This window comes from Mus caroli, unplaced genomic scaffold (assembly GCF_978045245.1).
Source record: "Mus caroli unplaced genomic scaffold, Mus_caroli_1 scaffold_6, whole genome shotgun sequence".
Lineage (NCBI taxonomy): Eukaryota > Metazoa > Chordata > Mammalia > Rodentia > Muridae > Mus > Mus caroli.
Window position 1 is genome coordinate 146,424,464 of NW_028227261.1, and position 72,089 is coordinate 146,496,552.

At 42.6% G+C, this 72,089-nt stretch overlaps 1 long non-coding RNA gene across 2 annotated transcripts; it reads left to right on the forward strand.

Moving 5' to 3' along the window:
* The first annotated feature begins 6,899 nt into the window (after positions 1 to 6,899).
* On the forward strand, positions 6,900 to 33,820 carry LOC110293685 (uncharacterized). Of its 2 annotated transcripts, none has more exons than XR_002377837.1 (4): positions 6,900 to 7,099; positions 29,757 to 29,912; positions 32,947 to 33,087; positions 33,572 to 33,820. It is a non-coding gene; the product is annotated as an uncharacterized LOC110293685 (long non-coding RNA). The 2 variants fall into 2 exon arrangements; XR_015047266.1 differs by lacking the exon at positions 6,900 to 7,099 and adding an exon at positions 28,009 to 28,054.
* The last annotated feature ends 38,269 nt before the right edge of the window (positions 33,821 to 72,089 follow it).

A 72,089-nucleotide genomic window follows, 5' to 3' on the forward strand; every position in this document is an offset into this window, starting at 1 on the left:
GGCCTATGTATTGATCAGGGGAACACAATATGTGCATGTGTGCGCTCTTGTGTGTGTGTGTGTGTGTGTGTGTGTGTGTGTGTGTGTGTAAAGTTAGGTGGTTCCCAGAGAGTCACTGGTCCTCAGTCAACAATGAGAGCCAGAAAACATTGGCTCAGGTCTCAGGGAGGGAGCCACCGCAGCAACAGAGCACATCATCTCAGCAACAAGAGGGAAGGCTGGGTAGGCAAAAGGTTGTGGGGGGAAAATATGACCAAGAAGAATGGGCCTGGAACAAAAGAGGTCTAGTGTCCAAATCCTGAAAATCTCATTTTGGGACCAAAACTCTCACCTTGACACCATCAGGAATAAGGCTCGCTCCCTGCCTATTTTCAGTCTGCATGTCCCCAGGGCACATAACCCCACAATTCTCCCCTCCATCCTTCTTAAGGAAGTCACTGGAGCCAAATTACAGATTTTAACACCTGGGACCCTTCTTCATGCATACAAAGCATCCCGCCACTTATGTACACTCTCCTGAAAATGTCTACCTGCCCCCAAGGTTTATAGAGCCTTCATCTACCCCCAGATAAAGAGAGCTGCTGTTTTACATTCATCACTGAAAACACCTCTTGGAGAAGGCTCTCTCCTGGAAGCACTCACCAGTGAACTCCCCAGTCTGGACAAGCTTCGCTCCTCTCATTCTGGCCTGAATACCCCAAGGGAAGAAGCAGAGCCAGGTGCACAAAAGGTGAGTAGTCTTCCTCCTGCCAGGGCTTGTTTTTATCCTGACTGCTACCAGAGTGGGCTGGGGACAATGGGGCTGGGTCTTCCAGAATCAGATTTTCTCACCTGAGACTTGCTACTCAGCTAATTCTAATTGTGACAAGTTGACATGAAAGCCAGCCACCTCAGCCTCTCTGAGAGAAGGGGCCATGGTTTGGGTTTGTCTGAGGGTTTGATCCCATTTGAAGAGTATGTATGTTCAGTTACTACCTCCCGTGAGACGGCTAAGCCTTCGCAGATTTGAACCTCTTCCCCTTCTGACCATTGTCCGTACTTAGCAGGTGCGATAAAACACAGGAACGTTCAGTTTATAGGTACCTGTGTTCCTGGACTTGCCTAGGCTGGCCTTGATTCAGGATCTGAGTCTCTCTACCATCTCCATTTTACAGGAGGAGGAAAATCAATGTCTTGTTCTCCTGCAGCTCACTGTGGGATAATTAAGCGGCCGTTGTCACCTCGTCTTTGCCGTTTTCCCCTTACAAATAAGGTGCAGTGCTCAGTCCTAAGTTGTGATTTTAATGAAAAGCCTTTTCAGGTAGTGAAACAGCTGGCCAGTGATGTCATTATTCGGTGGAGGTGAGGGACAGACCTGTGGCCCTCCACTTGCTCCTCACTGAGTGAGAAGACTTTTGATTTACAGCAATCACTGAACTGTCAGCACCTGCTGTCATTTGCAACCAATTTTGTTGCTTTGTCTAGTGAGACCTTACATAACCCACTCATTCACCGCACTAATTAGTGACATCCTTGGCCCTGGAGCTCCTTGCCGTGAGACTCCCTTTTTGCTTGGTGTCTTTCTGACTTTGGCACATCTTATTTGCTACCTGTGACTTATGTCAGTCAATGGTTCTCACCCCTGGCCATTTGATGGGTTCCTGTCACCCAGAAGACAACTCCATCCCGTTTTGTTGTTTGCTTTTGAGACAGGGTTTTTCTATGTGGCCTGGGCTAGCCTTGACCTTGTGATTCTCTTTGCTCCGCCTCCCAAACTGCGCATGCTCAGTATAAACCTGCACCACCTGAGGGCTTTCCTGCCCATCCCTTCTGCCAGTCTTATGTGGAACTCCAGGTCTCTCGCCCTTCTGTGCCCGGTTAAGATAGGCGGTGGGACCTGTAGTCTCTTATTCTTTCTTTTTTTTTTTTTTTCCTCCTCACTCCGGCCCCGCTCACTCTGGCCCTGCTCGCTTTTATCGACCTACACCCCACCTATTGCTGTGAAACTGAGGCAGGGAATTATGAGTTCTTGTCTGTTAGGCCAGAAGCGGGATTTCTGTCCTTCCGTAGCAGCTTTTTGGAGGATTCTAGAACTCGTTGAATGGTCCAAAAGTGCTAAAAATAAAAAATAAAATAAAATATAAAAGTGGAAGCAATCATGTTCACTGGTGAAATACTTATGGTTCTGTGCATATGAACATATTTGTGCTACCATTTGGTGAGCAATCTGATATTTGTTTACCATTGAGTTTTGGAGTCCAATAGAAAGGCACTCTCAGTTTTCAGGGGATGATTATAATGTTACAGACTGGAGTTGAAAGATGTTCTACTAACAAATCCCTGGGTGGAAGGGCTAGGTGTGTGTATGTTTTCAAGCTTCTTGACCGGTGCTTCTGTAGTTCTCTCCATACCTCTCTAGGACACACACTCCCCTGCTGGTGAGGACAGCGACATTTCAGGTCAATCTACGATTGAAAAGGTGTCTGGAATCGAGAGGGGAGAGGGTCCTCAGCAGAAAAGCCACTGGGAAGGTGGGAAGTGGAACCTCTCCCCCTCTGCTGTTTTCTTCCATTCTGTTCAGCGGACATCGATCACCTGGCGAATGCCGCTGAGTGAGATGAGAATGACTCGTGAAAAATAAACCGTACGAGTCCAAGTGAGGAAAAGAAAGACTCAGGTGTAGAAAGCAGCCAGTCACACACCCAGACTAGCCTTCTCCATAACAGAACAACCTCTTTCTCCCTTAGTGCAGTTGAACAAACCTATCCATGCCAGGAAACCTCAGCGAAGGAGTGGCTTTCACCTTTCTAAGCAGCAGAGCCTATCTCCTCTTAACCTCTGTGACCCTCAAAACCCAGTAAATTCCTTCTTTTATCTATCTCAAATCCTTTCTATTACTCTCTAAGCCAATTTTCTCTTGTACTGTATTCAATGGGAATTGAAAACAGCTGGTCACCATCTGCTGTAGATTAATTCTTCATGTACTTGAAGCCCATAATTAGGTCATCGCTCAGCCTTCTCTTCTCCGGGCAAAATAGCTCCTTTCCTTTAACCCTTCCCTGAAGGTTTTGTTTTCCAATTATTTAATTGTTCTTTGCAGCGTTGCCTAAGAGTCTGCACTCTCCACACACCTCCCGTCAAGACATGGGCCATTGGGAAGGGTCAGGAGTGTTGAAAGTCACCATTGCTACTTTACAAGAGTCTTTTTCTCAATTTATTTTCAGAGGGCCATTTATTTTTTTAATTTATTACAACTTAATTTGTTTTGTTCTTAATTAAAATACAATATACCATTTCACCTTCCGTCTTCTTTCATGTTCCCCCTGTCTACAATTCATGGCCCCCCTTTTCTTTAACTATTATTGTTAATACACATATGTATACATATGCACATGAATAAGTAAACACACAAATGCTGAGTCCCTCGTCTGTTGCTTGTATGTATACATTTTTAGGGCTGCGCATCTGGTATTGAATAACCAGTTAGTAGGCTTGCCCTTAGGGAAGACTACAGTTATTTGAAGCTCTTCATCTAGGTGTGGCGCCCTGTGAAATTTTCATTTCCATTGGTATGCCTATTGATTTTTATCCCTGTTCAGGTCTTAGGCAGCCATGTTGTTACGATTTCACAAGTACAGCATCCCTGTCATAGAGAGAAGTTTGTCACAGCAAACTTCTTTGTCCTCTGGCTCTTGCCATTTTTTTGCACACGGCTCCCCTTCTCTGATGTTTCAGAGGGTCACACATAGGAGTCAGCAGCCTTCAGCTCAGCAGGCCTCCCTCCACTGACTTGAAATTGGAGCAAAGAGGTCAGACGGCCCCATTTTCCACTTCTCCCATGGGAGGAGCTGGAGCAAAGCATGGACGTTGCTCCTTGGTGTCTGTAAGCTGTCCAGGGCAGACCACTGAGGCACAATTCTTCTCTCAATTATGGATGTAGCATTGAAATAACACTTGAAAAGTAGGAAGATTTTCCTTTTGAAAAATTTCACAAATGTATTAATTATATAATGATGGGTTTCATCATGACATTTCACGTGATGCATAATCACACATGCTTGTAATTCTTTTGATCATGTTTACCAACCATTACCCTCTTTTGTCATCTCCCACTCTCTATGGTCCCCTTCTTCTGCCAAACATGTGTAGAGAGATGCTTAACGTGGCAGGTCTCAGGAAACAAGTCTGGCTAAGAGAAGTGTTGCTCCCATCGAAACTTTTTTGTTTGACAATTTATTTGCACACTTGTGTCTGAGTGTGTGCATGCACATGCCATAGTGCATGCAGAGAGATCTGAGGCTGTCTCAAGGGAGTTGATTCTCTCCTTCCATCCTTTGGGTTTTGGAGATTTAACTCAGGTAATTGAGCCTGGTGGCAAGTGCCTTTACCCACTGATCCATCATATCCTCCCCCGCCAATTTCATCTTAATTAATTACTTTTTTGTGGCAAGGTTTTTCTTTGAAGCCCATGTTGGCTATGGATTTAATATGCTCTTCCTGCCTCTGCCTCCTGAGTGCTGGGATTACAGGTTCATGTGACCATGCTTGGCTCCTTCTTCCTTTTAAAACCTGGAAATATATACGCTGGTATTTTCCTGGGACCCACACTTCTTGATGCTTTGTGGTAGATTTAGTAGGCTAGCACGGGATGAAGTAGTTTCTTCTTACATGTGGGAATAAGCTATTGGCTGAGGACAGAGTGGGAAGATGCCACCTAGAAATGAGTGCTGGCTCAGGATTCCTATGAGGCAGGTGTCTCCTGAAGAATATACCCTAAACTGAAGGATGAACAGCCAGAGTGTGAGATCCAGCTACAGCATTGCATTTGATATTGGACATATAGTGAAGGAGTAACCACCCTGCGTGATGTGATGTCATAGTAGGTACTGTTGTCCTGGCAACATAGCGGGGGACTTACACTCAAGAGAAACAAGAACAGATGGGCAGGGTGTCATTCGATTGATAACATAGGGGGCATTAAAATGTTTCCTGAAAGGAGCAACAAAAAACATATCTATGTGACATACTGAGCAGCACAGTGACAGACGTTGAAATCCTGCAGACTTGGTTCTCTGAATATATTTCAAATCTACACAATATACTTTAGCTATAGCAGTAGCAGAAGGCTCACAGATGTCTGAGAGATCTGAATTCTATAGACCTCATTTGCAAGCAGTTCTCTAGCAAATCACACATTGCACCAACTGCTCATAGTGTGTGGGGAAAACAGTACGGCGTAAGGATTTAGCGAGTCAATGTCTACCAACATGACCAAAGTGACCCTGGACCTCAACATAACTGATTGGATTCAGCAGAAGCATCGTCATTGCTCAGAGGAAGAAAATAAATGTAATTTTGAAGGTTCATACATACCTGTAGTTAAATTTCAAAATTATATATAATTATGTAATACTTATAGGCAGTGTGTATATGATTGGTTGCATGTTTTTGCTTTTGAGATAGGATCTTACTGTGTAGCCCTAGCAAGCCTGAAACTTGCTCTGGAGACCAGGCTGGCCTCATATGCACAGAGATCCACCTGCCTCTGCTTCCCAAGTGCCGGGATTAAAAGCGTGTGCCACAAACCCCAGCTAGGCAATGTTTTAAAACAGTTCAAATTTTAATTTTTTAGTGTAATTTTACAAATGCTCACTCAGTTCATTTTGGCTTTTTCTTTTCTAGTCAGGGAAAAGGTGATGGAACAGACTCAAGGCCTTGAGCATACCAGAGAAACGCTCTGCCTCTAAGCTACACCCCAGCCTCAGACCCCATGTGCACTCTACCCCTGCACCCCTGCCTCAGAACATTGAACTCAGGAAAGGTCAGTTCTTAATACTACAGTGTCTATATGTCATCATTCCTCAGTTTCATGACGACTTATTCAAACTCCTCTCCATCCCTCTTTAGAAGGAATGAGTCTCTCAGGAATGTATCTCAAGGAAAGGCTAGTCTTGAGAGGACTTCATTCACATGTCCACCCACTGCAGAGACCAACCGAGGCAGGAGTAAGTGAAGAATGCCTGGTCACTGTCCAGATGTGCTCACCATCAGTTTGCTCCTGAGTATGGCAGAAAACTTGTGTGATCTCTATAAACAAAGTTAAAAACACTGTGTGTGCAAACCTATGTTTCCTGCTAAATTGTTCTGTTTTGCTCCACAGGGTGGCAGGAAACTTGTGTGATCTTTTTAAGTGAAGGTATAAACATTGTGTGTAAAACTATTTCCTGCTAAACTGTTTTAATGTTGGAATTGTGCATTTAAAGATCTCGTGTGCTTTGATTGCTGATGTACAGACAGGTTTTGATTAGGTAGTCTTCCCGTCCAAATGTCTTCTTTCGCTTCACAGCCTTGAACAATTGAACACCTTCTGATGCAAGAAATGAGGGCTTCTATCTGCCCTGCACAGTCCTGGAGGCATCTGCTGTTTCTTTCTCCTCATGTAGCTGGTTGGGGCTGTGGATCTCTGTCAACCACACTGTCACCTATGTATCTCATCAACAACCATTCTGGATTGATGGTCCAGCTTCCTGAGGAACATCCAGGCTACAGAGCTCTAGGTCTGAAGCTGGCTGTCACTCAGAGGTCACTTAAGAGTTAGATTAAATCCTGTGCTATACAGAACCAAAATGTCTAATCTGGCCACCAAGCCCCACCCTTTTCTTCTAGCTGCTCATTGAACCCAGGTCCTCAGACATATCAGAGGAGGGCTCCACCACTGACTCACCCATACCCATCCATTCTGTAGTTAGCATGGGACAAAAATGAGGCACTACTTTTCAATGAATTTCTATTCCACTATGATGAAATTCTAATTTCCCTATGGAAATAGAATGTTATAAATATGGTCACAATGAGCTGGTGGTCTAATAATCAACCTGCTTGCCTTGTTTCTTCAGTCTTTTCGGGTCCTCTGAGTTTATTACCAAGATCAACCTTGCACAGAGGTGAAAGTCTCAAAATGGAGCCCCCCAGACATGAATACAACTGACTCCATGATGGAAGTGCCATTCAGGTTGCAAAGCTCAGCACACAGACAGCACCACCTGCCAAAGCCCTGATCCATCAAATCCCACAGTTTTGGGAAAGCCTCTAAATGTAGTCACCTTGCTTTTGGGCTTCTGTAAGTTCTGCTTCTGGCTAACTGTTCTTGGTAATTGAAGTGTGTCAACCCAGGATATGGTGTTTGTGCTTAAAAGCTCACCCAGAGACAGGCTCAGTGCTACACCGGGACTCTGAACATCTAGGGTAGTCACTGGCTGGCTTTCTATCAGGTAAGCCCAGGTCCAAACAGTCTTCTCTGCTGAGTACTATACCACAGAGGGAGTAAGAAATAAAACATACAGATATCTTAAAGAAAGCTAGGAAGACATACTCAAAATACTAGATGTAGGGCAGTCATAAGGATGAAATCACTCTGTAGGAAAAGATTTAAAAAGAAATCAAGGAAAAGGAAAACAAAACCCATAGCCTCCAAATTGGTTGTATGTGTTGGGGGTGGGGTGGGTAGGATTAGACAAATATGGGAAGGGGGATAACAAATAAAAAAGAATGATGAAAAATACAGTAAAACATCCTCTAAAAGTGTTGAAAAATGGGGGGGGGGCTCATACGATAAAAGAAAGAAGAAAAAGGAGCTATTGGACCAGCTTCTTCCAGGACTTCAGACTGGAGAAGCCCCTGTTAATAGTATAGAGTTGGGTGAGAGCCTGCTGCTACTGAGTCTGTTTCAGGCAAGTGATGTCTGCCTGAGTGGTCTTTACAGCCCTCTCCCTCCCCCTCTCCCCCCCCCCCCCCCCCCCGTGTGTATCTGAGGCCTCTGCTGGCCTCACTTTGCATTCTGAGGCATGAGCTGAGTCCCATGCTTCCAGGACTCCCCATATTGTAGCTTCTGGGGCATTGTTTCAGCTTGAGGTTGTCTCTCATGTGCTCTGGTAGTGTGGGACAGGAAGCAAGCACAGTAGTGAGATCAGTGCAGATGTATGGGCTGCCCTTGTGCTTTTGAGGCTTCCTGTTTAACAATCCCCCTGCCTAAGAGAGGCCACTGTGATACCATGGTATCCTGTATACCTCTAAAACTTCAATGCCACACAGTAGTGAGTGACAAATAGGTTCCTCCAGAATTTGATCCACCCAGTGGCTTCAGGCTCAGTGCTATCCAATGCCAGGCCAACTCTCAGTTGATTAGATCTATTCCAGCCATAGGCCATTGAGGACTTTCCTTATGTATATCACCCAGTTTGAGCCAACCTCCTGCTGCCTGCACCTCTGCTCATAGTGTGGCCCTTCACGAAATTGCCACGCTGGGCTTTCCAGAGTTTTCCCTTCCTGAAGATGTACACCTCAAGTCCCTAGGGTAGTTTAGTGGTTAGCAATAGATTCTGTTTCTGGAAGGCACCCAGCTGCCACCCTCCAAGTCAATTATGCTATGTGGCAAAATGGGATTTGCCTCCTGTGTGACTCCATCTTATGAGGGAATCCCTCTTTAGCTGCAACTTCCTACTGAATTTCAGACTGCTGAGGGCCATGTGTTTGTTTGGAAGGCAGCACTGCTTAACCATTATCTGGCTTAGCCATTATCTGGTTTTGGGATCACCCCCCCCCCCCCCCGCCCCCTTCCACCCAGGGAAGGCTTGGTAGGTGAAATCCGCGTTTGGCTTGCTTCTCTGTTTCTGTTTGTTCTCTTGGTTTTGCTTTACTTCTTTCATGGATTTCTAAAGCTTTCTCTCAGTTTTCTCTTTCACAAAAATTTTCTTCTTTCTTTTCTTCCTTTCTTTATATTCTGACCCTTTTCTTCATGGACTCTCACTTCTAATACACCATGTTTTTAATTGAAAGAAAATTTCACACAATTATGTTCTGATCAGTTCCCCCTCCCCTCCTTTGTCCCCTCCCCGGCTCCCTACCCCCCATCCAACTCCACACCTTTTTCTCTTAAGAAAAAAAGACAAGAATAAAAATAAACAAACTGACCGAGAGAGAGAGAGAGAGAGAGAGAGAGAGAGAGAGAGAGAGAGAGAGAGCAAAGAATTTGAGTAACATACACACACACACACACACACCATAAGAACACACAAAAAGGAAACCATGACATATAAACTGAAGAATGATAAGGTAAAACTTGTTCAAACAAAATAATATGACACACACACACACACAAAAAAAAATCCCCAGAACTGCCTTTGAGTTCTTTTTGTGTTGGCCATCTTCTTCTGGGCATGGGGCCTGCCCCTAAATGAGGTTGGTATACACAGTGAGACTCCCTTTGAGAAACAAGTTTTCCTTGGCGAGTAGCTGATAATTGTAGATAGCTTCTCAGTTGGGGATGAGAGCTCATGTCTTCCCTGTCTCAACACAAGAGCCTCTCTGGAATGGATCTATGCAGGTCCTGTGCATGCTGACACACTTACTGTGAGTTCACATGTGTGTCACTCCTATTGTGTCTGCTAGCCTCTGTTTTCTTGTGTCATCCATTCTCTCTGGCTCTTACAATCTTTCCACCTCCTCTTCGGTTTGATGAAGACATCCTTTTTAGAGCCGAGTGTTCTAAGGTCTCTCACTTTCTGCATACTGTCTTCTTGTGGTCTCTGTATGTTTTTGTGTCTTCTGCAGGGGGAAGCTTCTCTGGTGATGGCTGAGTGAGGCACTAATCTGTGACTGTGGCAGAGTGTCCTTAGGAATAATTTGATTGCTATGTTCCTTTACCATAACAATAGTGTTTGGGTTTCCCCTAAGTCCGTGGCCTATTTAGACTCATATTCTTAGCCACGTGAACAGTGTCAGGCATGGGTTTCATGTCACAGAGTGGGCCTTAAACCCAGTCAGAGAGTGGTTAGTTACTACCACAATGTTTGTGTTACTACTGGATCAGTGGATCATGCAGGCAGGGCACCATTGTAGTTCGAAGGGTTTGTAGTAGTGTTGATATTTATCTTTCTGCTCTGGTAGTATGCAGAGTACCTTCCAGAACCATGCACTAGTCAGGAGGGGATAAAGCACTAGTTAGGCACCGGTTTAAATGCTCAGTGTTCAATGAGATATGTGTTGTCTTCAGCAATAGGGATGTATTAACCAGGGGTTGTAGGAAAATGTATGGATCAAGAACAGAACTTGGAGGAGGTTTATTAGAATGGCTTACAGGCTGTGGTCCAGCTAGTCCAACAATGGCTGTATAACAACAGAAGGCCCAAATATCCAGTAGTTGTTCAGTTCATAAGGCTGGATGTCTCATCTGGTGTTTAGTACACACCAGAATCCCAAAGGAGCAGGCTTTAATGCCAGTAAAGAAATAGACTTGCCAGAGGAGGGGGAAGGGCAAAGAGAGCAATCTTCCTTTTTCTATGCCCTTTATATAGGGTGCCAGCAGATGGTATGGCCCAGATTAAAGGTGGAAATTCCCACCTCAAAAGATCTGGTCTAGCCGGGTGTGGTCCACCACGCCTTTAATCCCAGCACTCGGGAGGCAGAGGCAGGTGGATTTCTGAGTTCGAGGCCAGCCTGGTCTACAAAGTGAGTTCCAGGACAGCCAGGGCTACACAGAGAAACCCTGTCTCGGAAAACCAAAAAAAAAAAAAAAAAAAAAAAAGAGATCTGGTCTTTCCACTTCAAAGGATTTAACTAAGAAAAAAGTCCCTCACACAGAGACCCAGCCACTTGGCTTTTAGTTAATTCCAGATGTAGTCAAGTTGACAACCAAAAATATGCATCATAAAGGCCTTACCACCAGCTTGTGGAAAGCAACCTATACCCTTGACAACAGCCTGAGTTTGAGGGTTTGCATGGGGCCCCTTTGGCCAAGTAGTCAATTAGATGTAACCTATTCCTGGGACTCCAAGGTTTTGCTTGGTAGCTAGATTTCTAGCTGGGGCTTTGTAACCCCCATTATTTGGTGATTTCATTTATATTTCTATCATATATGTATATATTTTAAGAAGGTTTTACTATAGTAGGTTTCCATATGACCACTCAAATGGCCCTCAGTGTTAGCTGCCCCTCACCTTCCTCCTTCCATCTCCTTCCTCTTCCCTTCCCTCTGTGTTTAATGCCCCTGTTCCAGGCTTCCTCCACTGCCTCTCCATAATTACATGTTATATTTTATTTCCCTTGAGAGATCCTCCCCTTTTCCCTAGCTTTTTACGCCATTCTTACCCTCTGTGGTTTAGATAACATGTTTAGCAAAGGCTTAAAAGCTAACATCTGCGTAGAAGAGACTTTTGACTTATTAGGGTCTGGGTTCCTTCACGCAGGATGATTTTTGTTTCGAGATCTATCCATTTTCCCATGAATTTCATTGTTTTTTTTTTTTTTAACAGCCGTGTGATAGTCTATTGTATAAATGTACCACATTTTCACTATCCATTCATTTGTTGATGGGAGTCTAGTCTGTTTTAGATTACTGGCTATTAGAAGTAGTAGCAGAGAACATGGGTGAGCAAGTATCTTTGGGGTAGGATGTAGAGTCCTTGGGTTCACCCCCAAGAGTGGTATATCTGGATCCTGAGGTAGACCTATTCCCAGCTTCCTGAGGAACGACCACACTGATTTCCATAGTGGCTGTACAAGTTTTCCCTCCCACTAGCGATGGAGGAGTGTTTTCTTACCATCCCTGGCCACCATGAGCTGTCATTTGTCTTATTGATCTTGACCATGCTGACTGGTGTAAGATGAAATATCAAAGTAGTTTTGATTTGCATTGATGTCCAGTTTTTTTACTATATATTTTTAGATATATTGGATGTGTAATTAGTAAAAATCTTTCCCCAATCTGTAGCCTGACACTTTGTTCCAATGATAATGCCCTCTGCCATACAGAAATGTTTCAGTTTCCTGAGGTCCTATTTGGTTATTAATTGTTGTTCTTAGTGCCTGTACTATTGGTGTCTTGTTCAGAAAAGCGTTTCCTATGCCATTCTCTGCTTTCTCTTATATCAGATTCAGGACACCCGGGCTTTTGTTGAAAAGTCCATTTGGAGTTGAGTTTTGTGCAGGGTGATAAATATTGATGTATTTGGAGTCTTCTACATGCAGCCACCCAGTTTGATCAGCACCATTTCTTAAAGGTGCTCCCCCCAACCGGGTGTTTATTTCTGTCTTCTTTGTCAAAAAGAGAGTGTATAGATTGTGGAGTTATATCTGGGGCTTAAATTTATTTTCATTGAATAGCACACCTGTTTTTATGCCAATATCATGTTGTTTTTATTAATGTAGCTCTATGGTACAATTTGAGATTAAAGTTTATGAGATTAAAGTCATACCTCCAGCAGTTATTGTTATCCAGAATTGTTTTAGCTATCCTGTTTTGGTTTTTGTAATTCCATATGAAACAAGAATTGTCCTTTCAATTTCTGTGAAGAACTGTATTAGGATTTTGATAGGTATTACATTGAGTCTGTATATCGTTTTTGGTAGGCTGGCTGTTTTCACTATGTAGATCCTATTGATCCATGAGCATGGAGGATCTTCCCATCTTCTGGTATTTCCTTCAATTTCTTTTCTCAATGTCTTGACATTTTATTATACAAGTTTTTCACTTGCTAATCAGAGTTCTTCCTAGGTACCTGTTTTTTTTTTTTTTTTTTTTTTTAGGTAATTGTAAAGGTATTGTTTACTTGATTTCTTTCACAATCTGTTTGCTGTTTGTGTATAGAGAGGCTACTGATTTTTGTATTCACCTACTTTGCTGGAAGTGTTAATCAGCTGTAGGAGTTTCTTGGTGGAGGCTTTAGGGTCATTTATATATACAATCATATTATCTGCAAATTAAGATGCTGTGGCTTCTTCCTTTACCTTTTGTGTCCCCTTGACTTCCCTCAGGTGTCTTCTTGCTTTAGGTAAGACTTGGGGTACTATATTGAGACCTAAAGAGAAAGTGCAAAGCCTTGTCTTGTTAGTGATTTTAATGAAAATGCCTGAGTTTCTCTCCATTTAGGCTGCTGTTGGCTATGGTTTGCTGTAAACTGCCTTTATTTAATTGAACTATGTCCTATGTCCCTAATCTCTCTGAGACTTTTATCAAAAAGGGATGCTGAATTTTGTCAAAGGTCCTTTCTCCGTCTAATGAGATGATCATTTGATCATTTTTTTTTTTTTTTGTCTTTCACTTTGTTTAGACAGTGAATTACATTTATTGAGCCACCCCTGCATTTCTGGATGAAGCCTACTTGATCATGGTGGATGATCTTTTTCATGTGTTCTTGGATTAGTTTGTAAGCATTTTAATGAGAATTTTTGTAGCCTTGCTCATAATGAATAGTGGTCTGGAATTCTATTTTTTTTTTTTCCACTGAGTCTTTGTGTGGTTTAGGTATCAGGACAATTGTGGCCTTGTAAAAAGAATTAGGCAATATTATGTCAGTTTCCATTTTGTAGAATAATTTTAGAAGTGTTGAAGTTAATTCTTTGAAATTCTGGTAGAATTTTTTTTTCAGAATTTATCTTGCCCTGGGCTATTTTGGTTGGGGAGGGTGGCTTTTAATTGCTGCTTTTAATTTAACTGTTCTTAATTTAGCTTTGATAGGTGATATATATCAAGGACTTCATCCTTTTCTTTTGTGTTTTCCAGTTTAGTAGAGTGAATGCAGGTTTTAAAACTATATCCTTACTATTATTTTAATTTCCTCAGTGTGTTGAGATGATCCTGTTTTATCCCTAATTTTATTATTCTGTATCTTCTCTCTCTATCTTTTAATTAATTTGGCAAAGGGTTTATAAATCTTACTGATTTTCTCAAAGAACCAACTCTTTGTTTCATTGATTCTTTGTCATTTTTTTGGTTTGTTTGTTTTGTTGTTTGTTTCTATTTTATTGATTTCAACTCTGAGTTTGGTTAGCTCTTGCTGTCTACTATTTTGGAGTATTATTTCTTCTTTTTTATTAGAGCTAACAGTTTTGTCAATGAGTTACTAATATGAGATCTCTCTATTTTTTATATAGACATTTAGTGCTATGAACTTGCCTCTTAGAACCACCTTGCATTGTGCCTTATAAGTTTGGGTATGCTGTGTTTTGATTTTCATTCAGATCTAAAAAAGGTTTTAATTTCATTCTTAACTTCTGTCCTGACATGACTGTTTCCCTGAGTTTGCATTCTTTTTGTTGTTGATATCCAGCTTTAATCCATGATAGACAGATAGGATGCAGGTGTTATTTCAATCTCTTTGTACCCATTGATGCTTTGTGTCCAAGTATGTGGTTAATTTTGGAGGAAATTGAACTGCTGAGAAAATGGAATATTCCTTTGTGTTTGGATGAAATGTCTTGTAAATATCCCTTAAGTCCACTTGGTTCATAAGTCAGCTACCAGCATTTTTGTTAAGCTTTGTCTGGATGACCTGTCTATTGGTGAGAGTGGGGTACTGGACTCTCCCACTATTAGTGTGTGAGGGTCAATTTGTGATTTAATATTTCTTTTATGAACTTGATTGTCTTTTTGTTTGGTGAATAGACATTAAACATTACGAATCACAATGTCTCTCTTGGAGGATTGTTTTCTTTTTTGTATTATATATTTTCTTCATTTACATTTCAAATGCTATCCTGAAAGTCCCCTATATCCTCCCCCTTTCCTGCCCTGCTCCCCAACCCACTCACTCCCACTTCCTGGCACTGGCATTCCCCTATACTGGGGCATATAATCTTCACAAGACCAAGGGCCTCTCATCCCATTGATGGCAGACTAGGTCATCCTCTGCTACATATGCAACTAGAGATACAAGTTCTGGGGGGGGGGTATGGGTTAGTTCATATTGTTGTTCCTCCTATGGGGTTGCAGAGTTGTCTCCCTTTGGGTTTTCTTTATTGTTTCTACTTCCATTTTTAGATCTTGGATGGTTTTGTTCAATTCCATCACCTGTTTAGTTGTGTTTTCCTGTAATTCTTTAAGGGATTTTTGTGCTTCCTCTTTAAGTACTTGTACCTGTTTATCAGTGTTCTCCTTTATTTCTTCAAGTGAGTTTTTAATGCCCTTCTTAAAATCCTCTACCAGCATCACGAGTTATGATTTGAAATCTGAATCTTGCTTTTTGGGTGTGTTGGGGTATCCAGGACTCACTCTGGTGGGAGTACTGGGTTCTGATGATGCTGAGTGGTCTTGGTTTCTGTTAATAAGATTCTTACATTTGCATTTTTCCATCTGGTTGTCTCTGGCTGGAGCTTGTTCCTCTTGTGATTCTGTTAGCCTCTGTCAGCACTCCTGGGAGTCCAACTCTCTTCTGAGTCCCAGTGGTCAGAGCTCTCTCTGCAGGCAAGCTCTCCTGTTGCAGGGAAGGTGCACAGAGGTCTGGAGCTCAGCTCTGCCTCCTGGCTGAAGATGAAGGCCCAAAGGGACCCTGTCCAAGAAGCTCTGTTGCTTCTGTGACCCACATGCTGTCCTGCACAGACTGGTCTCTGAGAGACCCGGGATACAAGATGGTGATCTCACCTCAGAGGATTGTTTTCTTTGTTGAGTATGTAGTGTCTTTCCTTATCGCTTCTGTTTACATTTGGACTATCTGTTTTGTCAGATATTAAAGTGGCTACAATTGGCTTGCTTTTTAGGTCCATTTTCATAGGATCTCTTTTCCCATTCTTTTATCCTGAGATGATGTCTATCATTGATATAAGGTGTATTTCTTAGATACACCAGAAGGATGGATCTTGCTTTCAAATACAGTCCATTAGTCTGTGCCTTTTGGGGATGGGAATTGAGACTGTTGAGAGTGCTCATGGAACAATGTTTATTGGTTTCTGTTATTTTTGTGTTACAGTGTGAGTTTTCCCCCTTATTTTGATTTGCTTGTCTAGGATTATTTATTTCTTGGTTTCTTGAGTGTAATTAACCTCTTCAGACTGAAAATTCAATTCTAGTGCCTTGTATAGTGCTTGATTGATAAAGATAGATACTGCTTAAGTTTGGTGCTATTGTGGTGTGGAATGTTTTCCTTTCTTCATCTACTATGATTGATAGTTTTGCTGGGTATAGTAGTCTGGGCTCACATCTGTGGTTTCTCAGGGTTTGGAGAACATCTTCCCAGCTCCTTCTGTCTTTCTGAGTCTCCATTGAGAAGTTAGATATTATTTTAATTGGTCTAGGTCTGTTTTTTTTTTTTTCGAGACAGTGTTTCTCTGTATAGCCCTGGCTGTCCTGGAACTCACTTTGTAGACCAGGCTGGCCTTGAACTCAGAAATCTGGCTGACTCTGCCTCCCAAGTGATGGGATTAAAGGCATGTGCCACCACCTTTATAGGTCACTTGTTTACTTCTCTCTCTCTCTCTCTCTCTCTCTCTTTCTCTCTCTCTCTCTTCTTCTATTCCTAGTATTCATAGATTTGATCTTTTCATAGTGTCCCAGGTTTCCTGGATGTTTTATGCCAGGATTATTTTATCATTTTCTTTGACTGAGCTATACATAGCATTTATCTTGCCTTTAACACCTGAGATTCCTTTTTTCATCTCTTGTATTCTGTTGGTGGGGTTCCTGCTTGTGTTTGTAAATATTTCATTTCTGGTTTTCTTTCAGCTTGGGTTTTCTTTGGTGGTTTTATTCTACTTTCATGCCCTAAACTGTTTTTAGTACCTTATTCCATTGTTTGTTTCTTACAGATTTTATTAAGGTATTTATTCATATCCTCTTTAAGAGCTTTGAACATATTCATACTAGTTATTTTGAAGTTCTTGCTTCATGCTGTAGCTGTGGTGCATTTCTCAGTATGGTTCCTGAATAAAGATAAGAGCAGTTATCTTATCTGTTAATGGTTGTGTTTTTGTGCTGGTCTAGGAATCTAAAGTTATGATGATTGAGATGATTCTAAATGTTGATATCTGGACGAGTGTTGTTGGGTATATTCTGTTCTTTGATTTCTTTTGACCTTTCTGGATCTTAGGAAAGTGTAGTAGCTATGGGTTGCTTGGTAGACAGTGCTTCTGCAGGTCTGTTGGTGGCACAGTTGTGTGATTCTCTCTGTTATGCCTATCTTGAAAGCTCCATCAAGGCAGGCTACTTGCTGCTTGCTACACAAAGGTGCACAATTTATGTTCCTTGAACTCAGATATTCTTGAGAATTTGCTGTTTATTTAAACAAATTATGTCTTGGCAAAAATGTAGAAACATCAAGGATGGGATTTTTAATTTTGTGTTATTATTTTGACTAAGGCTATACTATATAATAGTAATAATCTAATGATCATCAGTAACACAGAGGCTTCTTTATTTATGGTGGGTTACATTCAGAAAAAGCATCATCAGTTATGACTATCATAAGCCAAGAGGGCATTTACTATATTCAACCTACCAAGCACTACAGCTTAGTAGCACTGATCATTGTAGTGTTGGTGATTCCCCTCTGCCTGGGCTGTGTGACTTACTGGCAGTGGTGGTTGCCTGGCATTATGACAGAAGGCCTATTCACTGCTTAGCCTTTTGGTCAAGATCAAGTGTAGAAATGTCAATCACGTCTCACTAGCTGTGGAAAATGATCACAATTTAAAAGTGTGTGTGTGTGTGTGTGTGTGTGTGTGTGTTTGTGTTTGCAGATGCAGGTGTACAGGTCAGAGATCAACTTCAAATGTCATTCTTCAGGTGCTGTACACTTTGTTTTTGGAGGCAGGCTTGTTCCCTGATCCTTGCCAGTCAGGGATCTTTAGGTTTCTACCAATGCTTACATTCCAAGCATACATCACCACATCTGGCTTTTTCCATGAGTGCCAGGGATCAGAATCATATCCTGGTGCTTGCAACGAAAACACTCTACTCATTGAGCTATCTCCCCAGCCCAAGGACATGTTCCTCTTCTTTCTTTATGTTTTCAAGGAGTTACTTTTATTTTATGTTCATTACTGTTTTGCCTTCATGTATGTCTGTATGAGGGTGTCAGATCACTTGGATCTGGATTGCAGATGGTTGTCAGCTGTCCTGTGGATGCTGGGATTTGAACTTAGATCCTCCGGAAGTACAGCCAGTGCTCTTAACTGTTGAGATAACTCTTCAGATCTGCCCCTGAATACTTTCTAATAAAGTGTTTTGTTGACACTTCATGTCCATGTGTTCTTCAAGTATCTTTCCAATTGTAATTATATTTTAACTTTGAAAGTTACTTCAGAGAAACCAGAATCTTTCAAAGAGTTTGGCCCTTCATTTTTAATGTGTTCTGTTTCTTGATTCTTCAAATGCCATCACCTGCTGTTGGGTCTTTGATGACGACCAGAATGCTTTCTGAATTGTGGTGCACAGAGTTTTAAGTTATTAAGAAATGGTGACATTTCAGATGTATTGCAGTGGGACCCAGAAGACACTGTTTGTTGCCAGAGTTGCATAGAAAAGTGAATATGTTGCAAGGATCTGAGCTTTGCCAGAGCTGCACAGTCTGCTGCTCAATGAATTGACTGTATTTGTAGCAGTTCAAACACCCCAAATTCTTTCCTGTAGCACAGAACTGGCCCGAGACAACCATTTGTTCCAGTTTTCTAGGTTGCACGCTGTTTAACAATGTGGGGCATTTGAAGTGAGTTGGCACATGCCACTCAATACTGTTATTTGTTTAAGAGATGGCATGTGGCCACAGTGAAGTCTTACCAAGGAAGGCTGGCTCCACCAATGCTTGCATGGCACAGAGAATGACATATACCCTCAGGAGAATCTCCACTGTCCCAGATCAGTCACTCTGGCTTGGGGTTTTGAACATATAAAAACACTTGAGCATACATAGTGCAAATCCATTTCTTTGGAGCAGACTCCCATCAGCTAAGACATTGAGATTGACATAGAAATCAAAGTAACTTACTTTGTGATAAAATCCTAACAATCCTTTTGGCTGAGATTCTGGTCATTACAGCACATAATTTCTCCCAGCAGCTTCCCCAAGGGACTGAACATTGTAGCTCGGAGTTTCCCCAGTGACTCTGGCTCAGAGCAAATGAAGTGAGTGGTCGAATAGAGATGGTTTCAGTGTGTACTGTGTCTATGGGCTCTGCTGCCTCCTCCTTCCATCAGACTGTCGAGAGACACCACACCTTTTGAGGTCTTTAAGTTTACTCTGTCTGACATTGGCAGGAACTTCAAATTCAACCAACTTGGTTCTGACTGGATCCAACAATGTGGGTCAGACTACCTGCTTCCTTATTGTAGCCACGTGCTCTTCATGGTCTTCCTGAAGCAGCTCCCAGGCCCCTTAACTGGCATCTTAGGTGTTTCTGAAACCATGTCAACAGCTTCTTGCAGGAGCCAGACAATTAGGCTTCCGGCCCAGGTGCAGACTCAAGGGTTTAACTCTTCAAGGTCTTGGGTATGTGTGGGTTGTCCTTTCATGTCAGCTCTAACTGTATGTAGCTCAGAGAAAACTAGGGGTTGTGCTTTGAATGCAAAATGTCCCTATAGGCTTGTGTGTTTGAGCGTTTTCTCTCAAACACACATTTTTGGGAAAGTTGTAGAACCTTTAGGAGGAAGTGGGTCACTAGGGCAGGCCTTAAGGATTTGTAGCCCAGCCCCATTTCCTGCTTGTCCTCTGGTGTCAGACAACCTTCTGATGCATCATGACAAGCCCAGCTGTTGCTTATGCTGCCATGCCCTTCTGACCCTGCCCTTGGACGTATGTCCCTGGAGCTATAAGCCCTAGCCAACCCAGCCCCCCACCTTAAACTCATTTTTTTATTGGGTATTTGGCCACAGCAATGATAAAAGCAACTAATAAGATGGGTATGGGTCTCTCTGAGCACCCCCCAAAGCTTTTCATCCCCATCACTTCTCCGCTTGGGGTTTTTCTGATTCAGACTTGGCCTGCATCTTTTTTTTTTCTTTTTCTTTTCTTTTTTCTTTTTTTTCTTGGCCAGTGTTTTGCAAACCTGAGGACCATTTCTTCCTTTGGTAGAGTTCCACGTGAGGTCTCCTGAGCAGAAGCAAAGGACTGGGACCCATCTGTGTGCTCGGCCAGCTCCTGCTGCTGCAGCTCTGCTGAGTCCCTGTAGGGTTCCAGATGCAGTGCTTCTGCCTCTCGGGCCACACTGGTTGTCCCCTTGCCTGGGCCTGGCGCTGGCCGCATGCCTGGCTCATCAGCTCTGCCAGCTGCTGTATGATTGATGACACTCCAGAGCACATTAGCAGTTTGGTCATGTCTAGGACACTCCTGATTAAATCATTATATAAAATATGCCCGAGGATATAATGTAGCTCTTAAAGGGAAAAGTTAAATACTCTAAAATACTTACCTTAAAAGAACCCTTTTCAGACTATGTCACAACACTTATCATAGTGATTTAGAATAGTGAACAAAATAAACAAATAGGAAAAGTAAAAAGAGTAGAAGTAGCTTTTCAGCATAATGATAACAAATGTAGCTAATTGTGCATAAATTTTTATGCCCCCAACAATGTCATTTTTTTGTCATCAGAACTTGTGAAACTTACCAAATGCTGCAGCTGGAAAAATTATCTTCTTACAGGATAAATTAAATGATAATGAAAGGGCACAATGAAATGGTGAAATAATAGGCTTTTAATAATATGTATTATTGTCAGAGTATACATGTTATATTATTATGAAGCGACTAGTTTAATCACCCTCATGAGCGGAGATAGAAAAAAAGACAAAGCTTGTGAAAACACATAGGCTTTTTTAGGGAAAACATTGCCATCATGGTGGTTCTCACACATGTTTGCTGGAGCATCCTTTTAGTGGTACTGAGCTCAGAAACTTGGCAACATTGACTCAGATTGGACTTGATCTAAATTCCTGAAAAGCAAATGATGAATTTGAAAAGTTAGTAGGAAAAAAAAGTAATTAGGATCGGGGCAGATGGCTCATTGGGCAAATATGGGGACCTGAGTTCAGATTCCTAGCACCACATAGAAGCCAGACGAGTGTGCCTGTAACTCCAGCACTTAGCATGTGTGTGGGAAGCATGTGGATCTCAGGTAGTTCCTGGACAACCAGCCTATTCAAAATGGCAGCTCCAGGTTCAGGGAGGGTATTTTTGTGCATTTTCTGTGCACAAATCTTTTTGTGCATTCTGTAAAGTTTGTCTTTGCATAATTCAAATGCTGATTTCTGTACCAGCAGAGAGATGAGTACTATGTGGACTTTGGTTATTTTTATGGATTATCGCCCACCTTAGTATTTTGTAAACACACATGACTTTCACCTTCTGATTGGCTTAATAAAGATCTGACAGCCTATAGTTGAGGCAAAAGAGGACAGGCAGGACTTTCAAGCAGGGATGGGCTATGGGAGGAAGCAGGCAAGGGACCCAGACTGAGTGAGAGGTAATAGACCACGTGGCAGACGTGGACTAAAATAAATTAAGTTAGATGAGTTAGTCAGGAGGTACCCAACTATATTGCTTACATTGTCATAAGTAATATGTTTCCATGCCATTACTCAAGAGGTGGTGGGTCTGAGATAGTCCTGCTACCCTCACTCAGAAAACAATGTAGAGAGCGATAGAGGGACATACTTAACACCAAACTGTGTCCTCCACAAGCACTTGCATAGGAGGCACACTGGCAAGCACATGTTTACACTACACACCACACACACACACACACCACACACACCACACACACCTCACACATATCCATGCACATACACATACACACATGCACACACACATACACACATGCACACACACATACACACATGCACATACACACATACATACACACACACACATACACACACACATACACACACACACATACACACACACATACACACATGCACAAACACATACACATATGCTCACACTACACACATGCCTACACACACACACACACACACACACTCACACACACACACACTCACACACACACCACACAGTAGTTATACTTACTTACATGATTTATTCATTTGCTTTCTAGTGTTGTGGTAAAACACTGACCAAAGTGAGCCAAGGAGGAAAAGGTGTATTTCATCTTACAGTTGACAGTCCATCAGGGATGGAAGTCAGAGCCGGAACGCAAGGCAGGAACCTGTAGGCGGAAGCTTAGGTAGAGACCATGGAGCAGTGCCTACTGGCTTGCTTACGGCCTTGCTCTTCATGGCTTGCCCAGCTTGCTTTCTCATACAACTCAGGACCGCCTGGCCATAATTAGTACACCCACAGTGGGCTGGGCACGTCTCTCTATATCATTATTTGATAACTTGCCTATAGTTATCAATCTGATGGAGGCAATTAATCAGCCAAGGTTCTCTCTTCCTGAATCACCCTAGTTTGTGTCAGTCTGACAGACAATAACAACAACAAAACCCCCAAACAAAAACCAAAAGCCCCAAACCAACAAACATCCCCAAGCTAATGAGCACAATGTAGTGAGTCAGTCCGTTACCTTTGTGACAGCATCCTATTTGATCACACAAACACACCCAGCACTTGTTTAGCACATATAAATGCACAGAGTACCTTCAGGTCTCTGCCTTCCCGGCACCACAGTTTCTTGTGAAATGATGTATTACTCACCGCCTCAGAGTGTTCTGTGTGGTGGCCACTTCCCAGAAAAATGCTGTCTCTTTGTAATACACATGACTTTAATAATGAAGCCAGCTCACCTTTCTTGTAAAGAGCCCACTGGGGCTGCCATTGTTTGCTAACAACTACAATGAAAGGCACTGACAAACTCCTTCCTCTGTGCTTGAGAGTGTGTAAGTGTGTGCGCGTGTGCATGTGCGTGTGGCACCTGCTCAGGTCCAGCATCTGCTCTGTCCCTCGTCACTCTACAACTGCATCTTCTGACTTCTCCTCCCGTGGGCAGAAGAATCCCTGGCAGGAGACTGGAGAGTGGGGTAAAGGGAAGGCAGGGCCTTTCTCTTTCCCACCTGTCTCCTGTGGCATCCCCACAGGCAGACGCAGCTATTTCTTCAGTGCAGTATTAATTACCGTACCCCACAATGGCTCTATCTGTGACTAGTGACATTGGATTTGGGGCTCTTTCAGGCCACCACCTTCCTTTGTTTTTGCGGCAACTAATATCTGTGAGATTTACCTGCTTAGAGCTCTTGTTCTCCATGGAACTAATCTCTTGCCTTTGATTCTGCCTTTTGCAAAGCCCCAGGGTGGTTGCGCTATTCCTCGATTTTATAGTGTGTGTGATATTATCTTTATAACCACTCTTGGCAGAAGGGAATATCGCCTGCACTTTTGGGTGGAGATTTTGTGGAGGACCAATGGTGTGTCCAAGCTCACCCAGTTCACAGCCGGAGGTTCTAGGACTCAACTCTAGCAGCCTTGCTGACTTCCCACCTCCAGGTGGCAGAGAGCATGCTAGCTCCCAGGGTTTAAGAATATCTACATACAGTGAGGTACTCACATCTTCTCAGGGCCAGCCAAGGAAACAGAGTTCAGAGGCACCAGTTTGTCAAAGGGCAGATCTGGGATTCAAACTCGGCTCCGAGCCTCTCCTCCTCCTGGGGCTAGTTCTTCTGTGAAGTGAGCATTTTTGGAGAAATGATGTACTGTGCTATTTTAATACATGTTCCCAAATCCTGCCTCTAGAAATGTCCATTCAGTTCCTTTAGGACAGGGGTGGGGAATATGGCTTTTGCCCAGTTGTCCTTGATTCTGGGGTCTCCTGTTCTGCCTGCAGCACCCTATGTGGCACCTGTTTGCCTCTCCATCCCAGGCTCTGTTTTCATCTGTGCCCTGAGGGCCTGGACAAGGTAATCTGCAAGGTCATTCCACACCTTTGTACACTCTCATTCTTGTGACTGCAGGATACAAGGCTGATGTCCTGCATCCTGGGCGCCAGAGCTGCTACTAAACCCTGAGGGTAGCTGCCTTCATGCCTGCTCACCAGGAATTCCCATAGAGTGTGGGGCACCACAGGGGCCCTCTGGCTTGAGGGTGAAGGAAAGCCCTGTTTGTTGGTTTGAAGTAGTTGGCAAACTGGCATTTTAAAAAGGAAATAGACTGTGGGGTAGAGGGTTTAATTCAGGGAAATATTTGCAGGACTCTGTTTGTTCTGAGAGGTCATCTAATAGGTTTTGTTCCCACACTCTCTGGAAAGATGACGCTTCATTAACATGGCAACATGAGGTGTAGTGGAAACGGCAGAATTGGGAACTCTGAAAAGACACATTCACTAGATTCCACTTAAAATGTAAAAAGGAGTGGAAAGAAAACCAATGGACATTTTCTTGAGGCAGCTGAGGGATACAAAACACAGGCATCTTTGTCTCCTCCTTGAAGACTTCCACAATGCCTTCTCCTTTCTTCCTTTTGACTAATCTCTACTTCTGAGAGGTGTTGAGTTTCGGCCAAACTTTCCGCTTCGTTCGCATCAAAGACTGCCCTCTTGTGAATAGCCAGCTCTCACCTACCCCTCGCCTTACTCACTCCTGACCAGCGGACGCAGGTCAGTCCCCCATAATAATTAGCTCACAGGCAGAGTTTCCAGGCTGCTCCAGGAGCATCAATCACAGGGATGAATGCAAGCCGGTGTGTGGGAACCGCAGGGGCAGCCAGGAGCTGAGTGGGCACTGCTGCCCCAGCCTCCGTCCCAAGCCACACTCCTTTGCTCCATTCATCCTACAGCTTGACAGAACAAATCACACGGGTACCTGATAAACTAGGAGGCTGCCTGTCCCACAGAGAGTGAGGCTGGCTAAGTTCTCTGTGATACCATACTTCTGGGTTCCAGTTATGACTCGGTTCCAGGCTACAAAGCAGGCCTCAGCTACTTTGTCTCATTTGCTGATCTCTCACATTTCCTTCTCTTCTAATCATGAAGTTTTGGAGAGAGAAATCTTAACATAAGGTGCAACATGTTAGCTTGCATTCTTTTGTGCTTCCTAAGGTTTAATCTCCCCTTTGCTGTCTCCTGACCAAGGCTGGGGTCCGGATGGCTCCCTGGCCCCACTTTGTGCAGTCATGTCTCTCTGCCTTCTGCCCCCGCAAAAACACCCGGGACTTGGGAACTTGAATTCAGATCTCGTCACGAGGGTACTTCTCTCTGCACTGTTATCTGGGGTTACTCCCCCCCACACCAATAAGAACTCAGATAGGATTCAGCCAGAAAGTTGGAATTCCCACCCAGCACCGTATAGAAAGGTCACGAATTTGCTACCGGGGGCTTCTGGGTAGGGACTCTTGAGTTCTTTCAGATTCGGACATGTCTTCAATAGAGTCGCTTTGGACCTGTACAAGATCCAGTGCAGGATCAGGTCTATGCTGCCCCCTGGTGCTCATTTGTTTCCCTACATCTAATTTAGTCTATAATTACAGTCTTACATGCAGGACAGATATCTAAAACTACAAGAATCAGGAGGAAAAGATCCAGTGCAATAAAATCATAGATCTCTATAGTCTCTAGGGACCTGAGATAAATGTTTTTACCATGAGACACCCCCATTTTATCTGGAAACCAGCATAAATATGTGAGGAAGAGTACAAATAACAGATCCAATGACTTTAAGTTGTTTTTGACAGTAAATGATTAAAAGTGTTTCTGTTTAATATGTTTTGACTTTTAATCAGGATTTATTTTATCTTCCAGTAAACTTTACTTTTTATATAGATCAGAGGGGGAAATAATGCAACATTTGCAGGCACATGTATACACATGCATGTGTACATATATGTATATAGCTTTGTGTGTGTGTGTATGTGTGTGTGAACAGATGAGTGCATCCATGCATGAACGTGTAGAGGCCAGAGGATGACATTAATGTCTTCTATTTTTCTTCTTTAGTCTCTTAATACTGAGTGTCTCATGGAACCTAGAGCTTGCTGGGTTTGAGCAAGCCATAAGGCACTTCTCCCAGCTGGCACTTGCGTTACAGGTGCCTGAGACGCTCAGGGCTTTTTATGTGGGTGCTGGAAGATCCAGACTGAAGTCTTCATGCATGTGGACTCTTGTCCACTGAGCATCCTTTCAGCCCTGATATATTTAAATTTGTATTTCCTTGCATGAAAACCAAAAATAGAAGCCTGAAGTCTCTTCAAGTCAATTTGAACTTTAGGTCAGAGGCCTCTGGCTTTCAAGTCAGAAGTGAAGCATGAGACAGGGTGGTCTGGGAGAGGCCACAGATCTTTATGTGTGAGTTATGGCTCTTCCAACCCTCTGTAAGTACACTGAAACACTTTGTCTGCTGGGTACACTATGTCAGACATTTTAAATATGTTCTTGGAATGCTGCTCTCTATGAGGCAAGAGTCCATGTTTGGAGTAAACAAAATATGAGAATCATATCAGCTGTTAAGAGGATGGATCTTTCCAAGTAGCTCAGACACATTGGCTGAGTGTTGAAGACAGCAACGATGCCAGCACATTATGCATTCATATCTTGTATGGCTGAGTCTGAGAGTTACAGGGAAGATGGCCATGCTGGGTACATCTTGAAGATGGTCATGCTGAATGCTAAATCGACATGATGATCACGCTGAGCTGTCTGGGTAGGGAAGCCATAGCTGGTCAGCCAAATCCAAGAAGTTTATGGAAACTTTGTCCAGATGGTAATACTGGTGGACGAGTTCCCAGGAAGGCTGATGGAGAGAGAGGGGCTGGCTGCACTGGGAATTAGTCACTGGATGTCTGTGAGTAGCAGGTTTTCAAGGAATGTTCACTCCTAGAATTGAAGACTCATTTGTATGGTGTCTTTATTTGCTCTCTAGATTTCTGTTTATGGGCTGAACTATCCATCCTCATCCCTGGTTCATGGGTTGTAGTTCTAACCCTGAGTCGCCTGAATTTGTGGCTATATTTAGAGAGAAGGTCTTTAAGCTGGCAATTAAATGAAAATGAGACTATTAGAATAGGCCCTAAACCTGTGTGGCAGATGTCCTTATAAGGAGAAGAAATTTGGATGCAGAAACAAGAGGGATGGGTGAAGACAGAAGATGCATGCACCTGCACACCAAGGAGAGAGGCTTACAAACCCTAATGCTGCAGGCATTTGGATTTCTGACTTCCAACCTCCAAGGTTTGGAATAAACCCCCCATAGTCTGTTGCTTAAGCCATCAGTCTGTGGCACTTTTACCTAGGAAATGAACCTAGTCTTCCTTTGAATTTAGCAGGTGTGGGGAGCATAGCAAGATGACTTCCCACTCAGAATTAACTCCGAGCATGTTCACCCCATGAAAGGTCATACTCCGCAAGTAGCTAAGCATCCTAGAAGATGTAAGAGTGGCTTGTCTGAACAGCATCCAATATCTTTAACTAGACAAGATACTTGAGAATGATTTCTGGAAGGAAGGCCAAGCGTGCACACCTGGACCAGACAAACATCTTTCCCTCACCTTCTGTGCTGTCCTGTGCAGGGAATCCAAATAGTCTGAAAAAAATGTTCACAATCAAAATGGATCTTTCTCTTGTGGGTACATTGGGAGGAAGCCCAGGGCTTGTGCATGTAAGGCCAGCACTGTACTAGGGGTACAAACATAGTCTCTAACTCAGCAGTGTTCAGTTTGTGGCAACCTATGGATTATGATCCCTTTGTGGGGTTAAGTGACCCTTTCACAGGGGTCACCTAAGACCATTGGAAAACACAGATATTTGCAATTCATAACAGTGGCAAAATTATAGTTATGAAATAATGATGAAAATAATTTTATGATTGGGCATCACCACAACATGAGGAACAGAAAAAGGGTCACAGCGTTAGGAGGACTGCGGTCCACTTCCTAACTGAATCTTGCAGCCAAGTCTAGCGGCATAAAGCTACATAAAACTTTATCAATTGTTACATTAAAAAAAAAAAAAACTTCACTATGTGAGCCTGCTTTTCCTTTTCCCAAACCCCTGATGCTTAGTTTATAGAATACATGATTTGATACAACTCTGCAAAAGATTTAGTGAACAAAGAAAGCTTAGCCCTGGGGACTGAGGATCCAGTTCCTCTATGTGTCTGCAGGGACCATTCTTGGCAGAGGGTGAGGTAATTAAGCCAAACTCCACTGAGCACTTCATGACATGGACACTAGTTAAATATGACCATGGGTTTGACACATCTCACCTTTCACAGAAACGGTGGAGGAAGACACTGGAGTAAAACAACGGATCCGTTTTTCATCCCATTCAGCTATGTGACCTTTAGCAAGCATGGCACCTTGGGCTTCTCATATGTGAACACTGTTGGTCACGTGCACAGAGCTTTTGAGGTGCTTGGTGCACCAGAGTGGCAGTAAGTATTGGTTGGCAGGATCTTGATGTCCTCAGATGAAGGGCAGTCAAGGTGTGCGGCTATTGCTTGATGCTTCGTGTACTACGGTGGAGAGCAGGTCTTAGCCCGACCTCAGGTGCTATGCTGTTTGGCTTCTGAGTGTCTCCACTTTCCCATGGTGTTTTGCAGCGTCAGTCCTGGGGAAGCTTGCGTGATGCTGACTGTAACAAATGTAGCACTTTTTTTTTGTACCCCAGATATCTCAATGTGGCCTTTAAAAATATCTATGACTTTTATTTATTCTTTGGCAATTTTAAAATATTTTTATAGGTATGGGCATTTTGCCTACACGTATGTATGGGCATTATGTGCATGCAGTGGCTGTTGAGGTCAGAAGGGGGCATGAGACATTTTGGAGCTGGAGTTACAGATGGTTGTGAACCATCAGATGGGTGTGAACCATCAGATGGGTGCTAGGAATTGAATCCCTGGTCCAGTGTACCACAATTCATTAGTTGGAATCTATCCTTAGTTCTCCCTCCCTTCTTTCCTCTCTCCTTCCTTTCTTCCCCTTTTGTCTTGTCTTGTCTTGTCTTGTCTTGTCCCCTCCCCTTCCTTCCCCTTCCCTCCCCTCCCCTCCCCCTTCTCATTTCCGGTGTGGCACGCTCTTATTTATCTTCCTGCCCCAGTTTCTTGAGTGTCTGGACTCTGGGACTCTACCATCTGAGGTTGAATCTTGAACAAGTTTCTTAGTTTCTCATCTCATGATCTGTTAACTTTTAGAGTCTAGACTTTGCACTTTGTTGACTATGCCTCAAATTTGGAAATAGAATTGTTCTTAATTTGTACTTTCTAGAATGCTACCCCAGGGCATTATTTAAACAATGAGACCATAATAGACACTACATGGGAACATCCTGGGGTAAATTGATCTGAGTAACATTTAATCCAGCTATATTGGTGGACATCATGGCTGACTTTTCTGTGAAGTGTCTTGCCAAGTGAGATGCCTCTAATCATGTGTTTGAGTTCTGTGGTCGCCAGCATTTTGTGTCAGCTTTGGGGCTCTTCTGACACACAAGCCTAATGCACTGTCAGTGACATTATTGGCACACTTTTCTCAATCAAACTTCCCCACACTGCCTTTCCATGTTAAGGAACATCTTTGTTCACTTTACATCTCTAGTTGCTTAGTTCTCTATTCCTACCACTTTTTACTCTGTCCCTGTGTTTTATGTGAACTTTCTCCACACATACGCTTTGCAGAATGTGCAAAACTAGCTGTGTGAAGATGGGAATGTGCCAGACCCACAAGGAGGCCCAGACTGAAAGAACAGATCTGTGTCAGTCTGGGGCAGCAGAGCCTTTGATTGACTCTGACCAGCTCTGTGCACATCTCTGCCTTTCCCAGGCAGCTCAGAGTCCCGCCCGAGACATCCACACTGTCTATATGTGTTTAGGAAGGCAGGAACCTGCTTCCAGGACTTCCTGCAGCTACTGAGTTGTTTGTTTAAGGAGTTTCTCTGCAGGATGATCTGTTCCACTTCCATTTAGAACTTCCTGAGTCTTCACTAGCTTCCATCCAAGATGGAATGTTTCAAATCTGAGAAAATAGCTGTATAGCACCAGGAATTCCAGACCTTCACACTCAGAGGTTTGGTGTGGTCCCATGCTAACCTGCTTGGCAGGGCAGAATGTCTATGAAGTGTGTTTCCTCTTCCAGAGGCATCTGCCTGCAAGAAAGGATGTCAGAACTGCACACCTATTTCTGGAAATAGCATCTGTGTACTCTCCAGAGGACTCACACCCTGTGTCGCAACCTGTGTCCTATGCATTGCTCTCCAGTTCTAGGGACAGCAACTGAACACGGTCTGTCAAGGTAGCATATACCCTCAGACTTCCCCCTCCCTCCTTTCTTTTCCTCTCTCCCTTCTTTCCTTTCTTTGTTGCCCATCTCTGTCCTTCCTGTTCCTCTTTTTGTCTTCCCTCTGTTCTTTCCTTCCTTCCTTATTCCTCTTCCTCCCCCTCCTCCTCTTCTTTTCCCCCCAACCCTCTTTCCTTATTAGAGATGGGGTTGCTTTATGGAGCCCAAGCTGACCTCACCCTTGCAGTCCCCCGCCCCAGCTTCTCCAGTGATGAAATGACACATACATGCCATGCCATCCACCTCCAGGAGACATTTTTATGTGTTATCATATCTCTTCTTATGTTGGCTTCATTATATTCCCTTGCCAATTTCTATGACCAGCCTTTGTTATTATAATAGGGAAGGGCGAGAGTATGCCCACGGCTTCTGAGTGCTGGCATTGCCAAGCTCCATGACAAAATACTGATTACAGAGGTTTATCTGTGTTGTAAATATTTTATCAAGTACTTCACTAACCATTTGTGTACTTCTCAGTGCCTATGACCAAATTTAAAATAACTGATTAGTAAGAGTTAGATTGTAGTGTAATGAACACAGTGGTCATTTTTTTCCTTTAGCCCAGTTCCTGACTGACATACCCAGCATTGCTTCCACCAAGGCTCTGCCAAGGACACAGCTCAGAGCCCAGAGCCCAGGCAGGGACAAGGGTCACCTATGTGTGGGACGCCTCAGTGGGTGTGGGAATGGTTTTCCTGGATTTCCTGACTTTTGTGAATTGCTGGTCTCTTACACACAGACTTGCAATAACCTAGTCTCATGGACTGAATGAAACCATTGGCAACTTTCTGGCTTGCTGCTTTTTTCCCCCCAAGCCAGAGCTGAAGCTGGTAAAGAAGCCAGGAATTCCCAAGCTTTCCCAGGCAAGTGTCGGGAAACACTGGGACTCCTTCTTCTCCATCTCTGTCCATCTGCAGGCCAAGTGTGCACCAGTTACAGGCAGAGTCTGAATCGAGCTTTGTGCAAGTCTCCGGAAAGAGATCCAAGTTTTTGTGGTGGGTGAAAGTGACAGGGAAGTGGCAGGGACATCTGCAGAGCTAGGTCTGTCCCTGTCTGCAGCAGAGCATGTGTGGGTACCCTTTATGTGAACGAGCCACCCAGGATAGAATGGGGCTTTTGACATCCACTGGAACCCAGCATGCCTTACAATGAGAGGCTTGTTGGCCCAAGGAGGACTGTGCAATGAACGGAGGTTCTGAGGTCAGTTCTGTCTATCCATACAGAGACCAGAGAGTAGCTCCTTATTGGAACCAGCTACACAGAGGTCACTGCCTTCAGAGAAAGCAACTTTGATCAGAAATGCTCGCTAGAAAGCTGTCTGTTTTCATGTGTTTATTTTTTATGTTCTTGATGGAAGCATAACATGAAGGTTAGATGGCACCATTTATTAGTCCATAAACCTGAAAAGGTATCTCTCTTGACTCCAAGGTCAGTGATGACAATGTTTGTTTCCTTCCATGGGGCGTCAATGTCCTCTCAAGGATATGGAAGCACCCTGGGAAAACAGAATCCATTAAAGTCCTTAATAATCGAGTTGGGAAGGCAGGTGCTCTTGATTGGCACCACTTGGCAAGGGGACCATGTGGGTCTTAGGGAGGACAGTGACTCTGTGAGCAAGGTTGAGCTGCAGATGGGAGGTGGAGCAGATAGTTAACAGTGTCCTTTAGCCTCCAGGATCAGGAAAAGGACAAACCAGGCTTGTTTGACTTTTTCTGGCAGGCTTGTGATTCCCAGCCAGAATGCAGGTGGCACAGTTGTGACTCCTGGCATGGCCTTCAGTACTTCAGTGATATCTCCACCAGTGCCAGGCGCCAGCTGAGTGTCACCGTGCACTTCCCAGGCTTAAGTGACGCTAGCTGAGGCTTCGAGAGCAGCCTCTCATTTATTAGTTACGTTGGAAAGAAATTGCTCATATCTACCTGGCTACTGGATTTTAACAGCTGTGCTCTGTAAGAGATTTTGGAGGGAGCTCGTTTTCAAAGTGTCTTTAAGAAGGTGTCACCTTCAAAGGGAGTTTCCAGGAGGGCAACCAGCACTCAGAAATCCAATCATGCAAGAAAAAAATTAGTTCATATTTTGATACACATGGACTGTTTTCCATCCTCACTTTCATTGGCAATGGTCCTAATGGAAGCTTTCTGTCCAACACTGAGTATCTTGGAAGAAGTCCTGGGCCCTACACATTTACCCTGCTTGGCTGGATGCTAAAAAGTCGTAGTTGGCTGGGAGATCCCGAGTGTCCCTTCTAGTTAAAGATATTATGACTGCAGAGCTAATCAGTCTCAACTTATGAAGTGAAATGATGACAACTCCTGTGTATGGGGCAAGGTATTCCATGCCTTGTGCTGCAATCTGGGCGGCATTTTCCCAAATCCTAATCTTGTCACTACTGGTATATTATTCCTGTTTACAAATGAGCAAGTTGGAGTTTAGAGAAATTTGAAACTTATCCCATGGCACAAATTTTAAATTTAGTAAGTGGCTCCCTGGAGATTGATTTTTTTAGATAACTTTAAGCTTGACTTTGAAACCCACATTTGAACCGGAACGGAGTTTAGACACCTTGTGGTCACCCCACTCTCTTTTTTTTCAAATTAGTCTCTGATTTCTAGCCTTCCAGGTGGTGAGCCCTATTCTTCTGTCAACAAAGCATTCAAGTAACAACTGAGACATTTGCCATGGATATCTGCTCTCTGCCTACTAATAGACCAGGGGTAGTAGCATCCTGCCAACTAGATGTCCAGTCTTAAGCAATACAAATGCCTTTGAAGAGATAATGCATGAATTGTCACCCTCTAGTTTGACTGTATGAATTAGTGTGGTTTGGCAAATGCCCAGAAGGAATAGAGCCCAGCTTCCTGGGTCCTGGTCTCCCTGAGGGTAGGAGGGTGGGCCTGTATTGTAGACCTATGAGGAAACCTTTTTTAATGCCTTGATAAAACCCTGTTCAGCAACTGTTGATCTGCTCACTCAATATCTTACTTTCTAGTGGGTCAAAGCCATGAAGTTAGAATACTTACATTTCTATATGAGAGCACGTACATCGATGATGATGATGATGATGATGATGACGATAATCTGTTTTTACAATGTGATCTGACAAGCAAAGTTTAATGTAAACATGTGGTAGGTAAGTAATGTATTGTAAGGGCATATGTGTTTGCTGGCTTCCCTTGACTGGCTGAGGCCGCATGCTACTTTGAGAAATTCTAACTGTAAGTGCTTTGAGACCTCAGAAGTCACTTTCCTTTTCAGATGTGTCTTAGACATTTCATTTAAGTAAAGGAAAACACACTTGTTAGGAAGGAGACCTTAGCAATGACCGAAGAAGTAAAGCTGTGTGGAGTATGCATGAGCCACATGACACTCGTGCTGAAAACCACAGTAAAATAAGTCATATATTCTGGTTTGTTTTAACTTCAGAATTAAAATGAATCCTTAAAGTTGAGAGAGTTGAAACTGACTTTATTATATTAGAGTGCTGAGACATATTATACCAGATATTGTAAGGAAGTATGGTTTTTTTTAACCACTTGATGTCCATAACAAAAATACTAAATGCAGATTTCATCCAAAAAACTAATATTTGCTCATTCATTCATTCATTCATTCAGAGGACTTAAAGATTTATTGTGTTAAAAATACGTTGGAGTTGATCTGGAAGCTTCCCGGTGACACTGCCCTCTGCTGTTCATCAATGACACAAGGCTAAGTGAGCCCAGCTAAGGACTGTCATCCACTGCCTCTTGCAGTGCTAACTCAATCCTTCTCCATGAGTGAGCGCTACAGTCAGATGTTAATAACCTGACCCTTCGACTTCTGCACGGATATCACCAAGACCTCAGAGGCCATGCAAAAGTAAACAAAACATGCCAATCCGCTGTGTCTCTCCTACTGATCCTCTATCATTCAAAAGATGTCATAAAGACTTCAAATAGATGTGCAAAAAGGTACAATCTATTTCACCTCTAGGGCCTATGAACTATGGTGATTACATTTTTTTTTTCCAAAAGGCAAGCGAAGTGTTTCTAACATGCTATGAGTTACTGTGAACACATTCTTGGGAGTGGGAGTGTTTTAAATAGGGTGCAGAAAGAGATGGAGGAAAGATGGAGGTCCAGAGCTGGAAGGAGATAGCATCAGTCTCCCACATGACCCCTCTGTATCTATGGAGCTTACCAGCCACAGCCCAGAGTGTTCTAAAGAATTACACCTGTGATAACAAGATAATGGCTTTCTTGTTATTATCCCTTAAGTGATGGAGTGTGACAGCTATTTACATAACACTTAGACTTACATTGTATTACTAGTAGGTTTTGAGTCATCTAGATGTGATTTAAAGTACACGGATGTGGGACTTAAACCCATGCCAGGAAGTTTGGTAAAATAGAGCAGGTCAAGACCCAGAGACTTGGTGGGCACATACCTGAGGCTTAGGCAACTCCCAGCTCCCTGCCAGACTCCTGACATGTGCCATGCTCCTCACATCAAAGAAATGTGTCCTATGGTCACGTAGGCTCAAAACAGAGTTCTCCCATGCTAATGAGGTACCTAGAGGCCCAGAGGGATTAGCCAATAAGCTTTCCTTCCCAGACATTCCCCCCTGGAAAAAAATATTTAATCTCAGGCCCACCCTGTGAAGTGGGGTATAGTTTTATGCATCCATTTTCCGCCATGACAATAAACTGTTTAGAACCATGGACTGCATCTTTTCATCAAGATCTGCCATGGGGAGGTTATTTGCCTACAGAGCTGCAGTCTAATCTCCTATAGAAGGTCTCTCTGTGCTCCCAGCCATAACCTGCCTCCTCCAAGCTAAGGACAATTACCCACGGGACAAGCCAGAACTTTTCCTTCAGCCTACACGCAGTCCCCAGCCCGTGGGCTGTCGACTCTGTTCTCTGCTCTTCCGTGACTCTCGGTGGCTTCCAGATGTCCCAGAGTTAGAGAACCCCACAGCCCCAGCCTCACCGCAGGCCAGGAGACCCCTGAACCAGCTCTGCCTTTCCCATGTCTCAGACTGTGCTTTCCCACCCCTGGAGTGGTGCCTCATTGCTTCCCTACAGTCCAGGATCCCCCTGGAGGAAGCAGTGCAGACAAACTCCCCACGTTCTGCCTCCCCAAGAGGTTGTGCCCTGTCGTGGAGCGAGAACAGACTTGACTGACCACTTAGGAGGGTCTGTTGAGCTATATACAAACATTATCACATTTATACAAGGGACTTGCTTATCTGAAGACTTTTTTTTTTTTTTAACCCTTGTGAGCATGTTCTTTCTTCTCCTTACCCTGAACCACCTCTGGATAGGGGCATTGAAATTAGGGCCCTGTGCATGCTAGGTGTCAGGCCTTTTGTTATTTCTTGTTTATGACATAAATTGCCCATGTTGGCTTTGAATTCAATGTACAGCTCAGGTAGCCCTTCAAGTTGCAATTCTGTCTCAGAATGCGGGGCTGAAAAGGTTGCGATGGTTTGTATGTGCTTGACCCAGGCACTGGTGGGAGGTGTGGCCTTGTGGGTGTGGGCTTTAATACCCTTGTCTTAGCTGTCTGGGAGCCAGTCTTCTGCTAGCAGTCTTTGGATGAAGATGTAGAACTCACAGCTCTGCCTGTGCTATGCCTGCCTGAATGCTGCCATGCTTCTGCCTTGATGATAATGGAATGAACCTCTGAACCTGTAAACCAGCCTCAATTAAATATTCTTCTTACAAGAGTTGCCTTGGCCATGGTGTCTGTTCACAGCAGTAAAACCCTAACTAAGGCACAGGTCATTATAGGCCCGAATCACCAGGCCTCTGTATTTCTTCTACATATATTGTTGTTGATTTTAGGGCTGAACTGGGACATCAAAGGTGTTAATTGGCTTTCTGTAGCTATAATAAATATCAGAGACAATCAACTTATGAAAAGAAAAGGGTTGTTTGGTTCATCCATGTTTGGATGACCCTGAAGGTATTAGGCTTATAATGAGGTATCACAAAGGAAGTGCATGCAAGAGCAAAACCTTATGACCATGAAGCAACAGATAAGGAAAAGAAGAGAATGAGAGTACATGATGTCATTTCAAGGTCTTCCCAGTAAACTAAAGACCTCCCATGAGGTCTCATCTTATAAAAGGTTGCATCTTCCCCAACAGCATTCTACTGAGGATCACTCCAGATGCAGACTACATTTCAATGGTGACCGCTTCGATCTCTTTTAGGGGTAGAATATGGATATATTTTGTGGGACTACCATTTAAACAATCACCAGAGGAACAAGAAGGCCCCCTTTTTTTTGTCCTCCTCAGTTTGGAGTTAGAAGGCATGTCTGAAAGGGTGGCAGATCTGTAAGAGCTGAGGACGGCATCTCCAGGCTCCTGGAGCAGAGAGTCCCAGGAAGTAGGGAAGGCCAGGGCGATGGGCTTGCTGCATTTCTTAGGATCAGAGGTCAGGTCCGGGATGGCATTGTCAATTCAGGAAGTGACAGATTTCTACTCTAGAGAAACTGTAGAGATGCCACTAGATAGGTACAAGTTGAAAAGTGACTCCACCTGACTGTCACTTAGCAGCAGCCAACCAGAGTATGAAAGACGGACTAGGCAGTGGCAGAGTCAAGGGAACCTAGCCAGACAGGGGTGGGTGTGCATGGTAGCTTTGACTGCAGTGGCTGTCACAGCAGGGATGAGAAGTGGTTATGGTCACGTCTAAAAGATTTGGCTTGGAGGAATTGCTTATGGGTGGGACAGAAAGAGTCAACTCTGACTCCACATTTTAGTTTGAACAATGGGGAAAATTAGAATTGTTCTGTACAGAGATAGGGCAGTTGTCCTTAGCTGTGTGGCAGCCATAGGCCATCTAGATTTAGGCACTAATTGGGCCATCAGATAGGTAAGTCTGGAGGACTGGGAGACATGGGCCAGGCATGTAAATCTGAGATTTACTAGCACAGAGAAGATGCTGAAAGTCACATAAATAAGTGATATGATCAAGGGAGAACTGGGTTTTGTGCCATCCCAGTGCTTGATGCTCCAGTTGCAGGGGGTGTGAGGAGTGGAGAGGCAGGAAGCAAGATGAATGGGAAGCCGGAGGAAGATGCTGTGAGCATTTGTTCCTTCTTCCTTTGTTTCCTTTATTGGGATCTGTACCCAAGGCTACTCCCTGTGTGGTTATTTCCTCCTATCAAGATTTTCCTATCGGTATCCCATTTTCCTTCTCCCCCATTTCATTATCTCTAGTTAGAGTCTTAGTATTAAACTCAGTTTGTGGTACTAACAGTTGGATCTCAGAGGTGGAGCCATTCATCCATTGCAAGAGCACTGGTCTCTTTGCTTGCTCACACCAGAGGTTGCTTCTCTGGGAGGAGGTTTTGTGAACAGAGAGCAGAGGAGGTATGCTTAGCTTAGTTTATAGATGAGCTAGCCTGGAATAAGATGCAAGCCCCTCAACAGATAAGGGAATTCTAGCAATGAAGCTGAATGATGGATGTATCTACTTGTGCACTTGGCCTATGAGGTGGGTAGTGTGTAGATTCACAAGCAGGATCAGGTGGCTTGGCTGGCTGGTTGGAGCCCTGCAAGGAGAAAGCTGGACCCACCATGAACAAGCAGGAACAGGGGAATGCTACTGGCCTTGAATGTCTTTGCTCGTCATATTAGAAAATGGAAGCATCTGCCATTCATGATGGATGAAACACATGAGAAGTAGTCTGGCTTATCCAGAGGAACCAGCCAGCCTCATCTCTGGCCACTCCAGAGCTGGATGCTACTTCTACAGACAGGGCGGTCATGTGCCATCGAAGGTATATATGGGACACTTATCCAGGATGATGTACTGTGGGTGAATACTCAGGACCAGCACTGACACAGTTCTATGGCTTCTGGAGGTTACTTGAAGCAGGTGGGTCATACTGAAACCATGCCATTGTTCAATACATTTTACTGGATGCTCATACCTCCCCCTCCCCCATAGGTCCCCTTCTTGGAATCACTCACCTCCTGTACACACATGCTTTGCAGCTCTATCTGGAAAACCTGACCTAAGATAGGCAAAAAGAGGCATGATGAGGAGAAGAGAAATTAGGAAAGGACCATCCGATGTGATGTCACCTAAACACAAACCTCCCAGTGCTCTGTCTCCAGCTCGCCACACCTGCCTTCCATTTTTAATTGTATTAACGCCTAAGAATATCCACCAGGTGGCGAACTTGTCTCAAGTTTGCTGTACAACTTGTAACTCCCGTTTAGACAAGGGAGTTGACTTATTTATTTATTTAGCCATTACTGAAATGAAATGATGGGTTTGAGCCAACAGTGAGTGAAATGCATTTCTGGTACTTCTTAGTGGCCTAAGCTTTCCCCACACAGACCTAAGGGTGTTCTACAGAATTGCATTTTTCTGAGGCTGTTACTGTGAGGAACAGTTTAAGGGAAAAGAAAAACATGGAGACAACAGTAACATTCCCACATGATCATGTCTGCCAAACACTGCCTCTTGACCAGTTTACTGTGATTGTCAGCTCTCTTAAATTTTCAAGATTGTGTATGTGTTTAATTCCTGGAATTATTGATTGCAAGATAACTACAGACTAAGAAAATAATTTTATCTATTAAATGCTTTATTCTTTCACATATTCATTTTTTTAAACACCAAGTAAAGGGTTCTTTTCATATGCAGAGCTAATCTTGCTGATTACCGAGAGGGCTTTATATATAGGTCATAGAATGTAGGTTAATAGAATTTACTCTATGGAGTGTTCCTGGTTGCAGCACTGAACAGCCGGAATGTGGCCCCAATTCAGCAGTCAGCCAGACCTGCTTCAGCAATGTGCACCAGGAGTACCTACTGCCTTCTGGGTTCCCAGTCTCTGTCCTCATTTCTTGCCCTGGTGTCCAGAGTATGGGCAGCCTGTTATGCAGAGTTCAATGCTCAGTCCAGATGGGAGCGCTTTAAAATAGTCCAGATCTACTCTCCAGAGCAGAGGTTGGCAATGGGGTGGAGTCCTGTTTGCAGCTGCTAAGGCTTCCAGGCTAAGGAGTTCTAAACACATGCCTGCTGTACATCGATCATGGGAAATACTAATTTCAGATCATAACAAAGTGAAATAATTTACTCCTCCCCCAAAATTTCATTCAATAGTAGATCTGTCTTCCCCTCCAAAATCGTACTAAATTATTAGCATTTTTGTTTGTTTGTTTTTTGTCAATTAGAATTTGTGTGAATTAACTTTTGGTTTATTATGTAAACACCTACACAGTATAGTTTATTTGATCCCTTGGTCCACAAAGCCTAAAATATTGCCATCTGGCCTTCATAGAAAGTTTGATGGCTCAGCTGTAGAGGAGTTTTAGAATTTTGCACTTTCATGAAACCTCATGTGAAAAAGTGCATGGAATATGGACCATTTTGCTTTGATTTGAGAGCTGATGGTCTAAGGTCATGCTACTTTGAACAATTCTGATTTCACTCGAAAGGTGACAGTGACCACAAAATGTTAGGAACCACATGGATAAGGGTCTGTGCCTTGTAGTGAACTTGTATTCTTAGTAGCATCTGAAGGAATTGGGGGGGGGTCAGTATTCCATTAATGATGAAAGCATCATCCATGATCCTGCCAGGAGCCAATGGCATGGCTAAAGTAAAAGTCCGAAGAAAGGTCTTGAGTCATTATCCTGGAGTGTGCGGTGTGGCAGTCATACAGGGAATACAGGCTGATGTTTTCTACTTCGTATCACAACATCAGAACAAGAAGGTCCTTCTGCAGGCTCAGTCCTTAGCACTGAATGGGCTCCTAAAAAGTCTGAGCTGGTGACATACTGATCCCTCTGAATTCAGCTTGGTGGACACTTCATTACAACCTAGTAAATAAGTGACTTTTTAAAAATATAAATTTGTAGCTAGCTTGATGAGGATAGACACAGAGAAGAGATGTGACAGTTGGTACCTTTGTAGGACCTACTTTGTTCTGTAGGAGAGTTCACAAGATGGGTTTAATGAGTCTTAGGAAGCAGACTCCAGGAAGTAGAAAATCTCCTGAGGAGCAAGAGTGTGGCACTTTAACAGGCCTGCGTAGCATTTTGGTTCAATTCAGTTAGAGGTTCGTGTGTGTGTGTGTGTGTGTGTGTGTGTGTGTGTGTCTCAGACCACACCCATGTGGTTATTCCAAAAAGGTGAGTGACATCATTGGCTCCAAATACACCTTTCACTTCTGGAGCTGGCTCAGGCACATCTTTAGTAAGAGCTGGTTAGAAAAAAAAGTTTGTCCTCCCCCCCCCCCCCCACTGTTAAGAACTGGGGCAAAAATGGGGTCATTCACTGGAATGCAAGCTAGTGACTTGGATTTATATGAAGAAGTAGGTGTGAATTCTCGCTAATGTTTTGTAGGCCTTAGTTGGGTGGTTTGGACAGTACAACATTGATGTGCTGGTTTCAGTTTAAGAAACTCTCCTGAGATTGCACAGAGACAAAGCATTTGCAGAGAGGTGCAGCCCAAAACTCTAATCTGAGTTCTGCTCCACAAAGCCCCTTCTAATCCTCTTGTATCCTGCTGTGAGTAGAAGCCTAGGGAAGGGCAACAGGAGCAAACTCGGCAGGAGACAGATTTAATTCAATCTAGCAAACACTAATCAAGCCCCTCTGGTGTGCTGGACACTGGGCAGGATCTGTATCAGATCCTGCCCAGTGATCAAGAAAGTCACCATGTACAGGCAGCAAAAGCATGTCACATAATGAAACAGATGAGGGTGGGGACAGGAGACTGAGGGATGACTTAAGTTACAAGAGGATGCTAAGAGAGAAGAGCAGGTGGGCATCCCAGGCAGAGGAAAAGATGCTAGCAAGAAGGCATCCAAGTACTGAAGAAAGCTGAGAGGACATTGTCTTGAGGAAAAGATGGGAGGAAAAGGGCACAGTTATTGATTCGTTCGGCAAATAAAATATTAAATGCTGGAGATAGAATAGTAATAACAAATAAGTGAATTTATACTTAAGCAGAACTCTCAGGGCAGGAGATTGAGTTAACTTAGAGTCCCCCAACCCCCCAAATAAACACAAAAACAAAACTCAGGTGAAGCAATAGATACAGAATATGCTTTTGTTTTGCTGAGACTGCTGTGATAAAGTACCACAACTAGGTGGAGTAGATAACATAATTTATTGTCCTATGCTTCTGGAGGCTGGAAGTCCAAGGTCAGGGCTTGGGCAGGTTGGCTTATTACAAAGGCAGTGTAGGGGGTCCTTACTCTGTGCCTTCTTCCAACTTCTGGCACTTTGCTAGTAGCTTTTGGGTTCCTTTGCTCGTAGAAGTATCTCCTTGAGTTTTGCCTTTATCATCGTATGGTAATCATACACACTTTGTGTGTGTGTGTGTATGTGTGTGTGTGTGTCTGTCCTTCTAGTCATATTGGATTAAAATTTACTTCAAAGGACCTAATCTTAAATGTTTATCATATTAAAGACACTCTTTCCAAATAAAGACCCTTTCATAGGTAATCGATATTAAAGCTCCTACATCTTTTCGCAGGAATACATAGTTTTATGCACATGTTGAATTATAATCTGCATGTTAAAGTATAATAATATTCTGGAGAGAAAAAATCAGTCCAATTATGGTGACAATGGCATCTATGTGTGAGGCAAAGAGAGATGGAGGTTTGTAGTCTGCATATTGGTCCAGGATATGCATTACTGTAAAGGTGATATTGGAAGAAACCTAGATGACGGGGCTTAGACATGTCTGGGTAGTCTAGAGGTATGAGCCAAATGCTAAGGTTAGGAGTGAGCATTTACCTAGGAGATACAGAGACACCTAAGAGACAAGTGAGACTGGAGAGGAATCAGGAGAAGCTGTTGCAGGAACTGGGTTCAGTGACCATGGGTTTCTGAAGGATGCAGAGACATGCTGCCTTCAGAAAGTCTTCATGGAGCCATGAAGAGAAGTGTGAGATGATCCAACTTAGATTTAGAAGCTTTTGAGGGTTACCATGACAGTAACTTACGGGTGGTTGAGGGGAGACCAGTAGGAGGTGGCCATGAGAGTCCAGGTGAGAGGTAGGGCTGTTTCATCAGGAGGAATGGATAAAGGTCATGAGAGATTTGAGCTATACATGGCACATGCTTATGGAAATGGCATTGGGACCTGAGGCTCTCAGGCTAGGCCAAAGTTCATGCTAATCTCAAGCCTCCCATCGTCTGCACAGAGAGGACACTCTCCTGGGTGAGTTTGTGGGTGTCCATATGCAATAGGATATGCTGAAAGTGACTTTTTGAGGACTGTCTGTACTCAGCAATGGCTTTCTTTTCTCTTAGCTTAGCCTTTCAGTGATAGAGGGCCACACACTGTAGACTTCTAATCTCCATATAAAAATGGAGATGAGATCCACAAATAAATGAGGCAGTATATCCTGATAACAACATTCACCTTGCAGGAGTATCGTAAGGATGAGTTTTTTGTTTGTTTGTTTGTTTGTTTGTTTGTTTTTGGTTTTTCGAGACAGGGTTTCTCTGTATAGCTCTGGCTGTCCTGGAACTCACTCTGTAGACCAGGCTGGCCTCGAACTCAGAAATCCACCTGTCTCTGCCTCCCGAGTTCCAGGATTAAAGGCGTGCACCACCACACCCGGCTAGGACGTGTTGTTAAAAGGACTGTTCAACACTAGATTTCCAAGAGGCACCCAAGAGGTGTCGATTGTTGCTAATGAATATCAGTTTGGCGCTCCAGGGAGAAGTTATTTGGAGTAAGACTTTTGGAAGACATGGCTCTCTGTGTGACCTTGGGCAATCTACAGTTTCCTGTGCAGATGCTATGTAGGCAAGGACTTGGGATTGGGCTCACACAACTAACTGATGTTAACCTTGAATCTAAACTGACACATAGTCACAGTTTACCAAGTTAAAGTCAACTAAATTAGACCATATGAAACTGAAGACAAAAACTGGGTTGCTATTCACTTTTGTACTATTTATATAATAAAGTTATTAGAAAACCTATGATCCAGAGTTCCCAGTGTGGAGAGGTTTAACCCAATTAAGGAAGTAAACTTTAAAGTTATGTCAGAGCCAATCAGCCGAATCACTTTATATACCCATTTATATGTAGAATATGTATTCCTGGATTTAGTCTTCATCATTAGAAAAAAAGTGTTAAAAAAATGTGTCTTCCCCCCAACCCCCAGTGGCCACCCATAGACAGCCATTAGTATTTCTGTGAATTCCTGCTGACAGCCAAAGAAGGGTTCTTTACAAATCGTACAACTCCAACTTCCTAAAGCTTTGTGCTGCTGTTCTCAGAATCATCTTGGAATGGACTACAGAGGTCTGGCTGGCAGGCTTACTTAGGCAGCGTTGTAAAAGAGAGAGCGGCACACTGAGAAAGATCTTGTTGGCAGCACCACACAGGACGAGTGTTCGTTATTTTTGAAAAAGGCCTATAAATATACAATTTAGCTCTTCGGTCCTCAGCTATATTCAGTGTGGGTTTAGGGTTTGTGGTTCACATTAGAGTGTCTGAATCCTGGAGTCTGGCTTGTTTGGGAACTTAGTCCTCCCAGCTAAGGTCAAAAGGAATTGGAAAATTCACCTTCCCTTGTCTTCTGACAGAACTCTGGGATGTGTTTTTGGAGGTCATGTCTCTGCAACCTTTCTCAATTAGCCAAACTCTGAGCTGGACCTTTTCATCTTCCTGGCCATGTTCTGAGAGAAGGCAGCAATTGAGCAAACATCTGTGAAGGGCAATTGGCTTGTGCTAATTGTTGTTGGCACAAAAACTTTTTTTTAAAAAAAAAGTGTATACCTCCCTCCCCCAAATGGGTTTATTTGACCAAGAGTGAATTTGTAAGAAAGTAAATCTAGTTCAATTTGTTTTCTAAATATTAGTACAGCTTGATATAAGACTTTGTACCCAAAGTCCGGCTGCTCCAGACTGCCAGGACAAAATAAATAAATATATTAATTGCTTGGAAAAAAATAACAGGAAAAAAAAAACCCAGCTGTGACTAATGGAAAAAACAAGCCAATAAATGGAACCCGAGTGTTATTCCACTGTGGAAGATTACCAGTGAGGCTGGAATTACATACATCCAGAAACCCATACAAACAGATATCTCAACTTCTTACCCCAGGAAACTACAAAGACAACTAAAGACTAAGCCCTTCTTCCCATCTGGAGGTGACTCACCTGTAAACATCCAAGACAGAGGTATACACAAGTTTGCCTTTTCTTCTCCCTTACTTTGCCTTCTTGGATTTAGCAGTACTAGGTGGAAGAATGTTGTGAAGACTCAAATACATGTTTTTGGTCAGGAGGATAAAGGAAACACACAGGTGCTGACAAGACCAGTAAAGCTTTGCTATCTAAGTGTGGTGGTCAGGCAGTCCCAGACATCCTTTGCCCAACCTCCTCTGGAGGTTGGGTCTTGCTGTTTGAACTCTGACCTTTCTTGTCTAGCTAGCTCTGACTCATGTTGCAGAACACAGTTCAAAGGCTACTCCTCAGCAAGGGTCAGCATCCTGCTTGTACGTTGTCCTGCCTGCTCTATTTTTGTACTTTTCCATCACCATCATAGATCCTGCTCTCATGAATTGATAGGATGTCTGGTGATTTGGTCAATATCTGCCTCTTTCTCTGGATTGGGGGATACATAAAAGCACTGTCCACAGCCCATCCAGAGAGCAGTGCAGAGTTGTCTCTTAGTAAATATAATGAATAAACTAGCAGGTCCCCTCAAAGAATACAATGATGGCTATGTGTCAGGTACTGTAGCTAATACCTTCATATTTCAGTTAACCACTGTGTTGCTCTACAGAGTTTCAGTCCCAAACAAACAACACTATTGTCTTAGTTAGGCCTTCTATTGCTGGGCTAAAACACCATAAACTAAAGCAACTGTGGAAGAAAGCGTTTATTTGTCTTACATTTCATATCATAGTCCATCACTGAAGGAAGTCAAGGCAGGAGTTCAAGGCAGGAACCTAGAGGGAGAAGAGGGGGAGGAGGAGGGGGAGAGGGGAAGGGGGAGGGGGAGGAGGAGGGAGAAGGAGAGGGAGGAGAATCAGTGTGCAGTGTCAGCCACCTGGAACTAACTGGAATCCAAAGGGATTTTATGTTTCCACCTCTCTGCTCTGCCATCTACATCACACCTAGCTCATCTAATAGGCTCAGGCCAGCTCCACTCCATAGCTACTGCTGTCTTTGGTGGTCATCTCATGGTAGTGGCATCTCCGAAATGCTGATGTCCACTGAACAGGGCTGACCTTCACCTTGGCTTCTCTTGGGTTCTCCTTGGAGACATTAATTCTGCCACATGGTGCCAAATCTCAGCTTCTTTCCATGACCTCTTCAATCCTTGGGCTTCAACTACCCTTGAGGCTTTAAGAATGGCCTTTCCCAGTCTCTCCCAGTGCCACGCATCAGCTGCTCTCTGTGATCTATTCTTTCCTTCAAAACCAATATTACTTAGGAAACTCTTAAATATTACCTTGTTCAGTGACGTGCATCAGGTGTAGCCTTGATCCCCTCGGGCTATGGCTCATGGAATTGGGTTGAACGTGAGGAAATGAAGAAGTTTCCAGGGGATTTTGCTTTAATGATTTTTCTTTTCTTTCCCCTCCCTCCCTCCCTCCCTCCCTCCCTCCCTCCCTCCCTCCCTCTTTCTTTCTTTCTTTCTTTCTTTCTTTCTTTCTTTCTTTCTTTCTTTCTTTCCTTCCTTCCTTCCTTCCTTCCTTCCTTCCTTCCTTCCTTCCTTCCTTCCTTCCCTCCCTCCCTCCCTCCCTCCCTCCCTCTCTCTCTCTCTCTCTCTTTCTCTCTTTCTCTCTTTCTCTCTTTCTTTCTTTCTTTCTTTCTTTCTTTCTTTCTTTCTTTCTTTCCTTCTTTCCTTCCTTCCTTCCTTTCTTCCTTCCTTCCTTCCTTCCTTCCTTCCTTCCTTCCTTCCTTCCTTCCTTCCCTCCCTCCCTCCCTCCCTCCCTCCCTCCCCCTCTCTCTCTCTCTCTCTCTCTCGCTTTCTTTCTTTCTTTCTCTCTTTCTTTCTTTCTTTCTTTCTTTCTTTCTTTCTTTCTTTCTTTCTTTCTTTCTTTCTTTCTTTCTTTCTTTCCTTCCTTCCTTCCTTCCTTCCTTCCTTCCTTCCTTCCTTCCTTCCTTCCTCCCTCCCTCCCTCCCTCCCTCCCTCCCTCTCTCTCTCTCTCTCTCTCTCTCTCTCTTTCTTTCTTTCTTTCTTTCTTTCTTTCTTTCTTTCTTTCTTTCTTTCTTTCTTTCTTCCTCAGTCTCTTGTTAATCACACTTAATTCTTCTTAGTCCAAAATAACAGCATAACAGTCCTGAAAGTTCACAAACCAGTCCTTTTTTGGTATCTCTTAACACACTTATATTCCAAACTCCCACAGAATAATCTACTGACCTCTAAACAATCAATGTTTTTTTTTTTCCAGCTCAAAGTTCCAATGCCACTATAATCCTCCCCCAAATAACACAGTCACTCCTGTCACAGCAATATGGTAGCAATTTCTATATTAACTAAGGGTTCTATTTAAAACTATAACTAAGACTTTATGAATAAAAGCATGTATGGAAGAAAGGGTTGATTTGTCTTACATTTCCATATCACAGTCCATCACCGAGGGAAATCAGGGCTGGAACTCGAGGAAGGAACTGAAGCAGAAGTTACAGAAGAGTGCTACTTCCTGGCTTGCCCTTCATAGTTCTTTCTTTCTTTCTTTCTTTCTTTCTTTCTTTCTTTCTTTCTTTCTTTCTTTCTTTCTTTCTTTCTTTCTTTCTTTCTTTCCTTCCTTCCTTCCTTCCTTCCTTCCTTTTCTTTTTAAAAATTTTTTATTTTTATTAGATATTTTCTTCATTTACATTTCAAATGCTATCCCGAAAGTCCTCCCCCGACCCTGCTCCCCAACTTACCCACTCCTGCTTCTTGGCCCTGGCATTCCCCTGTACTGGGGCATATAATCTTCACAAGACCAAGGGCCTCTCCTCCCAATGATGGCCAACTAGGCCATCTTCTGCTACATATGCAGCTAGAGACACAGCTCTGGGTGGGGGGTACTGGTTAGTTCATATTGTTGTTCCACCTATAGGGTTGCAGACCCTTTTAGCTTCTTGGGTACTTTCTCTTGCTCCTCCATTGGGGGTCCTGTGTTCCATGCAGTAGATGGCTATGAGCCTCTGCTTCTGTATTTGCCAGGCACTGGCATAGCCTCACAAGAGACAGCTATATCAGGGTCCTGTCACCAAAACCTTGTTGCCATATGCAATACTGTCTGGGTTTGGTGGTTGTATTTGGGATGCGTCCCTGGATGGGGCAGTCTCTGGATGGTCCTTCCTTCCATGTCATCTCCAAACTTGGTATCTTTAACTCTTTCTACGGGTATTTTGTTCCCCATTCTAAGGAGGATGAAGTATCCACACTTTGGTCTTGAGTTTCATGTGTTTTGCAAATTGTATGTTGGGTATTTTAAGTTTCTGGGCTAATATCCACTTATCAGTGAGTGCATATCATGTGAGTTCTTTTGTGATTGGGTTATCTCACTCAGGATGATACCCTCCAGGTCTATCCATTTGCCTAGGAATTTCATAAATTCATTGTTTTTAATAGCTGAGTAGTACTCCATCGTGTCAATGTACCACATTTTCTGTATCCATTCCTCTGTTGAGGGACATCTGGGTTCTTTCCAGCTTCTGGCTATTATAAATAAGGCTGCTATGAACATAGTGGAGCATGTGCCCTTATTACCAGTTGGAACATCTTCTGGATATATGCCCAGGAGAGGTATTGCTGGATCCTCCAGTAGTACTATGTCCAATTTTCTGAGGAACCACCAGACTGATTTCTAGAGTAGTTGTACAAGCTTGCAATCCCACCAACAGTGGAGGAAGGTTCCTCTTTCTCCACATCCTCACCAGCATCAGCTGTCACCTGAATTTTTGATCTTAGCCATTCTGACTGGTGTGAGGTGGAATCTCAGGGTTGTTTTGATTTGCATTTCCCTGATGATTAAGGATGCTTAACATTTTTTCAAGTGCTTCTCAGCCATTTGGTATTCCTCAGGTGAGAATTCTTTGTTTAGCTCTGTATCCCAATTTTTAATGGGGTTATTTGAATTTCTGTAGTCCAGCTTCTTGAGCTCTTTGTATATATTGGCTATTAGTTCCCTATCAGATTTAGGATTGGTGAAAATCCTTTCCCAATCTGTTGGTGGCCTTTTTGTCTTATTGACAGTGTCTTTTGCCTTACAGAAGCTTTGCAATTTTATGAGGTCCCATTTGTCGATTCTCGATCTTACAGCAAAGCCATTGGTGCTCTGTTCAGGAACTTCGAGGCTTTTCCCCACGTTCTCCTCTATAAGCTTTAGTGTCTCTGGTTTTATGTGGAGTTCCTTGATCCACTTAGACTTGAACTTTGTACAAGGAGATAAGAATGTATCAATTCGCATTCTTCTACTTTATAACCACAAGTTGAGCCAGCACCATTTGTTGAAAATGTTGTCTTTTTTCCACTGGATGGTTTTGGCTCCTTTGTCAAGATCAAGTGACCATAGGTGTGTGGGTTCATTTCTGGGTCTTCAATTAGATATATCTAAGTTTGTGTCAAGCTGACAAAACACCCAGAGCAACTATATTCTCTCGTCAGTGCTTCAGTGAAAGGCCAACAGCTTTTTTGGAATACAGCTTTTTTTTTTCTTTTGCAATTGCAAAAATATCTTTAGTCTTTTTGGCATAGATCACACCTACAGTGCCTTACTTATGAGTTTCAGAATATGTAGGACATAAGGATATTTGCAGAACAAGTGATTCACTGGGACCAAACCCAGGCTGCTATTGATTCTAGGTGAATGTTACCACTGAGCTGCACCCCCAACCTAATCTTTTGCTTTGGTAAAAACTGGAAAATATCTTCATATTCAGTTGCCATTTAGAGAGCTTCCAAAAGTATGGCATTCTCACAGCTTATTCTGGAAGGCAGCAAGGTTCAGAGACTACAGAAACTGCTACTTGCTTCCTACCTATCTGGAAGAGGGAGTGAGGATGCATGAATGCATACCTCCTTGCTATTTGTTTTTGTGCCCCTGTCTGCCAGCTGATATCTTAAATGTTAGCTTTCCACAAAAGCTGTTCTGGATCATACCATTTAAAAGTCTTTCTTGATCCCACTTTTTAAAAAAAATTATAATTTATAATTACAACATTTCTCTTCTTCCCTTTCCTCTCCACAACCACTCCTTGCTCTTTTCAGATTAATGACCTCTTTTGTGTGAGATTATATATATATATATATATATATATATATATATATATAAAACATGATCTATCTATCTATCTATTTTTATTATTTATATCTATATTTATATCTATATCTATCTATCTATCTATCTATCTATCTATCTATCTATCTATCTATCTATTTTTATTATGACCATTCAGTATTTGGCAACCAATTTTTGTGCCCTTCCCTGGGGAAGACTATTTCTCCCACTCTCAGCCTTCATTAATTGCCTGCAGTTCTTGGTCTATATTTGAGCTCTTGTGAACTTCCCCCTTTTCATGTTTGCTTGTCTATTGGGTCATTATTGTTCAGGTCATGTTTAGTCAGCCATGTTTTTAAGACTTCATGGGGGTAGTTTCTCTGGCACTTGTAGGAGCCATAGTCTCAGAGCAAACTTTCTGTTCCTCTGGCTTCTACAACCTTTTGGACCTGTCTCCACAATGGACCCTGTAGATGTAGCAGTTGGGACTGAGCTCCACAACTCGGCATTTTGATTTGGCTGTGGTTTTCTGCAATGGCCTTCAACTATTGAAGAAAAGTTTTCTTGATAACGGTGAGGACTGAACTATTCCATGAGCATAAGGACAAATATTTAAAATGTAGCTCAGGATTATGCTGGTTTGGTAAAGTGGTGGTTGTGGGCTCTACTCTAAAGTCGAAGACTTCACTAGCCCCAAGTGGCCTTAGGGGAGAAACCAGAAAAATAAGTGGCTTTGATTAGGCAGGGGTGGAAGATAAAAGCAGAAGGAGAGGGGAGAGTAAAATAACAGTAAGAATGTCAGAAAAGGTCATAAGGAACAATACTATTAACTATCTACCTAAAATACTAAAATATCTGCGATTCACATAAGTCTGTGTATAAATATACACCTGTCTGGTCTGACAATACTTCCTCCAAAATTCATTGACTATGTGACAAAAATTCCAACATCAGGCACAAAAACACTCCTTGGAGCTGTTCACCAGGGTTGTCCAAGAGTCCTCTAAACATGATAGTCTATTCTTGTTGCCCTTGGCTGCCCCCAGGAAGTGGAAGGTAAACACTTATTGCTGAAGACACCATGCATGTCAGACTCAGAACCCAGAGCACCCTGAGCTGGATCTGACCTGAAAGCCTTCCTTCTTAGGACTAACTTTTATGATACCAGAAGGAGCCATTCAAGCTTCAGAAAGGCAGGAAGCAGGCAATCGTCCTACCCAGCTATGATGCCTATGTACCATAATAAAGACCAGCATGCAAAGGTAAGTACGAGGGTACAATGGTGATATGAATCATTTGGTGGCAACCAGCAGCTGTTGCAGGATATTTGATCACACTGTGAGCCCCAACATTGTGTTATTTACTGGAAGAACATGTTTTTAGTTGTGGTATGGCTTAGCCTTCAATGATTAAATGTGTGTACCTTTAATCTAAGAGCTTTCTGTTTGAATATTGTAAACAGGATTAAATAATGTCAACCATAGGTGAAGAGGTGGAACAAGCAACCACTTGACAGGAAGTGAGCCTAGGATTATTAAAGAAAAACAATAGAGAGTAAGAGGGAGTCAGTAGGATGGATAGAGAGACACACAGGAAGTAGAAGGGAGGGACATTCAGTTGGAAGGAGGTTTTGTGAGGAGAAGTAATTAGTGGTGGGAAGTTGGCTGACGAGGAAGGTCACCTGGGTGCTTTCACTGCCTCTCTGAGCTAGTAGGCTTTCACCCTAGTGTCTGGCACCCTTGTCTTTATTGGTAAAATTGAATGAATGAACTTTTGTTAAAAAACAACAAACAGTTCTCTAGCTGGACTTCAGGCTGGCTGACTGGATGAGAGCAAACCACAGCTGGTCCCAGAAGCAGCTCCTATTGTTTCCTTGCATCCATTACCTTCTCTCCACCTGGCATCATGATAATATATTTTTATGCATATCTATGCTGTCTGGGGAAAGTATTATTTTCCTCACTGCTTTGTCTACTCTGCCTAAAAAATAGCAGCTACATAGTGATATTTAATAAAATTTCACTAAGGGAACACTGGATGAGCTATACCGAGAATAATGACTGGGGAAATCATGAAATTATTATGGGAACATTGTGTGACTAGGTCTTGAAGCCTTGATGTGTGTATTTACCAGATCAAAAAGATTGGGAACAATCACTACGAGAGACAGAAAGTGCTTTTCTTAAATACCTCTAGTTGCTATAGATCACGGAATTATTGAAAATGACAGCTAGCAGTGAACTAGAAAAATAGTCATAGCTGACATGACTTTGAAAATATTTGTAAAAATGAATTGAAGATTACTGTTGTGAAACTCACTTTGATAACCTCCATTCTAAATCAACTTTCGAGGTGCCCAGAGGATAAGCAGAGATGGGGAGTGGCAAGTGGTTCGCGGAAGGTCAAGTGGCTTGCTTGAAGTCATATGACTGATCCATGGACTTGAACTTGTTTGGTTTTATTTGGCTCAAGATTCCGAGATTCAGATTTCTAGTAACAAATAGAGTAAACCATACATATATTTCTAAAAAAAATTCTAGTAGCCACATTGAAATTTAAAAAGAGGGGCCGGCAAGAGGGCTAGTCACATAAAAGTACTTGCCAGGCAAACTGGGAACCCATGTAGAAAAGTTGCAAGGGATATTCTAGCGCTCCTGCCATGAGGTGGGAGTTTGAGACAGAAGAATGACCCAACAGTTCACAGGCCGCTTAACCTGGGATACACAGTGTGACAGAAACACGAAAGAGACAATGCCTCAACAAAGTGGATGGAGAGGACCAACTTCTGAAAGTTGTCCTCTGACCTCCAGGTACACACATGTACACACATAAGAGCACGCAGGCACACATGGTCGAATGCACATGCGCACGCATACATACAATAGAAACATTAAATCAGGAAGAGGGATTGGGAAGATGGCTTAGTAGGTGCTATGGCACCTGAGTTTAGTCCAGTTTACTCATGAAAAAGCTGGGCCTGGTCATGTGTGCCTGCAACACTAGTGCTGGGCTGGCGGAGACAGGCAAATCCTGGGTTTTATGGACCAGCCTGTCTACCCAAAGTGCTAGACTGCAGGTTCAGTAAAGATCCTGTCTAACAAAACAAAACAAAACAAAACCAAACCAAACCAAACCAAAAACAAAATAAAAAACAAGCAAACAAATAAACAAAAAACAAAAAACGTAGAGGACAGGACAGTAGAGGAAGTCACTTGATGCCCCTCCCTGGTACCTGAAAACATATGTGTTTATATACTATTGCCACATGATTGATCAATCAAAATTTAAAAATATTAAACACGTGGGTGTGAAAAGATGGCCAATATTACTACTCATTGAGGAAATACAAACCAAAATAGCAGTAAAGCATCATGTTGTTCCAGTTAGAATGGCTACTGGCAATAAAACAGAACAACCAGTTCAACAAACGCTAGGGAGAATTTGGAGCAAGAACTATCATCAATATACTATTGATGAGAATATAAAATCATTATAGCTATTATGGTAAAAGAGGAATAGAATTTATCTAGGAAAAGAACTACCATACAATCCAGCAACCCACTGGGAAGGTAGCCAAAGACTTCAGTCTTAAGATAAACTGATATATAAGTGACCCAAGTTATCTTTGAGTAGAGCATTGTTCAGCTTCCATGTGTATGTGGGCTTTCTGTTGTTTTTGTTGCTATTGAAGACCAACCCTAGTCTGTGGTGATCTGATAGGATGCATGGGATTATTTCAATCTTCTTGCATCTGTTGAGTCCTGTTTTGTGACTGATTAAATGGTTAATTTTGGAGAAGGTACTATGAGGTGCTACAAAAAAGGTATATTCATTTGTTTTAGGATGAAATGTTCTATAGATATCTGTGAAATACATTTAGAGACTGCCATATCCAGGGATCCATCCCATAAGCAGCTTCTAAACGCTGACACCATTGCATACACTAGCAAGATTTTGCTGAAAGGACCCAAATATAGCTGTCTCTTGTGAGACGATGCCGGGGCCTAGCAAACACAGGAGTGGATGTTCACAGTCAGCTATTGGATGTATCACAGGGCTCCCAATGGAGAAGCTAGAGAAAGTACCCAAGGAGCTAAAGGGATCTGCAACCCTATTGTTGGAACAACATGATGTACTAACCAGTACCCCGGAGCTCTTGTCTCTAGCTGCATATGTATCGAAAGATGGCCTAGTCGGCCATCAATGGAAAGAGAGGCCCATTGGACTTGCAAACTTTATATGCCCCAATATAGGGGAATGCCAGGGCCAAAAGAATGGGAATGGGTGGGTAGGGAAGTGGGGGGCGCTATGGGGGACTTTTGGGATAGCATTGGAAATGTAATTGAGGAAAATATGTAATAAAAATATTAAAAATTTAAAAAAAATCAAAAAAAAAGATAACTTGGTCAAGAAAGAAATAAAAAACTTTTTAGAATTCAATGAAAATGAAGGCAAAACATCCCCAAAGTTATGGGACACAATGAAAGCAGTGCTAAGAGGAAAACTCATAGCTCTGAGTGCCTCCAAAAAGAAACTGGAAGAGCATACCCTAGCAGCTTGATAGCACATCTGAAAGCCCAAGAACAAAAAGAAGCAAATACACTCATGAGGAGTAGATGGCAGGAAATATCCATACTCAGGGCTGAAATCAATCAAGTAGAAACAAAAAAAAGTACAAAGTACATATGTATATATATATATATATACATACACACACACACACACACACACACACATATATATATATATATATATATATATATATATATATATATATATACATACACACACACACACATTTTATATATATATAAAGAGCCAATCAAACCAGGAGCTGGTTCTTTGAGAAAATCAACAAGATAGATAAACACTTAGCCAGTCTAACCAGAAGACACAGAGACAGTATCCAAATTAATAAAATCAGAAATGAAAAGGGAGATATAACAACAGAAACTGGGGAAATTAAAAAAAATCATCAGATCCTACTATGAAAGCCTATATTCAACAAAACTGGAAAATCTGGGTGAAATGGACAGTTTTCTAGACAGATACCAAAGTTAAATCAGGACCAGGTAAACCATCTCAGCAGTCCCATAATCCCCAAAGAATAGAAGCAGTCATTAAAAGTCTCCCAACCAAAAACATCCCAGGACCAGATGGGTTTAGTACAGAATGTTATCATATCTTCAAAGAAGACCCAATGCCAGTACTCTTCGAACTATTCCAGAAAATACAAACAAAAGCAACACTACCCAACTCATTCTGTGAAGCCACAGTTAAGCTGAGTACTCTCCCTTGGAGATGGAATAGTTTCTGTCTAATCAGGAACTTTTCACAATTTCCTTTCATGCAGGACTTCATAAGAGATTTTTTTCTAGTTCTATCATTTTTAATGTTCCAAATAGATCTAAAAGCTAGTTGAGTGCATATTAGTTTTAGTTTTGGAAGATATCAGGTATATTTAAGAGGCATTTAACTATTGTAAATTATTTTGATGACTTAAAACTATGTCAATATTGAGTTGTATATTTTAAAATATATTTTATTAGTTTAATAAAAAATAAAATTATTATTCCTCAATTTAAAAAAAGTAAAATAAAGACCATGGAAGAGATGAAAAGGTTAAATACAAACACTATTTTTTTTTAAACTTAAGAAATGGCTTTATTTATGTACAAATAATAGTTAGCATTCTATCCATAAATTCTACTTTCCAAAAGCCAGAGTTTCTTTTTGGTTGTTTTTTTTTTAAGTTTAAAAAAATGCTGGATATGATTGTGCATGCCTTTAATCCCAGAATTTGAGAGGCTAGGGCAGGTGGATCTTTGTGAGTTGCAGGCAGCCTGGACTACAGAGTGAGTTTCAGGATAGCCAGAGCTACACGAGCTAGACAAGGAGAGCCTGTCTGAAAGAAGGAAAGAAAGAAAGAAAGAAAGAAAGAAAGAAAGAAAGAAAGAAAGAAAGAAAGAAAGAAAGAAAGAAAGAAAGAAAGAGAAAGGAAGAAAGAAGAAAGAAAAGAAAACCACACACTAAACTTTTAAAGGCACCAAGATTCTTGTTTCTAGATCACTGTTGGTTTAGAAGGACAGGAGAATTTTTTGGGACAGAAGTCACAACTTAGAAACTGAGAATTCTCCAAAGCAAAAATAGTAAATTGCCATTCAGGCAAAGTTTATCAACCTGGCCCACCTCCGACATCACAGTCACCTATTAGAATGGCTGAAGCAGGTCAAACGGCCCAACATAATTCAGCTGTATTGTGTGCTGCCATTATGCAACTCCAAGAGGTTAATAAACATACTAGACCAAAACAAAAGAGACTTAGGTAGAGATGAGAACAGTCAGTTCCTTGTGTGACCTCTATGTCAATAATCCCAATGCAAGGAAAGCATTATATCATTTCAAATTTCACACTGGAGGACGATCTGCTCAACCATGTTATGCTTACAGTTCATGTCTTCATCTACACACAAACTTTCCTGGTTTTGTGAGCATAACACAGTAAAGAATGCTGAGCTGAGCTGAGACCTACACCCACAACAGGATGCTTTTACAGGCTGCAATGTTTAAGGGGGAAGCCCTTACCTCCTATTCCTAAGTCTTACCTCCTATTTCTAAGCTGATCCCACACCCCCTTTTTTTTTTACCTCAGTTGTTGGATCTTATATGATAGTAGTTGGTAATACAAAGGTCCTAAAGGCTCAAGCACAATTTTATATTCTTCTGGAAAAATGCTACACAGTATTTTGCTCTCAGTGTCCTGTTTTATTTACGGTAATCATGCTAAGTCTATTTTTGTGTTACATTTCTGGGACATCCTGATTTAGCTGCCTATATTTCCTGACCCTTGTTCCTTAGAGACAGAGCTGTGTTGAGTATGAGAAGCAGGTGACACAGTCTTGTCATTGTCACTGAGTACATTCAATGCCTGTCTTCAAAGCAGCTCACACGCTTGAGTGCTGGGGCTCAACAGTGGGTCTTGCCCTGGTTCAATGGCACAGGAAGGTTGGGAGTACAACAAACAGATATTTCTAGCTAATTCTCAGGAATCATGCTAATTATGAGTAAACCCAATAGATTTTACCTGCAAAGTTATATTCTCAAGTCTTATATGTGTTGCAGGACTCAGAACAACTATGAGGTCCTTTTGGGGGATGGGAGTATAGCTTTAAGTAGAGCACAGGCTGCTTAGAATGCATGAGACTGCAGGTTCAAACCCAGCATTGCAAATAAAACAAAACAAAAGGAACATCTATGCCCAGTTATATAAAATCAAATTTGCAGTTTCTCTTCAGGTACAAAGTACTGCAAAATGAAGCTCCTTGCCCCGAACATACTTATTTAAAGGAATTGGATTTAATTTTTTAAAATGATGTTTGGAGTTCCTTATTATTATGACATTATCTCTATATTAACTATGTTTGAATACTATCTTTGCACAATGACTAAAACTAAGGCCTTTATGGGAACATTGGGCCTCTGCAGTCAGGACTTGACCTTCCTGTTTTTTAAAATTTTCTTTCTGATTTACCAAATGGGGTAGGCAAGTGGGGGCACATTGCTGATCCAAACAAAGGATTTTCCAATAGTGAGGTTTTTTTTCTGGCCTTTTTTTTTTGGTTGCTACATACTTGCTAGAAGTCAGACTCTCGTTTGACATTCCAGCCACGTCCTCTATACATCCCCAAATGTCAGCTGTTCTCTTGCTACGGCTTGCAATGGAAATTTTACCAGCACACTGTAGATTCGACCTTTTTGCATTTTTCTGTGATCTCTATCAGCAAAATGAGGTTTGGGATTTGATGGGGGTCATGTGTGAATCAAATTCCCTTAATTCTCATTCTAACACAGCGTTCAACCAAGTTGAAAGGTCTCTGCTTCCCCTGTCAGTTATCCCTTCAGCACAGGGTATGCCAGAGGAGGAGCCTCTGGAAGCCTGGGGATTTGCCCACCAGCCTGCGCTGCAGTGATGGCTGACGTGGGCCTCTCTCTTTCTGGCAAGGACTCTTAACTACAATCTGTGTGTTGGAAGTTGTAACTCTGAAGTGTTTTTAATTGAAAATGACTCCATGGAGTGTCGATTGCGTTATTAGCCTCCATCACCATTCCCTCTTGTAGTACAAACGCTGATGCACTGCATTAGACTGGTGAATTGACGTGGTTTTTGGTGGCTTTGTGTTGATTTGTTTCTCCACTTTGGGTGTGTAGAGAAAAGGCTTAACAAAGTCTCTCTCCCGAGTGTCTTTACTAGTAAGTCTATGATACTTAGTTTTTGTCAGCTTGTCAGAAACATAGACAAATCAAGGAAGAGGAAGTCTCAGTAGATGAATTGCCTCCCCAGGTGGCCAGTGGTGTGTTGACAGAGGACATTTTCTTTTTTTCTTTAATTAATTAATTAATCAATCTTTTATTTACACATTCACTTTACATATTGCTCACAGCCCCTCCCACGCACCCCTCCCATAATCCTTCCTTCATTTCCCTCCCCTTCTTCTCTGAGCAGGTGGGGGTTGAAGAAAATATTCTTTCTTTTTTTTTTCCATTTTTTAATTAGATATTTTCTTCATTTACATTTCAAATGCTATCCCGAAAGTCCCCTGTACCCTCCCCCTGCCCTGCTCCCCTACTCACCCACTCCCACTTCTTGGCCTTGGTGTTCTCCTGTACTGGGGCATATAGAGTTTGCAAGACCTAGGGGCCTCTTTTCTCAATGATGGCCAACTAGGCCATCTTCTACTACATATGGAGCTACATAATACTACTACATAATAGAGACACAAGCTCTGGGGGTACTGATTAGTTCATATTGTTGTTCCATCTATAGGGTTGCAGACCCCTTCAGCTCCTTTCTCTAGCTCCTCCATTAGGGGCCCTGTGTTCCATCCAATAGGTGACTGTGAGCATTAACTTCTGTATTTGCCAGACACTGGAATAGCCTCACAAGAAACAGCTATATCAGGGTCCTTTCAGCAAAATCTTGCTGGCATATGCAATAGTGTCTGCAATTGGTGGCTGATTATGGGATGGACCCCCGGGTGGGGTAGTCTCTGGATGGTCCTTCCTTTTGTCTCAGCTCCAAACTTTGTCCTTCCATGGGTATTTTGTTCCCCATTCTAAGGTGGAATGAAGTATCCACACTTTGGTCTTCCTTCTTCTTGATTTTCTTGTGCTTTGCAAATTGTATCTTGGGTAGTCTAAGTTTCTGGACTAATATCCACTTATCAGTGAGGGCATATCATGTGAGTTCTTTTGTGATTGGGTTACCTCACTCAGGATGATATCCTCCAGATCCATCCATTTGCCTAGGAATTTCATAAATTCATTCTTTTTAATAGTTTAGTAGTGCCGGGCATGGTGGCGCACGCCTTTAATCCCAGCACTTGGGAGGCAGAGGCAGGCGGATTTCTGAGTTCGAGGCCAGCCTGGTCTACAAAGTGAGTTCCAGGACAGCCAGGGCTATACAGAGAAACCCTGTCTGGAAAAACCAAAAAAAAAAAAAAATAGTTTAGTAGTACTCCATTGTGAAAATATACCACATTTTCTGTAGCCATTCCTCTGTTGAGGGACATCTGGGTTCTGTCCAGCTTCTGGCTATTATAAATAAGGCTGCTATGAACATAGTGGAGCATGTGTTCTTATTACCAGTTGGGACATCTTCTGGATATATGCCCAGGAGAGGTATTGCTGGATCCTCCAGTAGTACTATGTCCAATTTTCTGAGGAACCACCAGACTGATTTCCAGAGCGGCTGTACAAGCTTCCAATCCGACCAGCAATGGAGGAGTTTTCCTCTTGAAGAACATTTTCTTAATTGTTAATTGCTCTAGGAGGGCCCAGCTAAATGTGGGCAGTACTATCCTTGGGCAGATGGGCCCAGGCTACATAAGAAAGGTAGCTAATCAAGGCAGTGGGAGCCAACTAGCAAGCAGCATTCTTCCATCGTCTCTGCTTCACGCTCCTATTGTGATGTCTGTCAATAACTCAAGGATGGACTGCAAAGCATATGTTGAAAAGACCCCTTTCTTTCATGTTGTTTTTTGTCATTGTTTTATCCCTGCAACAGCAAGAAAAGGAGGACAAAGATTGAGATCATTTCTACAATGCTTGGATTAAATGACACAACTTCCCTTTCCTAAGCCATAAGCCATAGATGATATTGAAGTCATTTGTTATATAAAAAGTTTCATAATCCTAACTGGCTGCCTCATTAGTTCTATCATAAATGTCACCGACTTAACTGTGAGTCTATTTGAGGTAAATGAAAATTTGGCGCCAGGACAGATACAAGAACAAGTCTACAAGAATGAAGCACAGTTGGACTGCTCTCTGCCTTTTCTAGCAATGTCTTCTGAGGTACACAGTTAAAGACCTTAAACATAAACATGAGAGTTCCCTGTAGAGTGGGAAGTGACAGACAAATGGTGAAATGCAGCTAGGTGGTGGAAAGCTGACAGGATTTGTCTGTAGATCATTTGGTAGATGAACAGACAGAAGGCCGAAAGCCCTGAGCACCTCTGTGAAATCCTCATCAAGTCTCTATGGTTCACCCATTTGATGGAATTGGGGAAGGGGTGGGCTAATTGCTACTGTCTATCTATCTATCTATCTATCTATCTATCTATCTATCTATCTATCTATCTATCTATCTATCTACCTATCTATCTATCTATTTCTTTTTTAAACTAAAGAAACTTTTTCAAAGTGAGAAGCTAGCATTTCTCTCCCATGGAAGATGCCAAATATCCTGCATATTTTTGTTTCTCCTGTAAAAAAAGAGGAATAAAAGAACTGAAGATAGAATTTCCTTACAACCCATGCAAAAGAAAAGTGCTTGTCAGGTTTCCTAGATGAGGTTGGAATGAGTTTTACCTATAATTCCCTGTTGTAGTGACTGCTGACCGTTCAGGCCACCTCATCAACTGCACACAGCCTCTCAGCCTGGGTCCTTTGCTGTTCCATTTTCATCTTCTTCAGTTTTATTTTTTAAGCTTGATCCTTCAACAAAGTCATTTTCTCCTTGTTTCAATTTTTACATTTAAAACAACGTTAATTCTTTTGGATGTAGATAAGGTAAATAAATGGCACAGAATTAATTGCATTAGAAATCGTGTGTGTGTGTGTCTCAGAGAGAAAATGAAGCCCAGTATGGGGGAGGGGAGAATGTAGCTTTTCTTTGCCTTGTGGCATAAAGTCCAGTTAAGCAGAGAAGGTGGTGGTGGTGGTTGGGGGATGGGAGAAATATTATGAGGATAAAAGGAAGAGTTTTGGGAAGAAGAGATGGCTCAGCTGTTAATATGTTTGCTGCTCTTCCAGAGGACCCAAGTTCAGTTTTCAGAACCCACACTGGGCAGCTCACAACTGTCTCTCTCTGGTGTTGACAGGCACTCGCACATATATGGTGTACATACACACACACACACACACACACACACACACACCACACTCACACACCCTCTCTCTCTCACACACACACAGGCACACACAAATAATATTTTAAAAATTATTAAAAGACAGATTTTTTTATTGTTGTATTAGAATATTCTAGTTTGACAGGACCATGCCTCTAATCCCATTCAGGAGGCTTAGAGGATAGTGAGATCTAAGCCAGTGAGCTGCACAGTGAGACAATGTCTTACAAAACAAACCCAACAATTCCAGAAGAGGGGGTGCAGAAGCTCTGTGGCAGGTAAAGAAAGCTTCTGTCTTAATTCCCATTGTCTCCAATGAGGCCCCACCCTGCGAAACAGACAGGAGTTTCTCCTCAGCTCTATATGTACATCCTCTTCCCTTCCTTTAAGTCTCCCTGCGGTTGCTATGAAAACACATCATAGCTAAGACCTGTTCCCAGAGGCAGGGCAATCACTCCCTTTGCATCTCAAAGCCACAGCAGCCATGAGTAGTTGCAGCCACAGCACAGGGACTTTCCTTTCTTGACGTGGGGGCCATTTATCAATGCCTGAGAGGTTCTGCTCACCGGCTGGAGCCTTGGCTGGCTGCAGGGATGACTTTACCCAACTGTGCCCCCAGTAATCAGCCGCTTTCCTGGGAACCCAAGCCTCAGAGTCCAGAATCCATGAAACAGAGAGCAACACCTTCCTCCGCTATCACCTCCAAGGTTCCCTTGATTTTTTAATTTTTATTTTAAAACTTCGGTCATCATCCTTCTTGACTTGCCCGTGTGTGAAGTCCATCCCAATCCACTCTGCTAGCTCCACACTTCCCTAAGCCTACGAAGGAGTCTTCCCAGGCTCCCACAGCTCATGGCGATATACAAGCACCCCATCCTTTGTCTTCCCAGCTTTGTCCTTGAGACTCAGATCATACTCCATGGAGCCTGTCCCAGACCTGGTGTCAAACACAGATTCATTCTCAAATTGTATCTCAAGGCCACAGTCAGTCCTCTTTGATAGGAAGCCAGCTTCATTTTGAAGCCTTAGCTGTGGTATAGAACCCAACTTTGTGGACCTGTTGGGGCCTCAAACAAGAGGACATGGAACTCTATCTTCTACAGGCCACGAGGGTATGAAGTGTACTTGTGGTCCTGCGCAATTTCTTTGATAGTGTGTCGTAGCTTGAATGATACATTCCCCATAGTCTTGTGCGTTTGAGTATTTACCAGCCATGCCTGTTATCTGCTGGCACACTTGCCTGGTATGACGAACTTCTTTCTAGAACTGTAAACCCAAATAACCTTTTTCTCCTATGAGATGCCTAGGTTACGGTGCTTTAACATAGCAAATACGTGTAGTTAGTATTGTTTCTGGTTTTCATTTAAAAACACTGATTTGTAAAATTAATTTCCAATGTAATATTTGAACTGCAGGCAATTAAAGCTGTGTAAGTCATTTAGATGCTCACTATGGAATGTCGTAAGTCTAGGCTTTTAGAAAAGGAGCCTGTTTATTTGTCCTCTCTTGTAAGGGTGTTGTTGTGTGAGGAACTTTGGCCCACTATTCTCATTTTAGTTAAAGAAGACAGTCAGCAGAGGTAAACACATCTGCTAGATAGTCTTTTTCCCAACATCATAAAAGCTCTTCCTGAATTATCATCCCATTTTCTTCCTAATGGTCTCATGTAGTTTTCCTTTGCAAAGAAAGTAATTAAGTGGACATTAGCACTTAGTGCTCAGCCTAGGCTGTTTGGGTGTCTTTTATATAATATGATACCATAAATTAGGGAGTTTATAAATGTAGAAATTTATTCTTAACAATTAAAGAAAATGGAGACTTTAAAGTGGTGATGATTTGATGTTGGGCTTAGTTTCTGGTGCATAGACAGTGCCTTGTAAGTATGCCTTTACATGGAATAAGGCATGATGAAACTGTATTCTTCATACTTTTTCTTTTTCAAGATAGAGTTTGACTGTAGCCCTGGCTGACCTAGAACTCAATCTGTAGACCAGGCTGGCCTCCAACTCACAGATCCGTCTGCCACTGTCTCCCAAGTGAGGGGGTTAAAGGCATGGGCTATGACTACTTGGTCATTTGTCCTACTTTTTAAGGGCTCTAGACCATATGGATAAAGCCTCATGACTTAACTATGTCCCCAGAGTCTCCACCTCCCAACTCCATCACTTTGGAAGCTAGAACTTTAACATATGATCATGAGGCACAGACATAAATATTCAGACCTTAGCAATTGTGTTAGCATGTTGTTTACTGATGGAACAAATGTCCTACGAGAAACAACTTAAGAGAAGAGAAGGTATAATTCAGTTCAAAGCTTGAGTCTATAACTGCCTGCCTGCCTTGTCTTTCATCAGGATGAGACAGAACATGATTGTGGAAGGGTGTGTGGAACACACCTTCCTAGCAGCCAGGAAACAGAGAGAGACATGGAGAGGAAGGAAGATAGCTTTCAAAAGTCACTTCCAGCGATCTATTACCTCCAACTCAGCCAGACTCTAATGTTTCTAATTATCTTTCAACAATTTGATCAAATTACAAACCCATCAATCATAAGTGAGTGGCTCTGACCCTTCCGATTGGACTGATTGCTCTGAACCAAATCTGACCATTTCAACACTGCTGCTTTGGGGACCAAGCCTTCAATACACGAACCTTCTGGGGTTCATAGTAGTGATGTTTATGGTTTTATTTTTGTGGTTTTGATAATTTCTGGTGAGTTGCCATCAATCATTCCTATAACAAGGAGTCCAGAGCAGTCAGAGGCTAGGGTGTTCACCTTTTTCATATTTGAAGATGGTTGTTGTCAACATTGCCGGAAGCTGCAGGAAACCAGGCTTCTTTCATAAGAGGCCACTAGGTAATTTATGCAATCAGTAAGAGTGCTAGCTGCTCTGCAGGACACTGGAAACTCCTGGAATTTCATTATCAGCATGTTCTGAGGAAGCACCTGGGTACTGTTTGGGTTATTCAAGTATCATCCTGCCTGCAAGGCACTCTGCTGTCTTCCGGGCTTTGCCAGTGAAGTATGTATGATATGTCACTATTATGTAGGTAATGAAAAGCTTCGAGTTTTATTTGAAGATTAAGTCCATCAATGGGAAGTTAATTGGTAACATATTGTCTTTGAAATTCATTTCTTAACTACATGGTCAGCAAACATTTTATAGTCGCAGTTAACTAGGAAACCTCTTCAGGCATCTGTTATAAAGTTATTATTAATACAAATACATTTAATGTTTAATAAAGTAAAATAGTTATAGTTACTATTATATGAGTATTTAAAAGTATTCATATTCAAGCTGGTAAGATGGCTTAGCAGATAAAGGCTCCCGCTGACAAACTGATGAACATGAAAGTCAGAACTGAATCTCTTAAATTGTGGTGGTTTGAATATGAATGGCCTCCATAGGCTCATATATTTGAATGTGTTGTCACCAGGGAGCAGCATAATTTCAAAGGATTAAAAGAATTAGGAGGTGTTGCCTTGCCATTGAGGATGGGCTTTGGGGTTTCCCAAAAGCCAATGCCAAGACCAGGGTCTTTCTCTCTCAATCTATGGGTCATGATGAAGCTCTAAGCTACTGCTCCAGCACTTACCTGCAGATCACAGGGCTACCCACCACGATGACAATGGACTAAACACTTGACACTGTAAGCAAGGCCTCAGTTAAATGTTTCTTTTATTAGAGCTGCTTTGGTCATGGTGTTTTTTCACAGCAAGAGAACAGTGACTAAGTCAGTTCTCCTCTAACCTCCACTTACATAGTGTGGAATGTGTGGACACACACACACACACACACACACACACACAGACACACACACAGACACACACACACACACACACACACACACACACACACACACACACACACACACACATGCAGTGTCCTGGTTGATCTTTCCTTTTTTTCCTTTTCTTGTCAACTTGACACAAGTTAGGGTCATTTTAGGGGAAGTTCAGTTGGGAAAATGTCTCCATCAGATTGACTTGTAGGCAAGCCTGTGGTGCATTTTATTGATTGATAAATCAATGTGGAAGGGTTGGGAAATCCTGAGCAGGTAGTCCTTGTGTAAGAAAACAGACTGAGCAAGCCATGAAGAAAAGAACTTTATAAAGAGTCACTGTGATTGTCTAATGTCCTCAGTGGCTTGTGTAGACTGCTGGGATAACAAAGAAGACTGGGTAAAAGTAACAGGTGTTGTGTGGGCTTTGTAGACCTGGTTTAGGAATGGGAAAAGTGAAGACTAGGGCTAAGATGTGTGGTAGGGGATCAGAAAAAGACCTTTCACAGATGGTCCAGCACATGGTCATGAGAGATGGAAAGACTGGCATGGGTTCTATAATAAATTCAAGGCATCAACTAGGAGACATGGTTTTAAATTAAATTTTGTCTATTCAAGGGCAAATTTACAATTGTTTAAAGATTATAGATGCCTTTATTTTGTGGTTCGAGAATTGGAAACCCCCTCACTTCGTAAGAAGTGTATGTATCAGGAGAGGGAGGTTTTATAGATAGAGAAGGTTTGAAGAAGAAGAAGGAGAAGAAGAAGGAGGAAAAGAAGGAGGAGGGGGAGGGGGAGAAGAAGAAGAAGGAGAGGAAGAGGAAGGGGAAGAAGGGGAAGGGGAGGAAAGGGAAGGGGGGAAGGGGATGGGGAGGGGAAGGGGAAGAGGTAGGGATAGGGGGAGGGGGAGAGGGGGAAGGGTAGGGGGAGGGGGAGGGAAGGGGTAGAGGGAGGGGGAGGGGGGAGGGAGAAGGGGAAGGGGAAGGGGAAAGGGAAGGGGAAGGGGAAGGGGAAGGGGAAGGGAGGAAGGGGAAGGGGAAGGGGACGGGGAAGGAGAAGGGGGAAGAAATAAAGTATAACAATGGTGGTGGTGGTACAATAGATGGCATTGCATGTAAAGGGCATGGCTGCTCTCCCAGAGGATCCAAGTCCAGTTCTTAGCACCCACACTTTGCTACTCACAGTCACACTCACAATCACTAATAACTCTAGCTCCAAGGTGTCTGATGGTTTCCACAGGCACATATCTCACCTCCATCTCTCTCTCTCTCTCTCTCTCTCTCTCTCTCTCTCTCTCTCTCTCTCTCTCTCTCTCACACACACACACACACACACACACACACACACACACACACACACACTAATGCTAATGCACTGGAATAAAAATCTGTAAAACTCCAGAGATTGGTCATTTCAACTTCACTTTCCTCTTAAGGTAGGGGCAAAAAGATGGGCAATCAGGGAAACAATCTATAATTTAACATCAGGTCACTTCAAAAGATCTCTGTTTGTGTTTCAGGATTAAAGTAGAAGGCCATCCAAACTACTGCTTTTGTTGTGACTGGTCTGCCCCTTTTCTTCATGGACCTGCAGTGACATTCTATTTGGTGATGGGGAACTTTGGCATGACAACTTTATTCATTTTTGTTTTAGTCTGGCTGTGGGAGCCGCATGCAGGAGTCTAGTCTGAAATAAAGGCACTTTAAATATGGTTGAATAAGTTGTACAGAAGGGCACAGGTCATGTTTATAGCCAGAGCAGTTAAGGAGACATAGTTATTGTATTTGGTTCTTTTTATGGTGGCAATGAGAATCAAACTAGCTTTGACATGCAACAATACTCCAGTGAAGATTTTAGCTTGCTAAATAGCATTTCCTAGTATTATTAATAAATACAGAAAGCTACACGGACTTCCTGCATCTAGAAGCATATGAAATAATGTACATATTGAGACTCATCACACATAATTAGATAAGCCACAATCCCAAATCTACCACAAGATTCCATTTTTGTGTGGCGTGTTTGTTGGATGATGTAATGAAAGTTCCTAAATGCAGGAGGCTCCAGAGGGATTCTGAGAAAGACATCATCAAAGTTTACATCTTTTGTTTTATTTTATTGGATATTTTATTTATTTACATTTGAAATGTTATCCCTTTTCCTGGTTTCACCTCCGGAAACTCCCCCTCCCCTCCCCCTCCCCCTGCTTTTATGAGGGTGCTCCCCTTTGGGCCCTAGGTGTGAGGGAAAGAGGGGAGTGGGAGAGAACCCGCATCCTGCCAGACTTCTGGTGCTCTGGGCAGGAGGACTGCGCACACTTTCTATGCGGCCTGGGGTGGGCATCTGGCTGTGTTAAGCCACTGACCCCACACGGTGGGTGGTGGACAAGGGGCAGCCCCAGGTAACAGGTTCTCAGCCTCTGGCATCCCATGCTGGATACGGTGGAGGAGCTGAGAACAGAATAGGGGCCCCAGGGCAGCATTCAGGCCCGGGGAAGAAGAGAGGAGAGGGCAGGGGGAGAAGGGGTGCTGGATGGTTCCCATGCTAGTGAGAGTCCTTGGTCAGGTCCGTGGCTGGAGCAAAGGATGGCCTTCGGGCAAGAGTTTAGACACTGCTCGTTAGGAGAAAGCCCATCCCATCGCTCTAGAACGGTGGGCCTTGATGATCAGAGACAGTCTATGGTTTTGGAGCTTTATTGTAGAAAGGCAGAGAGAAAGAGAGAAGGTAGAAAGAGAGAGGCTGGCTATGGCCACGTGGAGAGAAGGGTCAAGGGAAAGAGAGAAAAGGAGGGCTAACGAGTAAGAAAGGTGAGGGCTAAAGAGACCGAGGAGGGACCAAGCAGCCCCTCTTACAGTGTGCTGGGCTATCTTACTGTTGCCAGGTAACTGTGGGGCGGAGCATACCTGGCTAAAGTCAGGTAAGTGTGTGGGTGGAGTCTAGTCAGAATGCCAGAAGCTTGGGACATTGTCTGCATGACTGAGTCACAGAATTATGGACAGGCAACTGATTCTAGGAACATGGCTTGCCTTTCCGCCCCTTGTAGATTTTTCTATTGGGTCACCTGAGCAAGCCTCATTCAACCAAAATAGACTGCCTATCACAGTCCCACACAGACTTGTCCCCACACTATTCCTGTCCGAAAGGCCCAACTCTCTCCTGCTTCCTCTCTTCCTTCATCCAACCTGAAAGTCCCTGCTACTTGCCCAGTGATTGACTCCCTTATTCGTTAGGGGAGTAGTTCAAGGGAAGTCACCTGAGAAAGTGACTCACTCCTTGTCTGAAAGCAGGAAAGCAGACTTAGCATCAAAATACAAACAGCACCAAGCCCATCCACAACATACATAATCACAGAATATACATCCCCATTCCAATAGGGAGGGAAAGGAGCACAGGAATACTGCACCCAAAACAAGACAAGAAACCAGCAGGGAAAACGGAAAATTCTGCAACTCAGTAACTCATGTGAAAGGGAAACACACTCTTTCTTCTTGAGCTGGTCCCTCTTTTTAGCAGCTCTTCTCTCCAGGATCCTAAGGTTCTGGTGTCTCCCAGGCAATTTAGGGTTCATCTTTACAGCTTCATAAAATGGCCTTTCTGGGCCTCCATGCATGGATCTCCCTACCATGCACCGGTTTTCGGTGGCTTTCCTTTACTGTAGAATTCTTACAACCCCTTTCCTTTATCCTTCTCACCTCTAAATCCAGAATGACATGACTGAAGCTGACAAGGATTTTTCTGCTTGATGGGTTGAACTCTGGCCCTCTTTTTGAATGTTCTCCTAATCTTTATGTTGTTGTTTAGATCCAAGAAATATCATCAGACCTTTTACTTTTTATATTTTTAAAAAGATTTATTTATTTTATGTTATGTGAGTACACTGTAGCCGTCTTCAAACACACCAGAAAAGGGCATCACATCTCATTACATATGGTTGTGAGCCACCATGTCATGGCTAGGAATTGAATTCAGGACTTCTGGAAGAGCAGACGGTGCTCTTAACCACTGAGCCATCTCTCCAGCCTTCATCAGACCTTTTTGATTCACAGGTTGCATTATTAGCTGGGTGGGGTCTTGCCATGAGGGTACTATCCCCTGTATGACACTTAACACCAGACTTGTCTTTAAACCTTTATCTCTGTGAGCACAAAACTTGGCTCCAACATCACATTTCCTGGTATTTCTTTTCTCCTCAAATTGTACATTTTTTTAAAATTTCTCTTCACTTTGCTTGTTTTGTATTTCTACTTGATCTTTTCATTGTGATCATAAGAACTGCATGATTGAAATCTCTTCTGCCTATATAACATTAGTCTAAAACAGATTTCTTTTTGGACAAGGGCTAAAAGCAACCACATTTTCTGCCAACATATCACAAGAATTGTCTTGAAGGCAGCTGGTAATAATAATCTTTCCCTATGAGATCACTTGAGCTGGGCCATGACAATCCGAGGTGCCCTCAGTACTACTGTCTTCCATGCTTCTTTTAGGATGGCGATTAACCTTCACTAAAAGCATTCAATAGCTTTTCTAGTCCAAAGCCCAAAAGTCTTCCATATTCCTCCAAACAACAGCATGGTCAGGCCTGTCCCAGCAATACCTCATTTCCTGGTACTAACTTCTGCCTCAGTTATTGCTCTATTGCTGTGAAGAGACACCATGACCAAGGCAACTCTTATAAAGAAAGCATTTAATTGGGGACTTGCTTACCATTTCAGAGATTTTCTATTATCAAGGCAGAAAGCATATCAGTAGGTAGGAAGGCATAGGACTAAGGGCTTACAGCTTGATCCATGGACAGGCAGAAAGGAAGAAAGGAAGAAAGTTAGAAAGAAAGAAAGGAAGAAAGAATGAAAGGAAGAAAGAATGAAAGAAAGAAAGAAAGAAAGAAAGAAAGAAAGAAAGAAAGAAAGAAAGAGAAGAGAAGAGAAGGAAATATATAAAGAAATAGATAAAGAAGGAAAGGAAGAAAGAAGGAGAGGAAGGAAGGAAGGAAGGAAGGAAGGAAGGAAGCAAGGAAGGAAGGAAAAAGATACATGGTCTGTCATGGGCTTTTGAAATCTCAAAGACCACCCCCAGTAAAACCTCTAAAAAGGACAAATATACTCTAAAAAGGCCACACTTTCTAATTCTTCCCAAACAGTTCATCATGCAATTATATAAATCTATTGGGGTCACCACAGTGATAATATTAAAAATCATAATGATTTTTGTGGTGTTGGGGACTAGACTCACAGCCTCATACATAATAGCAAAGTACTTTCAACTGAACAATATTACCAGAAATAATCATGATTCTGAATTTCTTTGGCCCAATTATCAATGTAAACACCATTACAGTTTTTAAAGTACTTCCTTATCAATAAGGAAAAACTTGGGAAAGGATGAAATGAAACAATCAATTGAAATTTGTAAATTGTTATTTTTCTGTATTTAAAAAAAGTAGTATATGCACCTCAGCAAATTGGATTTTATTAGTGATTTTTAAAAAGTGCCAAGTATGTCAGGTGTGGTGGCACACGCCTTTAATCCCAGCACTCGGGAGGCAGAGACAGGCAGATTTCTTAATTCTGAGGTCAGCCTGGTCTACAAAGTGAGTTCCAGGACAGCCAGGGCTATACAGAGAAGCCCTATCTTGAAAACAAAATAAACAAAAGAAAAGAAAAGAAAAGAAAAGAAAACAAAACAAAAAGTGCGAAGTAGGTTTATCCCATCCTATGTGTGTGACATTTGTCTCTGTTCTTGGTATCAACGTTTCCAACTTTGTCCCCATGTTTTTGGAGATAAGTCTCAGAAGGCCACACTCTCCTCAGGTGTGTGATAGTGAGGAGACCAGAAGGAACATTCCTGGATCTGTGCAGCACTCCCGGCACTTAGCACAGCTGGAAGGGCAAAACCAAGGATGCTCTTGAGTAGTCTTCCAAGAAGAGGCTGGAGCCCTCTCTCAGAGACTTCTCTGAGGGTTTGAATATACTTGGCCTATGGGAACTGGCACTATTAGTAGGTGTGGTCTTATTGGAGGAGGTGTGACCTTTTTTGCTGTGGAGGTAGGGCTTTGAGGTCTCATATACAGATGTTCATGTCTGGCTAGTGTGATCCAGACATTCCTTCTGACTGCCTGCAGAAGACAGTCTTCTCCTGGCTGCCTTCAGATCAAAATGTAGAAATCTTGAGTCCTTCAGCATCATGTCTGCTGCATGCTGACATACTTCCTTTCATGATGAGAATGGACTAAACCTCTGAAACTGTAAGCTGGCCCCAATTAAATACATTCCTTTATAAGAGTTGCCTTGGTCATGGTGTCTCCTCACAGCAATAAAACCCAAACTAACACATTCCCCTCAGCCTTTTGAAGACCATAAGGCATTATTGTAAGTTACTGTTTCAGATCATTCTTGCACAATGATAAATGAGAGTTCCTAAGATGCAAGCAGTTTAGTGTATAAATGATTTCCCTGTATTCTTAGCTTGCTCTATATTTGTTATTATGTACTTCTGTCACAAAAAACACCAAAAGGAAGGAAAATTAATTAATTAGTTAATTATTTTAAAGATCTATTTTTTGGCATACAGTTTCAGAGAATTTCAGTCCATCATTGTGGCCAAGTCACAAGTGGTAGGAGCTGTGTATTTCACAGAGCACTCACATCATGGTGAAGCAGAAAGCAGATAGTATGACAGGAAGAAGAGTTAAAGTATACTCTTCAACAACAATGTGAACTAACCAGGACCCCAGAGCTCGTGTCTCTAGCTGCATAGGTAGCAGAAGATGGCCTAGTCAGCCATCATTGGGAAGAGAGGCGCCTTGGTCTTGCAAACTCTATATGCCCCAGTACAGGGGAATGCCAGGGCCAAGAAGTGAGAGTGGGTGGGTAGGGGAGCAGGGCAGAGGGAGGGTATAGGGAACTTTTGGGATAGCATTTGAAATGTATATAAAGAAAATAATAAATAAAAAAAATTTAAAAAGTATACTCTTCGAATGTACACCCCTCATTACCAATTATTATTACCTAGGACCTGCCTTCTAAAGTTTCTCAGTGACTGGAATAAGCATCCTGTGAGCATGTGTGGCATTAAGAGTCAAACTATACCACATAGATAACTTACAGCATTCCTGTAAAAATGAGCACAATGAACAGTCTTCAAATGATTCTATAAACTCTATAAGACATCTGTTAGTGTGCTCAGTAATACACTGTATACTATGTCTGTATTACACAAGGTAGACAGAGTAGGCTCATGGAGTAGAAAAGACTCATCTGTTAGGAAATAAGTTGGTTTAACTAACTGCCATCTAACAAACAAACTTGAAATTTGTTTGGTTAAAATTTCCACATCTCATATGGATGTTCTATTCCTATCCTGTCATTTTTTTCATCGCTCTTTTTCTTATTTTCCTTCAAATCCTCAGACAATTTCTAAAATTATCTATGGCATTTGTTTATGTGGTTAAACTCAAGGCAGCAGGTCTTATTAGAATTTCATAAACAGCTGGATAAAAGGCTCCAACCCAAGTTTCTGCACCTTGGTACAGAAAGTGGTCTCAGCCAGTCTGGAGCTGGCTGGGACTTGTGAGCCTTTGGTTAGGTAAATTCTTAACTTCTTCTCCCCACATGAGTATTTGTCAAATATTTATGCAGAATAGTCTGTCCCTGTGTGGAGTTTGTAAAGTGTCCCTTTGTGTGGCCTATAACAGCAATTATAGCCTGGTGTCACACCTGCACATTAAA